Consider the following 72,089-nt stretch of genomic DNA (forward strand, 5'->3'; position numbering starts at 1 on the left):
ATCTTAATATTTTTCCACTTTTATCTATTTGTATAACTGTAGATATTAATTAATGAATTCATACGGTTGACAGTAAAATATAAACTTTGTGACTTTTTGAGTCCGATCCCTGGTTTTGATAATGACAAACCGTATTTTACTAATATGTTTGTCTAAGTACTTGAACATGTTAATCTTTCAAAACACACACATGAAAGTGAAGTGGATGCCAGAAAGACCTTAAAGAGCACATACTCCCGGCATATTCATATATGGCATCTAAAGTAGCAAAAGATTGAAGACCTCTCTCTTTATTGTATTTGCATTTATTCTTCTGGGTATGTAATATTTAATATGGTCTGTAATATCTACATCACATACATGATAGGACTAAAAGTTCAATGACTATAGAAAAGACTTCGGCCGACCGACACCAGGTTTTTTAGGCTAAATTAAAATACCTAGACCTTAGATCGACCCTAGGTCCCTACACAATCACTTGCACAAATCCCTTATTTCTTAAAAATCATACCATGTGAATTGGGGGTAAACTCTAGCAAGAATCTGGACTTAAAATAAAATTTGAAAGGGTTTCAGTCGACCGAACCCAAAGCTATATAGAAGCTTCAGTCGACCGAACTTATTAGAGTCAACATATTGACTATTCGGTCAACCATTCTAAAATGACCTTGCACTCCATGGTTGATCGAACTGACATGTGGCTGACTCCCAACAACCTAGTTGACCGAACCACTAGTTCAAAATTGACTTAGTCAACCAAACCTCAGAAAATGGTCAATCAAACCTGCCTTGGTCGACTGAACCTCGAATGGTTCAAAATCGCCATGTTTCAGTAGACCGAACCTTCAGTTCAAAAATGTCTTAGTCGACTAAAGATCAAACTTAAAATATAGTCAACCGAAACCTCTCGAATTGAACATTTTTAACTGTAGTAAAACAACGTTAATTTTATTTAACCTTCATTAATATTTTCTAAAAAGACTCTTATGCCCCTCAACGGTTTTCATGCTCTTCCAAACTCCTCAAGTATACCAGAATATCATCGATATACACCACTACAAACTGATCCAAGTACTCATGGAAAACCCTGTTCATAAGATCCATGAACACTGCCGGAGCATTCATCAACCCAAAAGGCATGACTAGAAATTCATAGTGGTCGTATCTAGTACGGAAAGCAGTTTTCGCCACATCTTCAGATCTAACCCTCACCTGATGATATCCTGATCGTAGATCGATCTTTGAAAAGACCTGCATCCCCTGCAACTGGTCAAAGAGATCATCAATACGAGACAATGGATAACGATTCTTCATAGTCACCTTGTTGATCTCACGGTAATCAATGCACATACGCATTGACCCATCCTTCTTCTTCACAAAAAAAAGTAGAGCTCTCCAGGGCGAAATAATAGGTCAAATGAAACCCCTGTCCAGTAATTCCTGCAACTACTCCTTCAACTCCTAAAGTTATGCTGGAGCCATCCAATACAGAGCTTTAGAGATCGGTGCCTTGCCAGGCAACAACTCTATTGTGAACTCCACTTTACGATTCGGAGGTAAACCAAGTAAACCATTTGGAAACACATCCAGGAACTCGCTGACTACCCGAATATCCTCGAGTCTCAAGTCATCCCACAGTGGTTCCTTCACACAAACTAGGTACCCTTGACATCCTTCCAAGAGTAATCTCCTCGCCTACAATGCCGATAGAATTTATGGCGTTAAACGCACACATGATCCTACAAACTCATACTCCTGCTCCCTAGGAGATCTGAACACCGCCACCTTCCTAGGACAGTCGATCACAGCATAACTGGAGAACAACCAATCCATCCCCAATATAACATCAAATCCTGACATGTCGTATACTATAAGATTCGCCAGTAGCAACTTCCCCTGAATTACTACTGGGCAGTCTCCTAACATCCTCCTACAGAATGATACACTCCTAGATGGTGTAGCTACAGGCAATACTTCATCTGTGACTTGGGTCTCCACCCAACACAGTTTTAGAAAATTAATAGATATAAAGGAGTGGGTCACACCCGAATCAAATAAAACCACAGCTCTATTTAAAAGCAACATCATAATACCTGTCACCACATTTCCCGCATGCTTAGCATCCGTTGGAGTAAGCGAGTACACCCTTGCCGGAGCTGTGTTCACCTGATATGTCCTCTAGGATACCTGATTACTTCCTTTATTCTGACTCGAAGAAGGTGTACCCTTCTTTGGCACGTGACAATCCCAAGCCATGTGACCTGAATAGCCATAGTCGTAGCAATTACCCCCAAACGCTTGGCATTCACCGCTATGCCATTTATGGCACCTGGTACAATGATCACCTGACTAACTCATTTGAGAACCCTAGCGCTCAGTATTCTGATGATAACCTGAGCCCTTGATCTTCTTCTTCCATGATCCCTAACGAGATCCCAACTGAGAACCACAAGGTACTGACCTCTTCTTCAATTCTTGATCCACCTTATCCTCTCGGATATCGATCTCGATCACAGTGGCCTTATCCACCAAAACCGAGAATTCATGGATCTAAAGCATACCCACTAGTCTGAGGATGTCCTTCCTCAGGCTCCTTTCGAACCTCTGAGTCGTCTCGTACTTGTTCGAGATCAAACACGGCGCGAATTGGGATAGCTCTATATACCGAGCAGCACACCCCTGCACCGTCATACTTCCCTGAGTCAGAGCAGAAAACTCATCCGCCTTATGTCACGGATGGAAGCCAAGAAGTATCTGTCAAAGAAAACCTCCTTGAAATGGCTCCATGTCATCTCAGCAGAACCGGTCTTCTACTTCTCCAGAAGACTCACCGTAGTCCACCATCGCCCTACCTCCCCAGATAGCTAGAAGGTAGCATAGAGGACTCTCTTCCTATCAGTGTAGTGTAAGACCTCCAGAATCCTCTCGGTCTTCTCGACCTAGTCCTTTGCTATCATCGGATCATGTTCTCCTAAGAACGTCAGAGGATGCATGCGTTTGAACCTCTCAATAGTGCACCCCACAACAATAGGAAAGCGTTCGCGTCTTCTCACACTCCGCCCGATCTCCCGCAGGACCTGCCTCATCAACCCTTGAGGCACCGAAGGAGACTCATCACTCGCCATCCCTCGGAGCCACTCCCTAGGCCATTATCCTTAGGCTCCATTATGAAAACACAATACCAATCTATTAATACCCCTATAACACATACAATTAACACAATTATTTACGACTAATCATGTTAACTACCATCTCACGAGTCCAGGTATGTCCCATCATACCAACACGAAAGTCATCAATGGTTTGCCATGATTTTACTGAAATCGTCATTCTAGGAAAAACACGGAACACAGCTGACGAGTCCCTGTCTAGCAATAGAACAACCCTCGACCTACTCTACCTATTTCCAACATCCTATACTCTGGCATGTACATACAACTACGCCTAACCAAGTCTACAAAACCTAACAACCTAGTTAACTATGATACCAAGCTGTCACATCTCGAACCCGGTAATAGGACTCAGGGGTGAATTAGTAATCTAACCTAGCCCTGTTTCATACAAAACATCCATACATAGGACAGTGAATAAGGGCCCGACTCCGTGGGGTTCCCAGACACCCTATACACATCCATATACAAAAAAATATATGCAGCGGAAAATGGTCTTTCTATACACATCTAGTACCATATCAGAGTCTATACAAAAAGGAAATCCAAATCCATAATACAAAACACAACCCGGGTGTCAGCCAAAACCACAAAAGACCACTCGTTACAGTCTTAGTACTTACCCAAGTACCACTCGCAGTACACCGACCGCTACGCTCCCAACTCAAAGGACGTTAGTTCCGGTTGCTCGAAGGACCTGAAAAATATGTACGTACAGCAGGGGTGAGACACCTCTCAGTAAGGGCAGATACAAGTTATATTGGTGTGTGACATATCAGTGTTATCATGATACACAAAACATACACAGTTAAATGCAATTCCAATATTTTCACAAAACAGTTCCAGTATAGTGCATACATGCACACACACATGATCAAGTAACCCGGTGTCATCACACCCTTCGGCCCGAAGCAGGCCCACATTACATGGCGTCCCTAGCACATGGCTAGTCCCAAACTCCCATGGCATCGCACCGGTACAAACTGGTGGATCCACACCCTTCAATGATCAGCCGGTAAGGTAAGGCTCACGCCCTCGGATATAGAGTCGGACACTCTTGCCAAACATGGCGAGTGATTTTATACGCCCTCAGATATAGAGTCGGACACTCTTTCTATACCTGGAACAATTTAGAACCCAATTCCTATTGCATCTCAACAAAACACAACCATACATGCTCATATAACCAAACAAACCACACCCATTTGGTAATATAAAATCATGGTTTTCCAAACACATACTGTTTAAACAAGTCAAGGCATGGTCATCCCTATAACACAATATATATCACAATATATTTACGATTTTCCAACAAAACCAGGGATGTAGCCCGTCACCCCCTTTTTCCCAAAACTATAACATGAAAAAACCCATAGTTTTCCCTGCTAGATTCCCTCAAATGAGTAACCAAAATGCACACAGGACCATGGACCACAATTCCACCGAGTTTGATTTCAAAAATAATTGACATAAACTAAATCCCCTTATCTTTCCCCAAATGGTCAATCCCGAACTCTACGGCCCCTAAACAGCAAACCGAGTTCCCAAAATCTACAAAGCACAGTATAGAAAATGCTCACAACCTTATTATCTACATAACTATCGGATCATAATTGAAAACCGAGTCTTACCTCAATTTCGAGCCAAAACTCGAGAATGCACAAAACGAAAATTTGATCCGTAGAACTTGTAGAGAATCCTTCCTTGATCCTCGTGGTAAAGTCAGATCGTCGATTCTAGTGACGTATGGCGAAAAAATCTAGAAAGAGAGAAAGAGAGAGAGAGTAGGTTGAGTTTCTAGAAAGACAGAGAGAGATTTTGAGTTTTCTTAACTGAAAAGTAATAAAAATATCTATTTATAGCCCTTTGACTCGGCCGTCCTTGTTGATGAATGGCGTCCTCATCGACGATCCCATGCAGACAGCTCATTGACGAAACGGTGACCTCGTCAATGAGCCTGAGATTGTCGGTTTCTCGTAACCTCTCGGCTTCTCCTCATCAACGAGCACCTAAAATTTGTCGCTGAGAAACCTGAGGCCTTTGTCGACGAACTCTGGCTTCGTTGACGAAGCCTGCTCAATTACCATTTTAGCCTTCTCTTAATTAATTAAATCCATATATCACTATTCAGGTTCTTACAATTGATGCAAGTGTTCAAAGGCTCGTTCTTGTGCTTTGTGAAATACTTTTCAAACAAGTTTGATTACAAATATCTTGTATACTTTATACTTAATATTTGTTCTAGAGATATCTGAGTGTGCTTTTAAATTCTTTGTGGTTATTGCTTGTGATTGATATACACATTTTTAACACAAAGATATACTCACATCACTCTCACATATTGCTTGATAATATTGACATTATCTTGAGAGTAGTCACATTTAGACTTCACTGAACCTATACTTTCATTTCATACAGAAGTGCAATTCGTAATTGTATTGAGCATATCGTGGTACATATTTGCTTGTGTAGAAGCATTTGAATTGTACGCAAAAATTTATATTGATATGTTGTATTCTAGGCATGGCCTGAGGGGGTGTTAATCTAACCCGTAAGGATCAGCTTATTAAGATTGAGGTCAGCCCTGGTAATTTGACCTGATTGTAACTGGTGCCACTCCATCCATTAAGTGAGCAATAATGATAATCTTCAGACTTGCGAGTTGAGGCGGGGACGTAGGCAGTATTGGTCAAACCCCGATAATATTTCTTGTGTCTATTTTTATTTTTCGCACTTTAAATTTCAGCACTTGAATGCTTGTATTTAATTGTTTAAATATTTGATTGAGTTTATGACTGTATAAAAAGTTCCTAAGTTTGTGTAATATTGGTTAAGGAATCTGAATTGACTAAAAAGAAAGTTTTAAAATTTCCAATTCACCCTCTCTTGAGAATACACCAATTCCAACAAACTTCTTAAAAAGTTTTATCTATTAAAAGGTAAAATCTTACACGACGTGTGTATGTGTGTGTGTGTGTGTGAAAAGAGGTCTCTTGGCATTTTATAGGGAAAATAGGGATAGCAATAAATCATAAACCAATAAAATAAAGGTTGATGTAGGCTAATGAGGGTTTTGAAATATGATGAATGCGTTCATTTTCTGTACACTTTGTTTTTCATTGACCCAAATATTTTTTTTCTTTATTCAAACATATATCCATTGTGTGGTTGGTGTCACAATTTTACATTAATTTCATATTTTGGGACTTAATTTTTAAATCTTTAATTTAAATATGTGTGAATTTAGATAAAATATAATATATCTTATATTGAATTATATCTAAATTCGTATAAATTTAATTAAACACAATTCTTGTGTTTGTTGCTAAATGCTAATATTTTAGTTATATATGTAAAAACATATATGCCTTATTGTTGTAAAATAGTCTTTTGTGAGACAAAATTTTGTGATTTGACACATTAGAGCAGATAATATATTACTGAGTTGGACTTAACTCGGTTGGCTTAAGTGGTAAGGGCGACTTGTGACTTTGGTGACCCTAAGGTAACAGGTTCAATAATCCCTTGAGAATTTGCCCGATGAATTATCAAAAGTGAGTCAATGGGCTGGCAACTTTCATACCCCCGAGTTTAGTGCCGCACTATAGCATCCAAAGTAATGCCATGGTGGTTGGAATCCCTGGATTATAATATATATATATATATATAAAACTGAGTTTGACTAAAACCACTAATTAGATTTGATAGAAGTTTACGTTATTCTAAAGATTATTTTATGTGCATGGGTCCCGCACAAAAGTGTTATTCACTGAACTATGACATTAAAGGTCGAACATGTAAGTCTATCATGATCTCACAACAAGCACATATTGGAAAGCACAAGAACAATAAGATTTCAACATCATGAGTTGTCTTCTTACGCTATCAAATTATAAAATTTAATAGTTTAAAGTAGATAATATTTCATCAAATTAAGTTGTGTCACACTATTGCAGATGTATGATTTAATTTGAGTATTACAAAAATATATCTTAAGCTCTTTAAATAATAGATTAGTATTTATTTATAAATATTTTGGCATTAAAAATATTAAATATATTTACGCACTTTGTTTTTGACCTTCAATAAACACAATTATACGCATGGCAACCTTTACTTTTATATCAGAATTTTTTTATATAAAATAATTAAATAAGAGTCAACAAATGGTGTGACAAATATATATAAATATTTTAATGATAATGACATGCAGGACAGTCCCCCTTGTTGCTTATCATAATTAATAGTCATTATGGTAGCTCACATCTTTAGTTAATTAATTAATTTTTCCCTCTCTTTAATTGTGATAGATTTATAGTAAGCAAAGTTTACTAATTAATTAATATATAATAAAAAATTCAAGGTAGGAAAGTGTAATTATATGGGTGCACTTGATCATGTGCGATTCTAACAATCCCAATAAACTTATGTTTATTATAAAAATAAAACCCCTATTACCGTAATTATGTTTATCTATCTTCTTGCTTATATAAATATGTTGCTATTAATCAAATTTGTTCATTAGATTGGAGTTATACTGATATTTTTTATCTCAAAATTTTTTCACTAACTATTGTAAAACATGTGTATTTATGTGGATGTCTATCTAGATAATAGGTTACAACCTTTGAAATGTCCATATAATGGTTCATTATATGGTTAACCTTTGGAATGTCAATGTATTTGCCTATATAAGGACATGCTTTACAACAAAATGAGAATAAGATGATTAGCAACATCTAGTTCCTGAAGAACTAGACTATTGAATTTCTATAGTTCCAAACTTTTTTATATTTCTCTTTTATTTCATTTACAGCACGTTATCACTACGATCAAGTCTCTAATGATATAATAAGTTTTGTTGGTATAATTCTAAGGTAGGAATCTTGTTTCCTTTAACATTTGTTATCTATATAACTTTAATTTTTTGTCAAACTATATTTATATATTAACTATATCTCTTATCTTGAGTACGTGTCTTTAAATATTTTTATGTTGGGATACATGTGAGAATAACATTTCCATTTAATATTTACCTAATTTTGAATTTTTATTTGTTTTCAAAGTGACTTTGTGATGTCAAATCTCACACAACTTGAATTCGTTACCCTTGATATTTCTGGAAAAATTATTTGTCATGGGTACTTGATGCTGAAATTTACCTTAATGCTATGAATTTTGGAAGTACAATTGAAGAAGGAAATCAAACATCCCTATAGGATCGCGCAAAGACAATGATTTTCCTTCGATACCATTTACACGAAGAATTGAAAATTGAGTGTCTTACTATTAAAGATCCATTAATCCTTTGGAACAACTTAAAGGAGAGATATGAACACCAAAAAATGATAATTCTTTCAAAAGCTCGATATGATTGGATACACTTGCAACTGCAAGATTTTAAAATTGTAAGTGAATATAATTCAACCTTATTTAAAATTAGTTCTTAATTAAAGTTATTTGGAGAAAAATTATCGATGATGATATGTTAGAAAAAACATATTCAAATTTTCATACCTCGAATGTGCTCCTGTAACAGTAATATCGAGAGCGTAGATTTACAAAATATTTTGAACTAATTTCTTATTTACTTGTGGCTAAACAAAATAATGAGCTTTTGTTGAAAAATCATCAATTTCGTCCAATTGGCTAAACCCCATTCCCTAAAGTGAATGTGACTTTTTCTCAAGGTCGTGGATGAGGTCATGGTGGTAAAAGGGTCGTGGTAGGAAAAATTATTGAACCCGTGATGATCATCCTTCAAAGTTTGAAAGCAAAGGTGCTGAAAAGACTCAAAGGAGATGGACAAAGAATAAAGAAAGTTCTGAACAAAATAATAAAGTGTAAAATAATGACAATATTTGTTATAGATGTGGAACAAAAAGTCATTGGTCTTAAATATGTCGCCCTCCTAAACACCTAGTTGATCTTTACAAGACATCGTTAAAAGGAAAAGGGAAAAATGCTGAAATGAATTTGTCTAAACCCATTGATGCTAAGTATGAGTTTCCTTTGGATGTTGATTTTGATGTTTCTTATTTTTTTTAAGGATCCTGGTGGCAAAATTGATCATTTGATTGGGGATGGAAATGTCTACTGTTAAATTATCTTCATGTTTATGTTATTTTGAAAAAAATTAACTTATGTGATTTTTTTTTATTAAAAGTTTTACATATAATATGCTTGATAATATTTTGTTATCTTTTCTAATTCTTAAATTTTACTTTTCATTTACTAGATCATACAAAATAAACTTGATAAAATAGAGGATGACATGTGTTTGGTGGATAGTGGCACGACTTACACAATTCTTCATGTTAAAAAATATTTCTTGCAATTAACATTAGCTGAAATTAATGTTAATACAATGTTTGGCTCTACAAATGTAATACAGGGTTCTGGAAGAGTTCACATTATGTTTCCAAACGGAAAAAAATTGTATATTGATGATGTGTTGTATTCTAGTAGATCCCGAAGAAATCTACTAAGTTTTAAAGATATACGTCGTAATGGATATCATGTTGAAACCAAAAATGAAGGAGATATGAAATATCTTTTTATTACATCTACAGTGTCAAACCAAAAGATCATATTAGAAAAATTTTCAAGTTTTTCATCTGGCCTATATTTCACAAAAATAAGGATGGTTGAATCAAATTTTATGCACCGGAAGTGTTCCGAGCCTAGAAGTTTATACTTTGGCATGATCATCTTGGCCATCCTGGTTTAACTATGATGCAACGAATCATTGAAAATACACATGGACATCCATTAAAAGATCAGGAAGTTCTTTTACCTGGTGGTTATTTTTGTATTTCTTGTGTTCAAGGAAAACTACTTGTTAGACCTTCTCCATCTAAATTACCTTTAGAGTCTCCATCTTTTCTGCAAAGAATACAATAAGACATTTGTGGCCCAATTTATCCATCTTGCGGACCATTTCGATATTTCATGGTTTCATGGTTTTAATTTATGCTTCCACTCGGTGGTCCCATGTTTGTCTACTTTCAACTCGTAATGTTGCTTTTGCTAAATTTCTTGCTCAAATAATAACGTTAAGATCAAGTTTTCCTAATCATCCCATTCCGACTGTTCGATTAAATAATGTAGGTGAATTTTCTTCAAAAGCATTTTATGACTATTGCATGTCAATAGGAATAAGTGTTGAACATTCTATTACACATGTTTATACACAAAATGGTTTAGTGAAATCCTTCATTAAGTGTTTACAATTTATTGCTAGACCTATGCTTATGCGATCAAAGCTTCCTGCATATGATTGGGGTCATGCTATAGTGCATGTTGCATCTTTGATTAGAATTAGACCAACTGCATCTCCTTTTATCATTAGATATCTTGAACCACTAACATGCGATCTTTTTAGAGTAAGATTTCTAGATTGTCAATTTGATGAATCCGTTTTCCTGTCATTAGGAGAAGGAAAAGGTAAAGGATTAAAAACACAAGAAATTTTTTTGGAACACACCAACTTTTTCTAATCTTGATACACACACAAATCAATGTGCAGAATGCTGCAAATCAATTGCCAGATGTTTTTACAGACACCAAAAAGGGTCACTAAATCACATGTTCCGTTTGCAAATATTCCTGCTAGATTGATTGTTCCTGAAGAACACCTAATAGGAATAGCAGCTAATGAATCTAAAGTGCGCCAGAAGCGTAGTAAACCAATTGGTGCAAAGGATACTGTTAATTAAAAGAAAAAGGAAATGAATAAAAGTGACATTCCAAAAGAGTTCATTAACACTCAAGAAGAGGTTAAAAGAAATATAGATCAACAATCCCATATTTCCACAGAAGCAACATTAGAAGTGGTTCCAGTACCGAAAAATTATGAGATCTTATTAAAATTTGGAAATATGCGGAGAAGAAATGAAGTTGTTGTTGACAATGTGTTTGCATATGCGATTGCTTCAGAAATTATTAATGATAATGAGCCTACATCTCAAATTGTAGAAGAATGTCGATATCGAAATAATTGGCCAAAATAGAAAGAAGCAATACAGACTGAGCTAGACTCATTAACCAAACGTAAGGTATTTGCACCAGTAGTCCAAATACCTAAGAATGTCAAACCTGTTGGGTATAAATGAGTCTTTGTATGTAAAAGAAATGAAATGAATGAAATTGTGAGATACAAGGCGTGTCTTGTAGCATAAGGTTTCTCCTAAAGGCTTGGTATAGATTATAATAAGACCTATTCCCCTGTTATGGATGTAGTTACATTCAGATTTTTTATTAGTTTAACAGTTTCTGAAGAACTCGACATATGCCTTATGGACATAGTAACATCTTACTTGTATGACTCATTGGATAATGACATATATATATATATATATATATATATATATATATATATATATATATATATATATATATATATATTATATATATATATACAAATGTATTCCGTTAAATTACAAAGATCCTTGTTGGATTGAAGCAATCTGGGCGAATATGGTACAATCGTCTAAATGAATTGATTACGCGTAAAAATAGGATAATTAGGCATTTAAATTCATGCATTAAAGATCATAATTTTAATTAAATTCCTGATTATGTCTAATATTTTAATCAGTGAGTTCATTTGATAATTTTTAGATAATTATCCTATTTGTTGCCGAAAATTTATGGACAATTGTATTTCATTATTACAGGATAATTTTTGGACATTAAAATTGAAATTAGAGTGTATGCGAGTCGTGAGCATGAAGCAGTGCCATGTAGGTGAGCATTAAATGAGATTACGCATCAAAAATAATTTTCGGAAGCCGAGCCATATTCGTGAAGCCATGTGTGTGAGCTAGAGTCCAACTCAAAACTGTGAGTCTATGAGATGTGCTTAGCTCTTCTAGTAGTTAAATTGGAGCAGATAGGAGGGCCGTACGGGTTCGGCAACAAGAAGGGCACACCACTTGAAGAACTGGTTGTGTGTAAACAAAAGAAAGGAAGAAAAAAATATTTATATAATTGGCCCATCAAGTTAATGTGACCACGTACATGTGGAAGAGCCCATGCAGTTGAGTTCCTTGGGCATTCGTTTGTTGAGCTAGGTCTCATGAAGGGGCTGCCATGAGCATTTAATAAAGGCCCATGCAAGAGCGCAAGGAGGCTATGTGGGCACAAGGGTTGGCCGTGTGAAACAAGGCAGCCGAATACACTGAGCTATGTGCATTGGAAGAAAAGAAGAGGCCCATGTGGTTTGACAAGACCACGTGAGCCCATAAAGATGTGCGCTTGGGGGGAATAAGGAGACCCGTAGGGTTTTAGGGGGATAAAAAAAAGTAGCTAGGTCTTCTTTTTGCATAGCTGGGAGGCGTGCGCAGCAAGGAGGTTGCTGAACCTCCTATGTCTTCTCCTCTCCTTTTCTCTTCTCTTCTCTTCTGTTGTCTTCTCTTCTCTTCTCTCTCTTTTTTCTCTTTTTTTTTTCTCTTCTCTCGTCATCTTTCTCTCCTATGTTGCCGCCATGTGCTACCGCTACCGCTGATTCTCTGCCTTGCTGCCTGCTACTTCTCTGCCTTGCTGTCTGCTGTAGGCTGCCTACTGTGCTCTGCGACCCAAACAACTGCAGCCTTCTCACTCATGGCCACTCTCTTCCTTTTTCTCTCCATCTCCCTCTCTATTCCACCTCTCTCTCTCTCTCTCTCTCTCTCTCTCTCTCTCTCTCTCTCTCTCTCTCTCTCTCTCTCTCTCTCTCTCTCTCTTTCTTTCTTAAGTGTTTTTATTATTAAAGTTAGTGGTTGTTAGGACCTTGTGAGCAATCAAAAAGATATGACACCAGAAATTTAACGTGGTTCGGTCAAGATTGACCTATGTCCATGGAGCATACCACAAAATTCACTATTCGCTGGAAAATTACAACCCTCTCTTCTTCTCACTCTCTTCCTCCTCTCTTTATTCTCTCTACTCTCTGAGCTTCTTTTGTGTTTATTACATTCCTCAGCTCTCTATTTATAAAGTTGATATTTAAATCACAATTAAATACATTAAATTACAAATGGAAGTTTCATCCATCAAGATAAAATCAAGATAAATGGAGAGATAAATGGACCACGTTTCCAACTCAGCTCCAGCTCCTAGCTGTCTCTTGGCTCCAGCTACAACAATCTCCCACTTGGAGACGGAGATGTTTTCTTAACCAGTATCATAAATAAATGATGTGCTCAAAATATGTCTTCAGGCATGAAGACCAACTGAAGTTAAACACAACTTCAGCTTCTCTGTAGTCACCACCTTAGTTAACATATCTGTTGGATTTCTACTACCTTAGATTTTTTCAAGTATCAACACACCGTCCTCTATTAGAGATCTGAAGAAGTAGTAACACAATCTAATATGCTTAGTTCTGGAATGAAATGTGGAGTTCTTTGCCAGATGTATCGCACTCTGACTGTCACTGTGTAAAGCATTCCTCTCCTGCTTTAATCCAAGCTCCGTTAACAAACCTTGAAGCCAAATCATCTCTTTACTGGCTTTTATCATTGCTACATATTTAGCTTATGTAGTGGATAAAATAACAATCTTCTATATCTGTGACATCTAACTAACAGCTATTGAGCCAACAGTGAATATGTACCCGGTGGTGCTTTTGCGATGATCAGTCTCACCAGCAAAATCAGCATCTACAAATCCTCAGATTTTTATATCACTTTTTCTGAAACATAGGCACTTATCAATAGTACCACACAGATATTTCAAAATTCACTTCACTGCTTCCCAGTGTATCTTCCCTAGATTTGACATAACCCTGCTGACAGCTCCCACTGCTTGGCCAATATCCGGTCTGGTACCAACCATAGCATACATTAGACTTCCAACGGTTGAGGTGTATGGAGCCTTAGCCATGAAGTCTTTCTCTTCATTTGTCTGGGGAGACTGATCCTTTGAGAGACGAAAATGACCTACCAACAGTGTATTTACAACCTTAGCGCTGCTCATGTTGAACCTTTGTAAAACACGGCTGATGTACTTTGACTGAGATAACTACAATGTGCCTTGTTGCTTATCTCTAGAGATCCGCATCCCAAGAATCTGCTTTGTAGGACCCAAGTCTTTCATATCAAATTCCTCTGACAATTGCTGTTTCAATTTTTTGATTTCTTCAGTATCTAATCCTACGACTAGCATATCATCAACATATAATAGTAGAATAATATAGCTAGCACGATATCTTTTGAAGTAGCAGTAGTGGTCGACATTGCATTTCTGAAAATTGTTCCTCTGCATACAGCTGTCATATTTCTTGTACCACTATCTAGGAGCTTGTTTGAGACCTTACAAACTCTTTTTCAATTTGCATACAAGATTCTCTTTACCTTTTTCTGAGAAACCTTCTGGCTGTTACATATAGATTTCCTCATCAAGATCACCATGAAGAAATGTCGTCTTCATGTCCAACTGTTCAAGATGTAAACCCTCTGAGGCAACAATACTCAGAACAAATCTGATGGTTGTTAGCTTCACAACTGGTGCAAAGATGTTAGTGTAGTCAATTCCTTCCTTCTAGTCAAAGCCTTTAACTACCAACCAAGCCTTGTACCTCCTGGATCCATCATGTTCTTCTTTGATTCTGTAAACCCATTAGTTGTGCAGAGCCTTCTTACCATTGGGCAACTCAACTAGTTCCCATGTTTTGTTGGAGTTAAGAGACTTCATCTCATCTTTTATTGCAAGCTCCCACTTGCTCAAATCTCCAGCCTGACATGCTTCAACATAGTATTCAGGTTCTCCTCCATCTGTAAGAAGTAAATGGTTCACATACCTTCTGTTTGGTACATGTTGCCGAGAAGATCTCCTAAGCTCTGGTGTTGGAGTAAAAGGTGGTGGTGCAACAATCTACTCCACATGTTCCTCTGCCTGAGGAATCTCGGCATTTTGTTGAGAATTCTTGGTGTTATGCTGACATTTTCTTACATCTTATAAAACATCATCCACATTTACAAAGGTTGTTTCAGACTCTGTAGACTCTATTGTGTGTCTATCCTTGTACATCATCTTTTCATCAAAAATCACATCTCTGCTTCTGATTACCTTTTTTTTTTCATCATCCCAAATGCGGTATCCATATTCATCTCCACCATAACTAATGAAAGTGCATTTCAGGGATTTCGGATCCAGCTTATTCATGACATGATCATTGATATGTACATATGCAACACAGCCAAAAACTTTCAAATGTGAAAGTTTTACCTCTTTGTTACTCCAAACTTCTTTTGGTAGACTATAGTCCAATGGTACTGAAGGACTTCTGTTAATCAAATAAGCTGTTGTGTTGACTGCTTTTGCCCAAAACATCTTTGGCAAGCCTGACTGCATACGTATGCTTCTAGCTTTTTATGTCAATGTTATGTTCATCTGCCTGGCTACGCTGTTGTGTTAAGGTGTACCTGACACAGTTCTTTCCATTTAGATACCATGCTCATAACAGAATTTCTTGAACTCGGTGTCAACATACTCTCCACCGTTATCTGTTATCAACTTTTTGATTTTCAATCTAGTTTCGTTTTCTACCATCGCTTTCCAAATTTTAAAAGCATAAAAAACATCAGATTTATACTTCAGGAAGTAAACTCATACCTTCCGTGAATGATCATCGATAAACGTGACAAAATAATGCTTTCCACCTGTGGACAAAATGGTTGTTGGTCCCCATACATCTGAATGGACTAGCTCGAGTCTCTCCTTCTTCGGGGTGGTGATGTTTGTCTGGAAACTGACTCTCTTCTATTTCCCAAATATGCAATCCTCACATGTGTCAATCTTCACCGACTGTAAATCACTCAACTTACCCTTTGAGTGCATCACCTTGAGTCCCTTCTCACTTAGGTGTCTGAGTCGTTGATGTCATAAGTTGCTATCATCATTTCCTATATCAACTGTAATAGACATGCATGCATCAGGAGTTACAAAAAGAGTACCACTTTTCTTACCTCGAGCAATTGTCAATGCACCCTTCGAAATCTTCCATTCATCACCAATGAAAGATGTGTTATAACCTTCATCTGCTAATTGACCGATTGAGATCAAATTCTTCCTCAGGTTTGGAATATACTTGACATCTCTTAGTTTCCATACTAACCCATTCATTTTGATCTTCACTATCCCCTTATCGGCAACGTCTCAAGCTTGATCATTGCCCAGATATACTTTACCGAAACTACCTGATGTATACTCCTCCAGGCAATCTCTACTGCAAGTGGCATGAAATGATGCTCCAGAGTCTAATACCCAAGACTCCTTTTTGCTCTCCAAAGAGCAGATCAACAAATCATCATTTTCTGAAGCAACATTTGCTTCTATCTTTGCCCTTATCTCGTATTCTTTCTTCTGACTTCTGTACTGGTTCTTGTAATGACTAGTTTTTCTACAGTTCCAGCACTCAATAACTTTTGTGCTCTAGGAACTTGTGTCCCGAGTACCTCTGGGATTTCTGGATTTAGACCGCCTAGGCCTAGATTTGTCGCAGTTGTTTGATCGTCCATGTCTGTTTCCTCTGCCTCAACTTTCCATGTTCAAGGCTAAACTCAAAGTGGAGCCATGGTTTGACTACATTCCGATTTCCTCCATCAAAATCATGCTGATGACCTCATCGTATATAAGCTTCGATTTTCCCACGAAGCTACTGATTGCAGTTGTCAAGCTCCGAACTCGGAAATGGGTCCCACGTGTGAATACAGTAACCTAACCTGTCTCTGTATCAATCTAAACCATACATGATACAATACCAAAGGGAGTCCGACCCCGTGGGGTGAACGGATGCCCACATACATACATACATACATACATACATACATTAATACTCATCCAACATACGTAGTGGAAAACGGTCTTTATACATAAATGATATCATACCAGAGTTTATGCTATACAAGCTAGGATACACATTCCTATAATACAAAACATACTCAGGTGTCTACAAAAACTATCCCAACAACCTGGATACCAAAACTCATACCTAAAAGGTATTAGCAGAAGCTACGACACCTTTGCTCCCAAAAGCTAGGATGCTACTTACCGCTATCAGAAGGACTTGAAAAACATTGTATGTACATTCGGGGTGAGACACCTCTCAGTAAGGAAGATAATAGTTTATATCAGTGTGTGGCACACCAGTGTCATTTTACATACTTCATAACATTATACATACGATATAGTTTGAAACAATTCGTACAGTTTCATACAGATACATAAAGTTTAGTATTTTCCACAAAAACCATTCCAGTTCATACAATACCCAACATACATACATACATACATACGGTCAGTGTCGTCACACTAGTTCGCAACTACACAAGGTCACCTCATCTCAAAACGATTACATTGCTACATACGTAACTACGCTACGACGATCAAGGCCCAATATTGATTACATTGCTCCATCTGCAACTACACAAAGGTCACCTAGTCTCACAGCGATTATGTTACTACACATGCAACTATGAAGATCTACGACTCAGGCCCAATAGTGATTACATTGCTACATACACAACTACACAAGGTTACCTAGTCTCACCCTGATTACATTGCCACATATACAACTATGCTGCAACGACCTAGGCCTAATAATGAATCCATTGTTTCATACGATGTAGCATATAGCTCACACCACTTTGGTGACCAACCGGAATTAGACTGGTGATATTTCACACCCTCAGATATAGAACTGGTCACTCTTGGCATATGACAATTAGCCGCCCCTAGCCTATTTTACAAAACCTGGAATCATTTTGAAACTCACGTCCCCATATATTTCAGCGTACAATAATTAGCCGCCACATAGCTGTTTTACAAATACTTGGAAGAAATACATACATACAAACATACCACACTTATTTGGTTTACGACAAATCATATCATTTACTAATTCAAGTATATAGTTTATGCAAATATGGATTACGGTCACCTCAATAATACAATTTTAATACAACCAACAATTTTCCAAACAAAATAGAGATGATACCCAAAATCCCCAATTTTCCCAAAAACTATAACCTGAAAATTTCGTATTTTTACCAGATAGATTTCCCCAAATAAGCAGTCAAAACATACATACGATCGTAGCCTACAGGCTTACCAATCCCAATTTCAAAAATGAACTGATATAAACAGAATCCCCTTACCTTAATCCGAAAACCAACTACGAACTCTACGGTCCTCAAAACTACGAACCGAGACTCCAAAACCTACAAACAATAGTACAAAACATACTTACAATCCGTACTACTATACATATACTGAATTAGAAATGAAAACCGAGTCTTACCTCGATTTTAGCCTGAAACCCGAAATCTCTCTAAACGAGATTCCGATCCACTAGAAGCGTAGAGAATCCTTCACTAATCCTCGTAGTAACTTTGGATTTATAATTCCGGCGACAAACAACGAAGTAATCGAGGAGAGAGAGAGAGAGAGAGAGAGAGCTTCAATCCTAGAGAGAAAGAGAGAGAGAGAGAAATTCCAAAACTTAGCCAAGAAGAAAACTAAAATATCCTTATAAAGACCTTTGACCCAGAGGATTTCATTGACGAATTGGTGTCCTCGTCAATGAATTCTTCATAGATTTCGTTGACAAGATGGAGATTTCATCGACGAACCCTGAAATTTCCAATTTCCTGAGCCCCTCGGCTTTTCCTCATCAACGAATTATGGCCTCGTCGACGAAGTTTGCAGGATTCCATTTCCATCCCTCTTTTACATATAAACCAACCTCACACGGTTCGAGTTCTTAAAGCAGTAACAACACCATTCCAACTTTTGGGCAACTGACTGAGAATCAGTAGGACACGAATCTCATTATCAAACGTTATCCCGACTGAGGTGAGTTGATCCGACAACTCGTTGAAATTATTTAAATGTCTGCTGAAACTTTCACTTGTAGACATGCTCATAGTAAACAATCTTTTCATGAGATGTACCTTGTTTTGCGACTGAAGGCTGCTTGTACATATTAGAGAACACATCCGTCAGAGATTTGGTGGATGATATATACTTGATATTGAACACCACAGACTTTGACAACGTCATTCTGATGGCTCCGAGAGCTTTACGATCAAGCAACTCCCACTCATCGTCAGTCATTCATAGACACTGGCTTACCCTTCAATGGTAAGTACAATTCCTTACCAAACAAATAATATTCTATTTGCATCTTCTAGAAACTGAAACTATTGCCATTGAACATTTCGATTTTTAAGCTCTTTTCATTCGACATCTCGATTCACTGACCTAGAGATGGAATTAGATCAAATGGATAGTACAGTTGGATTTATAATGATAGAAAACCTTAGAAATGGTTCAAGTCGCTCAAAAAACGGACTCAAAATGACTCCGAAAAGCTCAGTCAAAGTTCAAGTCAAACCTAGTCAACTATGCCGATGTGGCACGCTAACATGGCAGTGGGGTCCAGCTGCCGTGGCACTGTGGGCCCAGCTGACATGGCACCTGACTGACATGTCACCCCTGTCTGATGTGGCACTGAATGATATGGTTGTGACGTGGCACCTCTGAGTCTAGATTGGTTCGGGTCGGATACAGATTCGCGGATTGGGTCTTGGCTTGATCTGGTCTGAGTGAGCTTTCGGTTCGGATCGGGTTGACGCTGTCCGGGTGAGGAAGACCCGTGGAAACGCGTGGGGCGTGTGAGCAACAAGTCACCGATGCATGATCGGAGCGTGGCGAGGCGTCCTGCTTCGGCGAGGCGCGTGAGGAAGCGTGAGGCTTCATCTGAGCTCCTTTCGAGCTCTAGTTTGCACGGTTCTCTTCGTATCGATGAGTTGAATGTGATGGTGGCCTCAAAACTCAGTTTCGAGCCACTAAACAGAGCTCTAATTTTGGGATCACTTTCGATCTGGCTTTTCTGCTCCAACCAGGCTCCGATACCAATTGTTAGGACCCTGTGAGCAACCATAAAGATATGACACCAGAAATTTAACGTGGTTCAGTCAAGATTGACCTACGTCCACAAAGCACACCATAAAATTCACTATTCGCCAGAAAATTACAACTCTCTCTTCCTCTCGCTCTCTTCCTCCTCTCTTTCTTCTCTCTACTCTTTGAGCTTCTCTTGTGTCTATTACATTCTTTAGCTCTCTATTTATAGGGCTGATATTTAAATCAAAATTAAATACATTAAATTACAAATGGAAGTTTCATCCATCAAGATAAAATCAAGATAAATGGAGAGATAAATGGACCGCGTTTCCAACTCAGCTCCAGCTCCTAGCTGTCTCCTAGCTCCAGTTACAACAATGGTTCTATCTTGTTAGGATTTAATCTTATTTAGGCTTGTGTTTAAAGTTAGAATTTTTATTCAGTTGGATGATTGTAGGGTTTACTTACTTCGTTATTCTGGTATTGAATTTGGCGTTCATTTAGTTATCTTCTTGCATGTTTAATTTTTAGTTAGGGTTTAAGTTTCATTGCAAAAATCTCAAAAATCCAAGAAATCGAATTTGAACCATGTTCAGTAAACCTTTATTTTCTTAATTTCTTTTGGGGTTACACAAAGTTTGTAACTAAACGGCATTCCATGAGAAGATGATCTGGCTCTTGGGCAAATTATTACATTACTGAATTCTTATACTTGGGATAGCTTCCGAGCTGCTCATTTTCAAAGTGAGTCATGAATATTTGTTAAAAATTGGATAAGAATATAATCATATCTATCCTTGTGTTTTAATTAAGAAGATAAATTCTAGATTTGTTATAGTCGCAGTTTATGTTGATGACATAAATATAGTAGAAATTCCAGCAGAGACCTTAACGACTGCTGACTACTTAATGAAAGAATTTTAGATAAAGGATCTTGGGAAGATAAAATTTTGCCTTGGTTTTCAAGTTGAACATTTAACAAGTAGAATTCTTATTCATCAATCATCTTATATAGAAAAAATCTTGAAACAATTTTATATGGATAAATCTTATCCATTAAGCTCCTCGATGGCTGTTCGTTTACTTGATGTGAAAAATGATCTTTTTTGTCCTCGAGAAGATGATGAATAAATTCTTGGTCCTGAAGTACCCTATCATAGTGCAATAGGAGCACTTTTGTATCTTGCAAATTGCACTAGACCAGATATAGCTTTTGCAGTAAATTTGCTAGCAAGGTTTAGTTCTACACCCACTTAGAGACATTAGAATGGAGTAAAACATGTCCTTTGTTATCTTCGCGGCACATCTGATATGGGTTTGTTTTACCCAAAGGGAGTAAATTCAGAGTTTAAAAGATATGTTGATGTTGGATATCTTTCTGATCATCATAAAGCTCGATCACAAACAGACTATATCTTTACATGTGGTGATACTACTATTTTATGGCGATTTGTAAAGCAAACAATCACCGCTACCTCTTCAAACCATTCAGAAATGTTGACAGCTCACGAAACAAGTCGTGAATGTATATGGTTAAGAACTATAATCCAACACATTAAAGATACAAGTGGATTATTATTGGAGTATGACACCCTAATAATATTGTATGAGGATAATGCAGCATGTATTGCACAAATCAAAGGTGGATACATAAAAGGTGATAGAAATAAACATATTTCACCAAAGTTCTTTTACACTTATGAACTTCTAAAGAAAGGAGATGTTGACATTTGTAAAATTCGTTCAGGTGACAACTCAACAGATCCATTCACAAAAGCATTGTCATCTTCAAATTTCAAGAAACATGTACATAACATTGAAATGCGACAACTTAAGGACATTTCTTAATTGATTGTATTTTTTAGGGGAAGTATGAATATTGTACTCTTTTTCCTTCATTAAGGTTTTGTCCCACAGGGTTTTCCTTAGCGAAGGTTTTAATGAGACATATTCATAGTGTATAGTCATCAAAGGGGAAGTGTTGTAAAACATGTATATTTATGTAGATGACTATGTAGATAATAGGTTACAACTTTTGGTATGTCCACATAATGGTTCATTATGTGGTTAACTTTTGGGATGCCAATGTATTTGCCTATATGAGGACATGTTTTACAACAAAATAAGAATAAAATGATTAGTAACATCTAGTTCCTGAAGAACTAGCCTTTTGAATTTCTATAATTCCAAACTTTTTTGTATTCCTCTTTTATTTCATTTACAACACTAACTATGTATTAAGGATTTTATCTGAAAAAAATAGTAAAATAAAATAAAAATAAGAAATTATTTTCATTATATTGTTCTCTATATCAAATATTATTAAAAGTGAAAAAAATTTCTAATACAATTAAAATTTTTTAAAAAGTATTGATGATGTGTATGATCAAAATTTCATTTATTAATTGGTATATTGTTATGTTGTTTATTTTTTTTTTATTACACTTTGTTTGATAATGAAATATGAAAATATTATCGATTTCGTGTGGTTTTCTTTTCATTATCTAATATTTTTTTTTTTAAATTTCTTGGACCTTAAAGTTAAAACATACATTTGTAATTGGAATGGTATCTTATGAAAGAAGCAATTAAATAAGTGTCACTTTAAATTTTGATTTGCAAGAGGATATTTATTTAGATTTTTATAAAATTATTATCGAATGATGCAGTGGACCAAAACATATATTTATATAAATGAAAAGAATTACATGGAAATATTTTTTAAAATGGAGAAAATTTGTATGAAGAGCTTTTTAAATTCTTCATTACCTCTGCTAACCAAAAATTGGCAAACCCCTTTATTTATTTAATTTTTATTTATTTTATCTTGAGAATTCAACAACGATTCCCTAACACTTTCTAACCCCACATGACTTACCAAGATTGATTTTTCTTCCTAAAATTCTCCTAGACGTCTGAAGTGTATTAGAACTACTTTGACGATATGACTTGTTCCGTTGAAATTTTGCAATTGCTAAATTGAAGTACAGCTACTTTTAATGCCTAAAATTCTTTGATCGGGGATGTTAGAAAGTTATGAGTGCGACTTTGGAAAGTAGTATTAGTCCAAATTTTTTAATGTGGAAAATAATATGCTAATAAATTGGTAAAGAGTGACTAATTAACTTAGTGTAAAATTTTGTTTCTTCATTAGAAGATGTCTTCTTTCAATGGAGCACTTCGGAGTTTAGTTCTTTTATTTGGGTCCATTAAAGGCCCTCATCGACACACAATGACAGTAGCTTATCTCACTTCTCATATCCCTTCTTCCTTCTTTCAGGATTTAATTATAAAACCTTTAAAACGAAAACTTCATGTTTTGACTATGATATCTTTTAGAGGATGAAGTTCATCTTCTTAGGTAACTTGGTTATTTTATGCACTATATAAATATACGTATACAACTATATTAAGTGGGAAGTTTGAGAAAAATTAATTGAATGTTGTACCTCTAGGTTAAGCTATAGCATTTATCATCTTTATTAAAATTATTTAGGGCAAATTACCCTATTGACTAATATTGTTTATGGTCAATTTTACTAAATCCTAATCCTTACTTTTCAATTGAGTCGAGTATGTTCTTATGATTAATTTTATAAAATAAAAAATTTGCTAGTATTTTCAAAAATAAAGAATTGAGGGGTGTGAATATATAAAAAAAAACTAAGAAGTTTACTTGCATGTCATCACCAAATTTCTTTAATGGAGAAAGACTTTTATGTCGTTGAAGTATTAATGAATAAAACACAAACTGATTTAGGCAAAAATAAAAAAAAAAAGTACAAAAAAAATAAAGGAGTCGGCTCATATGACCGATCTATGTTAAATAATTTTGACAAAAGGGATACAGTATTCTCATGTTATCAAATTTTCTATACTACTATACGAAGATTCCCCTGTATGGTATCATCTTCCTAAAATATAAAATTAACCTCATGTACAATATTTTTTCATTTGTTAAAAAAATAAACACTTAAGAGTATAAATGTAAAAAAAAAAAAAACATTATAATTCAAGTTTAATAATTTCTAAAAAATATGGTAAATAGTTTTTCTTTTCCTTTAATCCCTTCATTTAGTTTTCAAAATACCCTTATGCAATTTAATTTTTTTATTATTTTCTTTATAATTTTTTTTAAAACATTTAAACATACTTATGCTATTAGTCAATAGGGTAATTTGCCCTAAATAATTTAGTAAAACGGGATATAAAGGTAAATTAACATAATTAACTTCAGAATTCTGTGTTGAAACATTTAACACGAAAATTTATCCAAACTTTTTTGATTAATTGCTCTCTCTCTCTCTCTCTCTCTCTCTCTCTCTCTCTGCCATGGTAGATCTCTACACGAGATGAACAATGAAGAGTGAACTTGAACGACCCAAATCTAATTATTTAATTATTGAAGCTATAAGAAGCTTAAAAGTTAATATTAAAATGTTACACTTATGGAAAACTGTTAAGCTTCTCTTTATTAAATTTAAAGGTGAACGGGCACGGCAATGACGTTAATTTTATTCAAAAGGTTACAAAACCTACCACCTCCCAACATCACTCACCTGGGCAACTCTCTCTTTAGTCTTCTCCTAATCCGAACTACCCTGTCTGCGGCCCTCGTTTGTTGCTCTCTTGATTTATTTTTTTCTTGCTTTGTTATTTTTGTTTTATTTTCTTTCCCCCGGGATTCGTGAGCCTTCACTAGTGATTTCGAGCCCGTCTCCGGTAATTGTAACTTTATGTTTAATCATGTACTGTTTAGTGGCAAAAGATTTGCTTTTTCTCTTACGTTTTTTTTTTTTTTGGTTTAACATTTCACACAAAGATCATGAATTTCTTTTTACTGCTGCTGTTTTTTTTCGCGTTTTGGCATCTGGGTTGTGATTAAAAAGTACGTTTTTGGAAAAAAAGAAACATCAAAAGCCGACCCGGGATACACCATATGTACCTTCTAAATTCTTACTTTTCTGTGATTCTTGCAATGCGAAAGCTTCTTTATGCACTTACTTGTTTGCAGAATTCTAATGGATTCAAACGAAAAAGGCGTGCGAGGAGGCGAAATAGGCCTGTCGGAGAAGAAGCTTACAAATGGCAGCGAAGTGGTAGTAGCAATAACCAGCGAAAGAGAAGAGAATGGAGTATCATCGTTAAAAGATCAAGAGACTTCGTTTCCGAAGCAGGGCAATGTATATTTGCAGAACAGAGTATCAGCGTCGCCGCCGGTGAGCTGTTCTTCGCCGGAGATTGCCCGGTTCAGCCCCAGCCCCAATAAGCCTCCCGTAGTCCCCAGAGCAGAGTCACTAACCCGACGGAGATCGCTGGTGAGGTTGGCATTCTCAAAACCCAAGTCGAGATTTGGGGAGCAGCCTATAGACCCGAGTTTGTTTGAGGAAAATGAACAAACACTGCTTGAACAAGATGGTAACACGTACACTGCTAGTTCACCTTTTAGGAACTTGTCCAACAAGTCGTCCCCCAACAATAACAAAGGGTCAGAGGTTAGTAGAACGATTTCGATCACTCCGAAGACACCGTTGATGGCGTCTCCGGGGCGGAAAGGGGAGGAAGAAGCTGAGGAGATTTACAGAAGGGTTAATAAGAAATTGAGTGAGAAGCATAGGAGGGTGAAGGCTAAGGTTTTGATTGAGTGGGTTGCGTTTGTGTCCATTATGGGGTGCCTTGTGGCTAGTTTATGTGTTCCCAGATTGGAACAGGTCATGATATGGGGTTTGGAGATTTGGAAATGGTGTGTGTTGGTGATGGTGATCTTTTGTGGGATGTTGTTTACAAGTTGGTTTATTCATATTGTTGTGTTTATCATTGAAAGGAACTTTTTGCTTAGGAAGAAGGTTCTGTATTTTGTTCATGGCTTGAAAAAGAGTGTTCAGGTCTTCATTTGGCTCGGTTTAGTCCTTCTAAGTTGGGTTTTGTTGTTCGACAATGGGGTTGAGCGATCCAAAACGGCTGAAAAAATTCTGAATTTTGTTAGTTGGACGCTGGTTTCGCTCCTTATTGGGGCGTTCCTTTGGCTGTTGAAGACTTTATTGCTGAAAATCTTAGCATCTAATTTTCATGTCAACACGTTCTTTGATAGGGTTCAAGACTCTATCTTCCATCAGTACGTCCTTAAGATCCTTTCAGGGCCTCCTGTTGTTGAGTTGGCTCAGAGGGTTGGGAGAGCACAGAGCAGTGGTCAGTTGAGCTTTGTGAGTACAAAGAGTAAAGATGTTGGGAAGGAAAAAGAGGTTATTGATATGGCGAAGCTTCATGATATGAAGCGAGATAAGGTTTCGGCTTGGACCATGAAGTTGTTGATTGATGTGGCGAGCTCGGGGCTCTCCACAATCTCTAATACCCTTGATGAAAGTGTTAATGATGGAGCAGAACAGGCGGATAAGGAGATCACTAATGAGATGGAAGCCATGGCCGCTGCTTATCACATTTTCAGGAATGTTGCCCAGCCTGGTTTCAAGTGAGAAAATTGACATTTTCACCCTTTTCAGTAGTATTTTTTTTCCATTTTCTTTCCAGTTGTTGCTTTAGCTTCTTATCATCTTATCTTTATGAGTAGGTACATTGATGAGGATGACCTGTTGAGATTCATGACGAGGGAAGAGGTGGAGCGTGTATTTTCCTTGTTGGGAGAGGATCGGCTCATATGACCGATCTAATGTTTAAATTAATTTGACAAAAGGGAACAGTAATTCTCATGTTATCAATTTTCTATACTAACTATACGAGTTCCCTGTATGGTATCATCTTCCTAAAATAATAAAATTAACCCCGGTCATGTACAATATTTTTTCATTTGTTAAAAAAATAACACTTAGATATAAATGTCAAAAAAAAAAAAACAACATTATATTCAAGTTTTTAAATAATTTCGTAAAAAATATGGTCCATAGTTTTTTTTTTCTTTTTTCCTTTAATCCCTTCATTTAGGTTTTTCAAAATACCCTTCTGCAATTTTTAATTTTTTTTTTTTATTTTCTTTTTAATTTTTTTAAAACATTTAAACATACGTTAGGCTATAATTCAATAGGTGTAATTTGCCTCTAAATATTTAGTAAACGGGATATAAAGGTCAATTAACCCATAATAAACTTAACCTTCAAGAATTCTGTGTTGAAACATTAACACAAAATTTTTAATCCAAATTTTTTGATTAATTGCTCTCTTCTCTCTCTCTCTCCTCTCCATCTCCTCTCTCCTCGCCTCTCATCTCTCTCCTCTCCTCCTCTCTCCCCTCGTCATCTGCCCATGGTAGATCTCTACACGAGAGGAACAATGAAAGATGAAAACTTGACGACCCCAAATCTAATATTTAATTATTGAAGCTATAATAAGCTTAAAAGTTAAATTAAACAAGGTTACACTATGGAAAACTGTTAAGCTTCTCTTATGAAATTTAAAGGTGACAGAGCACGGCAATGACGTATTTTTATTCAAAAGGTTTAAAAACCTAAACCTACCCCCCATCCCAACATCACTACTCACCTGGGCAACTCTCTCTTTAGTCTTCCTCATAATCCGAACTAACCTACCCTGTCTGTACGTGCGGGCCCGTTTGTTGCGCTCTTTGATTTGATATTTTTTCTTTGCTTTGTTATTTTTGTTTTATTTTCCTTTCCCCCGCGGAATTCGTGACTTCAACTAGTGATTTCGACCCGTCCTCCGGAATTGTAACTTTAAGTTAATCCTGTACTGTTTCGTGCAAAAGATTTTGCTTTTTTCTGTTTCTCTTACGGTTTTTTTTTTTTTGGTTACATTTCCACAACAAAGAGCATGATTTCTTTTTACTTTTAATACTGCGCTGTTTTTTTCGCGTATTTGGGCATCTGGTTGTGAATTAAAAAAAGTCGTACGTTTTTGGAAAAAAAGAACATCAGCCGACCCGGGTACACCATAATGTACCTTCTAAATTTCCTTACTTTCTGTGATTCCTTCTTGCAATGCGAAAGCCTTCTTTAGTTTATGCCTTCCTTGTTGCAGAATTTCTAAGGGATTCAAACGAAAAGGGGCGTGCGAGTGAGGCGGAAATGGCCTGTCGGAGAAGACGCTTTACAAATGGCACGAGTGGTAGTACAGAACCATCGAAAGAGAAAGAAATGAAGTATCAATCGCGTTAAAAAAAGAAACAAGAGCTTCCGTCTTCCTTCCGAAGTCAGCAGAACAGTGCAACTGTATATTTGCAGACGAGTATCACAGCGCGCCGCCGGTGAGCTGGTCTTTCGCTCGCGGAGATTGCCCGTTTCGCCCCAAGCCCCCCCAATCAGCCCGCCTTCCCAGTATCCCCAGAGCCATAGTCACTACACCCGACGGGATCGCTGTGAGGTTGCAATTCTCAAAACCCAAGTCGAATTTTGGGATCACCTATTACCGAGTTTGTTTTGGAGGAAAATGAACAAAACACTGCCTTGAACAAGATGGTAACAGTACACTGCTAGTTCACCTTTTAGAACTCTTGTCCAACATATCGTCCCCCCCAACAATAACAAAGGGTTCAAGGTTATAGAACGATTTCGATCACTCGAAGACAAAAAAACCGTTGCTGGCGTCTTCCGGGGCGGAAAGGGAGGAATAACTAGGAGATTTACAGAGGGTATAGAAATTTAGTGAGAAGCATAGGAGGGGGTGAAGGCTAAGGTTTTGATTGCGTGGGTTAGCGTTTTGGTCCATATGGGGTTGCCTTGCTGGCTAGTTTATAAGTATGTGTTTCCCAAATTGGGAATCAAGGGTCATGATATGGGGTTTGGATGATTTTGGAATGGTGTGTTTTGGTGGATGGTGATCTCCTTTTGTGGGATGTTTTTTACACGTTTGGTTTATAATGTCATATTGTTGTTTTATCATTGAAAGACACTTTTTGCTTAGGAAAGAAGGGTCCTGTATTTGTTGTTCATGGCTTGAAAAAGAGTGTTCAGGTCTTCATTGGCTCGGTTTAGAAGTCCTTCTAAGTTTGGTTTTGGGTTTGTTCGCCAATGGGTTTGACGATCCAAAAACGCCTGAAAAAAAAATTCTGATTTTGTTAGTTGGACCGCTGGTTTCGCTCCTTATTGGGGCGTTCCTTTGGCGTTTGAAGAACTTTATGGCCCCTGAAAATCTTAGCATCTAAATTTTCATGTCAAACGTTCTTTGATAGGTCAAGAATCTAGTAATCTTCCATCAGTACGTCCTTAAGATCCTTTCAGAGGGCCTCCTTTGTTGAGTTGGCTCAGAGGGTTGGGAGAGCACAGAGCATGGTCAGTTGAGCTTTTGTGAGTACAAAGAGTAAAGATGTTGGGAAGGAAAAAGAGGTTATTGGATATGGCGAGCTTCATGATATGAAGCGAGAGATGTTCGGCTTGGACCATGTAAGTTGTTGATTGATGTGGCGGATGGCGATCTCGGGGCCTCCACAATCTCTAAGACCCTATGAAAGTGTTAATGATGAGCCGAAACGGCGGATAAGCGGAGATCACAAATGAGATTGGAAGGCCATTGTGGCCGCTTGCTTATCGACATTTTTCAGGAATGTTGCCCCAGCCTGGTTTCAAGTGAGAAAATTGGACATTTTTCATTCAACCACACAGTTCACCCCTTTCAAGGTAGTATTTTTTTTTTTTTTTTTTTTTTTCCATTTTGTCCTTTTCCAGTTGTTGCGTTAGCTTTCTTATTAATCACTTAATCTTTAAGTAAGGTACAATTGATGAGGATGACCTGTTGAGATTCATGACGAGGGAAGAGGTGGAGCGTGTATTTTCCTTGTTTGAAGGGTTAGAGACCAGACAAATTGACAGGAAAACTCTGACTGACTGGGTGGTATGACCTCTATTTCATTTATAAGTTTTTGATTTCTTTATTGGTGAATGAAAAAACTTTTTATAAGGAAGACTAGAATTTTATGACAATTTGTTTTGGTTTCTGGATCCCTTGCCCTTAGTCCTCACTTTCAAGAGTGAAATGCAACTGTGAAACTCTGGATTCTTTACTCCGAATTTGTATGAGATCTTATATAGTGCCTCGATTAAACAAATGATAAATAGCTCCCATTACAGGGAATGCAATAATTTTTTAAACGTCACAATAAACGTGGGCAGCAACAATTGGACCCAGGACACCCTGGCAACGTGGCCAGATACCAAGTTAGATTACTACTTTAGTTGTTAGGTTGTGGATCAAAAACGTATATCTAGCTACAACAACTCTGACCCACTTCAAAGCTGAGATTGCAGCATAAGGGGGACACCACATCTTTCTGTAACAATACAATAGTTGAATTATTTCTTTAAGTTGTTGAAATCTGGTTTAGGTTGGTATACCTAGAAACAAATCTGGTATTGAAATATGAATATAACTGGACAAATTCACCCCTAACATAAAATGATTAGCTCTATTGTTGACTGCCTGGAAAACAAAAGGGAACCACCTCCTCCTCCTTGTTTTTGTGAAGGAGAGGCTCATCCTCTGTCATTCATGACCTTGTTAATTTATGCAGGTAAATGTTTACAAAGGTCGCAAAGCACTAGCACATGCTTTAACTGACACCAAAACTGCTGTTAAGCAATTGAACAAACTTGTGACTGGGATCTTGATTGTTGTGGTTATCGTTGTGTGGCTTCTTTTGATGGAAATTGCAACGACGAAGTTGCTTGTCTTACTCTCTTCACAGCTTGTTGTAGCAGCATTTATGTTTGGAAACACCTGCAAGACTATATTTGAAGCCATCATTTTTGTATTTGTGATGCATCCATTTGATGTTGGTGATCGTTGTGTAATTGATGGCGTTCAGGTAAGATTTACAAGACACATTTGTTTTGGTTGTAATAGCCAATAGGTCTTGCTGATTAGCTGATTTGGCATGATTTGGTACATTGTAAATTGACAGATGATAGTTGAAGAGATGAACATCTTCACAACGGTCTTCTTGAGATATGATAATGAGAAGATATACTATCCAAATACCGTCCTAGCTACCAAACCCATCAGCAACTTTTATAGAAGCCCGGATATGGGTGATTCTGTGGAGTTCTCTATAGATTTCATGACACCAGTGGAAAGGATCGCAGCTCTAAAGGATAGAATAAAGAAGTAAGTTAACTATGCCTTTTATTTTTTCCTTATTTGTTTAGTGATACAGTTATAAACAGTAGATGAATATGCTTGATCAAACATTTTAATAGTTAGGCTGTGTTAGATCAAGTACTCATATAATCACAATGAATAGAGACAATTAATCCGAAAGAGACACAAGTTGGTCTATATGGAAAACCCTCCAAGGCAGAAGGAAAAACCACTGGACTGAAGTCTGGGAAATCTTCAACTATATTAATGATGAGGTTAAGTGCAAGTCTTTTTGGCCAAGCTACCAATTAAGAATATGTATTATCATCAAGAGTGTGCAAACTCTTGGATGACAACAATATTCATCATCCTAAGGTGGATTTTTGAAACAAGAAAAACCAAAAAAAGGTGTCACTAAGTATTTGCAGCAAGAAAATGATATTGCTGATGGACATCACTGAGAGCAATATACTTAAATTTTCATCAAAATATCAGGCTTCAATTGACCAAACAATCTTGGCCTCAAAGATATAGAAATGGTGAAGAAGTTCGAATACACACATACACCAACTAATAGTGAGATGTGAGAATAATATTGAAGTAACCCCAAACAAATAAAAAATTATAAAATAACCCCAAAATAATTTTATATCTAAATAAAACTTCAATAACTAAAATATTCAAAACAACCCAAAATTTTCTAAATTCATAAAGAAAAATCCCTAATTTCTAAATCTTTGACTAGTAAATGATTACCTAGAATTATCCATAGGCGGTACTCCCTTGTTTAGAGAAAAATCGATCTTAGAGTTTTGAAATGGCGTAGTAGCAACAACTCAACAATGTCGGACAGCTTCAACCAAGTAGTAAAATGATGAACTAGCATGAGCTGTACTGTATCCTCAATCACCATCATAAAGTAGCAAGTAGGTCCTCTGACTAAAGATCGTCACTCGAAAGCTTCAAACTATCCCGATTCCCATATGACAACACTGTTAGCGACAACGCAAAGTCTCAAACTTGAGAAGCACTAGCTAATTTAGTCAAGTCACTTGCATGTAATATGCAAGTATTATGCATCCAGTTTGTATGTAAGAGTGACAGGAAAAGTTTCACTAGATTTATTTACAGACCATTTGAAGGGAAAAGGTGCTTATATTCATGGATGGAGAAGAAATAATCTTAAGAGGTTTCTTAATCACAAACTCAATAACTAAAAATTCTTCAATAAATTCTAGTGCAACCAATTCTGACTCATTTCTTGACTTAGGAGTGGGCAGTTGTTGCTTAGAAATTGAGCTGTTGACAAGAAACTTAGTCCTTGTGGTTGACAACTCATCTTGAATTCAATACAAGTCTTGGCATTAAGTCTAGTGGCAATCAAGGTTTGTTTCTAGCCTAAAGGTAACATCAACCATGTCCAGGGTCAAGGTCATAAATTTCAATTTCTTGACTAAAATTTTGAGGCTTCAAAAGTACAAAAATTTCAATGAAAATTTTAATGCCGATGGAAATTTCCCGTTTCAATTTCTTATAAAACATGGAAATTATGAGTAAAGAACGATTTTTTTTTTATGAAACTTTAGTAACTATTAAGAGACATAATAATGCAAGATTTAAAACTAAAATTTTAAAATAAAATACATCAAGGATAGGTATGTCGTGTATATGCTGCAATAACTGCAATATAATAGCCATACTAAATAAATTCAATTAATATAAATAGAATCCATAAAATAGATAAATATTATTTGTTCTACAAATAAGGATAATTTAGATACCAATTGTCTAATACAATGTTATGACTAATATCTAAGTTTAATTTTTGTATAAATTCAATAGTTTGAAAGCTATTCCTATCCTTCTTGTAATAATCTTTTATTTCAAATTTTCACTTTCTAAAAGGAAGACTCGTGACATATATCTACTAAAGGATTTTGAAATTGTACAATAACAATATGCAAATCATTAACATCATCGTGATACTCAATAATGCATGCACTCCATTTTTTCCAGCCATTATATAGCAAAGGTTTGGGTTTTAAAATTGTTTTTAAAAACAATTTAAGTTCTTTTTTTTTTTTTTTTTAAATTATTAGTCATAGGTTCCTTCTAAGATCTTCACCTAATCAGGATTTCTCATTTTTGACTCTCAGTCTTACTTTTGTGAAATAAAGGTTTATGTACTAGGCTTTTGTACAAGATTTGGTTTACATTCATCCATTGTGCATTACAAGCACAACGTCAAAAAGAGAAGAAAAGAAAAAAAAAAAAAAAGGTCTTCATCCTTGGACTATTGGCATTGGGTCTCCTTCATATGCATTCACCTGCGTGCACAAAATATTGCAAAGTCAGTTTCAAATGTCAAATAATTTCATGCTCAATTTTGGCTATGTGGTGATTTGAGCCCATTGGGGGCCCAATGCTTTTATTGCAGCCCTATTTGGGCCTTTGTTGATTTAAGGCCCACTGTGGGCGTTATTTTGAAATAGCAGCCCATTAAGGGACTTTGATTGTGGGTGCTTAGGGCCCACCGTGGGCCTTTCTTTTAAATTAGAGCAGGGCAGTCAAAATTCCCAGTTGGGCTTTCAATTTAATTAAGGCAGTTAATTCCCATATGGCTGCTCATGGGGAAATGCTGTGGCATGCCACTCCGCTCCCTTCCCCAAGCACCTTAATACCCATGCAGCTGGTTCCAATGCCCTGCATTTCCCAAAGAGAAGTTGCCAATACAATTTGGCCTATAAATAAGGGGCTAAAGGAGTTCTGGGGATTTTGAGAAGATAATTCATCCAGAGAAAGTGAGGAAGGGATTTTTGCAGAAATCATTCAAAGAGTAAGAAGAAGAGCAAATGGAGAGTATGCACAAAGAGTGAAGAAGAAAGTAGTGCAGAGTCCAAAGAGAGAATCAGAAGGAAAGAAGGCTTGGTTGGTAGCGAATAGAGGCAGTAAAGAAGAAGAAAGGAGTATAGGTAAGTACTCTTACTCTCTCATTTTGATTTATGCCTAATTGAGTTCTGGTTACTTTTGATGATTGACTGGGGTGAATGTTTTATAAGGTTTAAGTATTAGGGTTCATTGCATGATTGTGTAGATTTCATGATCAAATCAGTTTGCAGTATTTTAAGATGAAAATGGCTGTTTGAAAAAAAATTGAAATTGAGTTTAACATAGAATTCAATTTTGCAAATCACAAGTGTTTTTGAATAGTGCCCTAATCTATATTTGTTTAAACCTAGAACCTAAAACCAAAACCCTCAATTCCCCAAACAAAACTCAAAAATACAAGTATTACCCTGCCAAAACTCCAATCAGACCCGAGCTGATCGACCCCAAAATTCGGATCAACCTTACCTGAATACCTGGGTCAAACTACCCTTGACCCTAGTCGAAGGACCCGAATATCTGTGCCAAAGTACCTGAATACCTGGATCAACTTGACCCGGATCCGAGTCAACCTGAATACACTTACCCATTAACCCAAATCCTAAAGTCCCTAGGCCCAAACTTGAATTCCCTAAACCAAATTACCCTAAGCCCAAACCAAACCAGCCCAAAACCCCTAGCCCAACTAACTCAAAACCCCCAGCCCAGAGAACTAAACCCAAGACCCAAGCCCAATCAAACCTAAATTAAAACTAGAGCCTGACTAAAACCCTCAGGCCCATATGAAACGTAGGCCCACTTAAGCCTCAAGCCCATAAACCCAGAAGCCCAACGGAACCTAAATCCCAAGCCCAACCCACAGCTTATTTCAAGCCCACAAACCCAGAGCCCTATTTAACCCAAACCTAGGCCCTACTCGACCTAGCCCCTATTTGGGAGCACTTAAAAATAGTGCTTATAGCACTTATCACTTAAAATAAGTACTTTTACAAAAAAAAGTGGCGTTTGACTTGTACTACAACAAACGCTTAATGCAAAAAGTGCTTTTCCAGAGCCACTTTTTTAACAACAATTCGAGTAAATTTTGAGAAGCAATCTATGATAGCTTTTTGACCACTTATATGTGACACTATTCATAGGTGGGTCAATTTTGTAAATATAAGAAAATTTAGTGGTTGTTTTGTAATTTAAAAAATACATTAAAGGATAATCATATATTATTTTACTTTGTATTTTATAATATTAATTATTAATGAAACATAATTCAATTTTGGAATGAAGAACTATTTATTAATTTATATTAATATTAAAAATAAAAAATACTAATTTAAATAATATTATTATTTAGCATAAATTAATATTATAATCATATGTTATAAATACAAGTTAAGAACAAGAATATTGTTAATCATAAAATAATATTATGCAATTTTTATTTAATAAAATATTTAAATAATAATTAAAAATAATAGTTAACATAATTATTAATTAAATTGTTAATTAAAAAGTAATCATATATTATTTTATGATGCATTATAACCCATTAATTATTAATAAAATATAATTAAAGTCTAGAATGAATGAAAAGAGCCATCTATAAATTTAAATTAACATTAAATAAACTAAAAATTTTAATTTTGTCATTAACATTATTTTTAACATAAATTAATGTGATAATCATATGTTATAAATATACATTAATAACAAGATTATTGTTATTTAAATTATTAAATTAATATAATTATCATTTTTAAATTTTAATTATAAAAATATTAATATATTTAACATATATTTAAAAATACATATTAGTTATTATAATTTAATTTTGGATTAAAAAAACTATTTATTAATTTAAATTAACAATAAATAAATTAAAATTTTAAATTTAAGTAATAATATTATTTTTATCATAATTTAATATGATAGTAATATGTTATAAATATACATTAATAACACAATTGTTATTAATTAAAAATAATAATCTTATAAATATACATTAATAACTCTAACTGTGATGCGCTTAATGCCCTAATTTTTTCACACACAGCCGCTCCCAAGCCCGTGTTAAGGAGGAGGGTTGCGTTAGGTAGTTGACAACTAGCGTAAAATTTATCAGATCACTATGATATGAATCCTTACCGAATATTTGTTGGGGCATCCCCTACGAGCGATGCGTTGCACTTGAACCACCCAAGTGTAGCGAAAAGTGGGCGAGGGTGGGCTAGGTCGTTGCCCCGAAGCGACCTGCTTTGTCGGTGCCTGGGTACGGTGTCGAATATGCGGGGTTCTTGCATCATTCTGGTTGTGGGCAGGTAAAGACGTTAGTTCAAGAAATTAGGATTAGATTAGCAACTTGGAATATAGGGACACTTACGGGTAAAAGTATGGAAATTGTGGATACAATAATTAGAAGAAGAATTTATATAATTTGCCTTCAAGAAACTAAGTGGGTGGGGGAGAAAGTTAGAGAAATCGATAAATCAGGATTTAAACTCTGGTACACTGGAAAAGAAAAACATAAGAGTAGGCATTATTATAGACAAAAACTTAAAAGATAGAGTTGTGGATATAACTAGAGTAAGGGATAGAATTATAAAAATCAAGATGGTATTAGGACAAGAGATAATAAATATCATTAGTGCTTAACTGCTTATGCTCCTCAAGTTGGCTTAGCACAAAATCTTAAGAGACAATTTTGGGAAGATATGGATAGTATTATACAAGGCATACCAGGGACTGAGAAAATATTTATAGGAGGAGATCTGAATGGACACGTTAGAAGAGATAATAAAAATTATGAGAGGATACATAGAGGATATGGAGACAAAAATGAGTCTGGGGAGATGATCTTAGACTTTGCTATGGCATATGATTTTAGTATAATGAATACTTACTTTAAGAAGAGAAAAGAACACTTAATAACCTTTAAAAGTGGACAAAATAGAAGTCAAATAGATTTTTTTTTAACTAGGAGGGTAGATTGTTTATCATGCAAGGATTGTAAAGTTATTCCAAGTGAAAGCCTAACCACACAACATAGAGTAGTGTTAGATATATGTATTAAAAAATAGAAGAAAAATGATAAAATAAACCAGTGTAGGAGAACTAGATGGTGGAACCTAAAAGGAGAATATATAATAAAATTTAAAGATAAAATGATGAAATATGGGGATTGGACCTTAGAGGATGGGATAGATACAAATACTCTTTGGAATAGATTTGCTAGCTCTATTAAAAATCTAGCAAAAGAGATTTTAGGTGAATCAAGAGAAATATTCTCGAATAGCAAAGAAAGTTGGTGGTGGGATAAAAATGTACAAAAAATCATAAAGACAAAAAGAATTTGGTATAAAATGTGGCAAAAATGTAAAAACAGGGATAACTTTGAAAAATATAAGGAAACAAGAAAAGATGTAAAAAGGACCGTTAGTGAAGCTAAATATAGATCATTTAATAGTTTGTATGATAGATTAGGTTCAAAAGAAGGGGAAAAATATATATTTAATCAAGCTAGAGAAAGGAAGAGCAAGGACTTAGAAAATGTAAAATGTATAAAAAGTGAGGATGATATTGTCTTGGTTAAGGACGAAGATATTAAAGAAAGATGGCGAAGTTACTTTAGTAAGTTGTTTAACGAAAACCAAATAGAAGGCTTAAACTTAGAATTGTCAAATGAGGAAAAGACTAAAAATATAAGATTTATTCGCAAAATTAGAGTTAACGAAGTTAAGTTTGCACTAAAAAAGATGAAAAATGGGAAAGCTATGGGATCAGATAACATCCCAATTGAAGTTTTGAAAATGCTTGGGTGATAACGGAATCATATGGTTAACTAATTTACTTAATACAATTGTAAAACTAAGAAAATGCCAGATGAATGGAGGAAAAACACTTTAATACTTATATACAAAAATAAAGGAGATATTCAAAATTGTAATAACTATCATGGAATTAAACTTATGAGTCATACGATGGAACTATGGGAAAGAGTAGTTGAGCAAAGAGTAAGGTTAGAAACAAAGATCTCAGAAAATAAATTTCGTTTTATGCTTGGGAGATCTACTACAGAAGCTATTATTTTTTAAGAAAATTAATGGAAAAGTTTAGGGAAAAGAAGAGGGACTTGCATATGATATTTATTGACCTTGAGAAAGCATATGATAGGATACCTAGAGAAGTTCTATGGTAGGTTTTAGGAAAAAAGGGTGTATGTTGTAGGTATACCGATGTCATTAAGGATATGTACGATGGAGTAATGACTAGTGTAAGGACTATAGATGGAGAAACTAGAGAATTTCCAATTATCATAGGTGTACATCAAGGATCTGCTTTGAGTCCTTATCTTTTTACTTTAGTGATGGACCAATTGACTAAGAGTATCCAAAAGGAGGTTCCATGGTGTATGTTGTTTGCAGATGATATTGTATTAATTGACGAAACTAGGGACGGAGTAGAGGCTGAGTTAGAATTATGGAGAGAAGTTTTGGAATCTAGAGGCTTTAGGATAAGTAGAAATAATACAAAATATATGAAATGTAATTTTAGTAATGATAGGAGGAATATTGGAAACAAAGTTAAACTTGATGATGAAGAAATAAATAGCACTTGTAGATTTTGATACCTTGGATCTATTATGCAAGCTGAAGGAGACTTTGAAGATGATGTAATGCATAAGCAGGTTGAGTAAAATGGAGAAGTGCTTCAAGTGTGCTATGTGATCGTAGAATACCTTTAAAATTGAAAGGAAAGTTTTATAGGACAGTTATAAGACCAGCTATGCTATATGGATCGGAATGTTGGGCGACGAAGAAACATAATATCCAAAAAGTAAAAGTTGTCAAAATGAGAATGCTTAGATGAATGAGTGGTATTACATTGAAAGATAAATTAAGGAATGAACATATTCGTGGTAAGTTAGGTGTAGCTCCTACAGAAGATAAGATAAGGGAGGGACGACTCAGATGGTATGGACACTTACAACGTAGGTCTTATAGTGTACCTGTGAGGAAGAGTGACTTACTGTGAGGGGCAGTAGAAGGGGTAAGGGTAGACCTAAAATAACTTGGGAGGAGATAGTGAGTAGGGATTTAATATCCTTGAATCTATCAAAAGAAATGGTCCATGATCGCATAAATTGGCGGAAAAAGATTCACATTGCCGACTCCACTTAGTGGGACTAAGGCTTGGTTTTGTTGTTGTTGTTGTTGTATTTTTTAATAGTAAAATTTTAAATTTTAATTATAAATAATTATTAATGAAATTATTAGTTAAAAAATATTAATATTTTAAATTTAAAATATGTTTAAAAATAATCATATAGTACCCTATAATAAAAGTAAGTATTCAAATACTGCTTATTTTAAACACAATCAAACACCACTTATAACTTTCAGCACTTTTCTAGTTCAGCACTTATTAAATTCAATATATATATATATATATATATATATATATATATATATTTCTAAAAAGCACTTCTGCATAAGTGGTTCCAAACAATCCCCTAGCCCATCTATCCAATTTCCAGCCCAATTAAACCTAAACCTAAACCCTAACCTAATCAAACCCTAAACCTAACCTTAGTCAACTCGAACCATAATTCCCCCCTATTTGGCTTGCAATAAACCGAGAGAAAATGCTAGAAAATGAAAATAAAATGAAAAATGAAAGGAGAAATCAGAGAGAGAGATGAGAAGTGTAAGTGAGAGTAGGGGATCAAGGGGATACTTGTGTAGGGACTGATCCAAGATAGCGAATAGAAAGAGAAGTAGAGAGCGTGAAGCTCTCTGCTCCTGCTCCTTCCTTCGATCTGCAAAGGGAAACGGAGAGAAGAGTTTAGAGTGAGAAAAAGAGAAACTGAAAGAAAAGAAAGAGAGATACAGAGAGAGAGCTAGAGATTTTAGAGAGAGTCGGAGCGAGAAATATATTGAGAGAGAGATTGAAAGAAAAAGTATGCAAGATTGAGAAGAGATCAAAAGAGAGAGATAAGAACAGGGAAGAGAGAGAGAGGTGGGTTTTACCTAAAGGGCAGCCATAGAGGCTAAAGCAAGGGTTCTCTACTCACACTGGTGTGAGAGAGGCAAAGAGGGAGAAAGAGGAGAAGATTCGAGAGAGAGAGGGAGAAGAAAGAAAAGAAAGGAAAGAATAAAATAAAAAATATATATATTTAAATAAATAATTTAAATAATAAAATGATTAATTTTACCCATAGTGAGCCACGTGTCACCCACTTGGTGTGGCACGTGGCGCGTTCTAGACCGCCCGTCCTGGGTGACGTCATCTAGTGACGTGGCATGATCCTAGCCGTCCGATTTCTTTTTTCTATGGGTTGTTGGATTGTTGTCACATCAGCAATCTAGGTGAAAATTTTTGGGCTAGTGGTGAGGCGCCACGTGGTTGATGACTGGCAAGTGATGTTAGCATGATGTCACCCTGCCACATGTTGATACAAAAAATTTTCAAAAAAATTAAAAAAAAAATTAAAAATCACTACCGTTCATAGTGGGCCACATGTCACCTTTGGATGGGTGACACGTGGTAGACAAGAGACATTTTCCCGTCTCTCTCCTTTGACCCAGTTCAACTCGGGTTAACTAGGGTCCATTTTGCTGACCTGGTCAAACCACTTGAATTTATTTGACCTTGTTCACCCGCCTGAACCACCCTTTTTTAATTAAAAAAATAATTTTTAATTCACTAAAAATCCAAAAAAAAAATTGAGACAAATTTTAGAAAAATCACCAAAAAAATCATTAAAAATCAGGAAAAATCTTTGAGGTTTCTTGACTAAAATCCCAAAAAAAAAAAAATTTTAAAAAATCAAAAATCACAAAAATGAATAAAATTTGATAATATTCCTTAAAAATATTTAAAAACTTCAGAAAAATTCCATGACACTTTTTGCTTAATTTTGGTCATTTCTCAGCATGTTTTGTTGTATGACTTGCTCGTTGCATGATTTTTCCTGTCGCATGAATGTGTGTTTGCTCCTTTCTTTTATGTGTGCATGTGCGTGTATGCACTCTCCCTATAAGGAATACACAGTAAATTGGGGTTACCTAGTCCTCAATCATCTCCTGAGTGACGGAGATTTTAACAAACTCACTTCGAGTCTCCTCATTAGTGATTCTATTAGACTCTTTGAATTTTAGTGGATACCTTGCATGTGAGTTCTACATAAGTGTTTGCATGCATAATTCAGGACATGTATGAATATATGTTTTAATATGGCTTTACTTGTTTGTAAATCTCTTTATGTTTGCCTATGTTGGTGTTTGCTACTGAACAAATCAAATTCATAAAGAACGTTCCTTTGGTTTTGAGGGCTATGTCTTTGCATGCCTCCAAGAATTGGATGAGGGGGTTTTAATCTTGTGAAAAGCCTCCCAATAAATTAATGGTCAGTTAATCAAATAAAGTAGAAGAATTAGAGTTTGATTGGTTGTTTTTTAAAGTAATCTAAGGCTAATCAGATACCATCCATTGGACGGGCGTGAAAGGGTGTTAATGCCTTCCCTTTGTATAACTGTACTCCGGAATCCAACTTGGTAATGCAAACCATTGACCACTGGTTTCCTTGGACCTAGGTGTAGCTTAGAGACCAATGAACTAGTGACATATTAAATATGTGTTCTAAGCGTACCAAGGATATAGGATAAAAATAAGTTAGTGGCGACTATGTTGACTTAGAAAGAACCCATTTCTCAGTCCCATAATTTACATTAGATTCCACATAATATTGAGTTTGCCACTCAATTGAGGTGATTCAGAGATTCATCCTCACTTTTCCTTGGGACCCCTCCGAGGATGTTGTGACGATGAAATAATCTATGTGAAGATTTGTAACAATGGTGTGCTTATCTTCAACAAGTTGAGTCCTCTCGGAGATTTTGGAAATGATCATGGATGCCTTGTTTTATTACTTAAAACTTGATTTTTAGGTTGATGAAACTCTCCAGTGGACCAAAGCAGACAATACCTAAGGCTTGCCTAGGTGGATATTGAAGAAAATTATTAACCAGTCATATAATATTTGACAATTGTCTCAGTGTGTGAATATTTTTCTAAATTTAATGATTATGTTTTAAGTGTGATATGGATGAGAGCACCAAGACTGTTACCAGCTAGGAAACACCAACACTTCTGGAAGCTTGAAATGTCGGTGTCCAAAACATGTTAGATTCTAACACCTGCCCAGCACTCCCCAACATGTTTGGAAATTTATTAATTTATTTTTATTTTGGGACATGATTGGGACACTTCCCAAACACTTCTTGACAAGGAGTGGACACGTGCAGGTACTTCTTGCTTCGGAATGCTGTTGTGCCCTTTAATTGTTTTAACAAAACCCTAAAAGAAGTTTAAGTCAAGAGAGAGTCTGGAGTGGCTGGACTTTGTTGCCTTAGTGCCGCTGAGCCAGCCTTGTTTATCATCGGACTTTCCATCCTCCTCTCTCTGTTGGAAATAGATCGAAGATACTAAATAGATGGAAAGAAGTTGATAACGGATATAACAGTTTGAGTTATTCCACTTGATACAAATGAATAGAGTACATGGCAATTTATAGGCTTCACTTACAGCCTAGTACATGAATCTATAATGATTACTATTAACTTATTTAGTATAGCATATTTATGTAGTTACATGAATCCCCATAGATACATCTCTCCTAATTTAAAAGGCCTTTTATATAGTTGAACCAAACACAATGAATATTCATCAAGTTTTATTTATTTATTTAATTCCCAACACTCTCTCTCTAAAGCCATTATATATTTATATATATATATATATATATATATTTTCTTTTTTCCCTAATTTCTTGATGAGCTATGCCTGTACCCACCATCTGCCATATTTTTGCCAATATTCATTAGTCAATCCAGTAAGTCTGGATTTAGAAAATTGGATGCAATTGGAGTACAAAAATCAGTACCAATCAAATTATTTTTCTAAGTCGGCTAATCAATCTAAGAAATATTGAGGGTCTTCACACCATCAAAACCAAAGGGGTGCCTAGCTAGGTTCATTCACTTGTTTACAATTGCCACCTACTTGTTAGTAAAAGTGTCTCAATTCCAACCCCAACCCCCACCCCCCCCCCCCCCCCCCCCTCTTTGGAATGGTTGGATATGCAATGGTAGGGGAGAAAAAATAAACAAAATTAAGATTGCATGCAAAGGAGCGAGGGAATTATTTCTTTTTCCTTTTTGAGAGCAAGAATGGGGAATGCACGAAAGTATGGACCTAGTGCAAATTCACAAGCACATATCAAGGTCAATGTAACCTTACCAGGTTGCCCACAAGCATACTTTCAACTCTAGGCCAGCTTTTTCTATACTTCCAAAGGAATCTGCCCAATTTCTTGCAGTAAAAATCTATTTCTCGTGGAAATAAGCTGAACTATAGCAGCAAATCTGGAACTGCTGGTATCAGGAGCAGAAAACCTGGTTGTGATGCTAGCAGAATCTCTTTCTTGTTTGTGTTCTGAAAATTTGATTCTAAATCCTTAATATCTTGTGATTAGATGAAAATTCGCTACAGTTTTCCTCAAAATCTCATGGGAAAACTTAAATTTCTCACAATCAGACTTAGTTTATCTTCAGTATTCCTTGTTGCAGTCTAAAAAGAGGGCTAAGATTATTTATTGAGATTGGTTTCTTGGGGTATCAAGTAGACCAACCAAGCAAAGCCCCTTTCCCACCATTGTAGATCTCCTCTCTGGACAGAGGAATTTGGTTGGGCTTCTGGAACTTAAAACATGATTGGGAGGGGCTGCGATGGGGAAGAGGGACTCTCGGCAATGATCTAATTGCTACAATGATGAGGGTTTTGCAATATTGGAATGGATTTCAGGTGAGGTGAATGGCTTTGATGATGGGTTGTTGACAGATTTGATGGCGGTTCTGACAGCTAGGAGATCTTGTGAAGGTAGGGTGAGTTAGCCCCTGGTTCTTTGTCCTCTGATGCCATTGCTTTCCACTTCCCTATTTTGAGTTGATAAGTTGCCTTCTTTCAAAAAATAGAAAATCATGTTTTATGCGTATGCTGGTTTATATAAAAACAATTTATGCACCCTACATTTTCGTCAGTATGTTGTTATGTGTGTCAGTGTGGGTTTGTTCCTTTGCTGGTGGTTCCTACTGCATGCATTGACATGGTGGAGAGAGGAGACAAGAGATTTGGAATCTGAATTCAAAACTAATTTTGGAATTGAAAGGTTGAATGTAGTAGATGACGATTAATTTACTTTATTTGTTTGAAAAAGAGGTAACTGCTTTCTAGTTTGTGGAAAATGGTAAATTGGATCTTTTGTACAATCAAGGATGACCCTTTTCATAAATAAATAGTTCTCAAATCTCAACAGAAACGGGATTTGATTTTGTTAAAATAATCGAGTAACCATATTGAGTTTAAAGCCATTCAAGAGATGTGCATTGAAATTGTGCATCTAGTATGTGTTGGGATTTCCCAATGTAGATTCTCATCCTTTATCAGCTTGCTAATCAAATTGTATTGCGAAAGTAAGCATAGTATTGTTCAAAATCAGCATATTGTGATGTAGTTTATGCCTATGCATTTGTAGCTTCATTATGATTCATTGTTACTGCATGCTTCCAATGCGGAGTTTCCTCCATTCTAAAATGCCATATTATGGCAACATGATAGTCTTACTTTGGTTATCAGTTCTGTTCCTTTCCTGCTAAACCTAAAAATTCATGCATGCCATTACACCATGAAGAAAGTAGAAGAAACTAGGGAACATCTCAAACTAATGGGTGCAAGTCAAACACGAGTCATTTTTTTTATAAATTGAAAAACCTCAGCGTGATGGAAGATGAAGGATGTCTGCAACATTGTGGGAGTTGTATCCAGGATTATAAGATAACTTTTGTGCAAATGTATTCTGAATCATTTGGTACTGTATTTCTATAATATATTCTCACTTCTCAATCTTCTTTTTATTTGGCCAGGTATCTTGAGAAAAATCCCCAACACTGGCATCCTAGCCATAGTGTGGTGGTGAAGGACATTGAGAATGTGAATAAGATAAAGATGGCTGTATATTTTAATCACACAATGAATTTTCAAAACTTTGGAGAGAAAACGAGGCGAAGATCTGAGTTAGTCATAGAGTTGAAGAGACTTTTTGAAGAGCTAAATATCAAATATAATCTCCTGCCACAAGAAGTTCGACTAAGCTCTGTCGGGTCAGCTGCATCAAGCATGCTGCCCAGATAACTGGATCAATATACATCTGGTAATCGGGAAGTATGTTTCCTTTCTTCCTTGCTACTCTAATGAATCTAGCTTGCTGCACGGAGATTCACGTTGCTTATATTTTTTGTGAATGTTGAAGAGTTCTGTTATTGTTCTTTTAATCTTCTGTGCTCATTGGCTTGCCATATCAGGATCCATGAATTTGGTTAAAAAAATCTATTTATTTATTTTATTCTTATAGGTGGTTACTTGCTGAATATTAGAGACTTAACAGTATTGTATGTTTTTCCATCCACTTGTGGGGTTTGAGACAGAAATCTCACTTTGTGCCAGGGAGGGGCTGGGCAATCCAGTGGCCTCCTGCCCACCAGGATGAGGCAGTGGGATTTGCATTGTGGAATTGGCATCGTTTTGGAGACCATGTATGTGAACATTTATACGAATGTTATGGGCAAAAAAGTAGCCTAAAATGGAAAAGAATGACCTGAATATGACCTGAATAAGTTGAGTTTGTTTCTTGGATTCCTCTGAACAATGAGGTGGCGTTTGGTCCATAACTTCTTTCAAGATTTTCAGAAATTGATATCCATGGCATCCCATCCTATGCTTGTTTGAGCATGAGAATCTAATGTGATTGGAATGTTCGCATTCCTGGAAATGTAAGAATTCTCACAAACCATGGGCATCGTACCCCCACCCTCCCCTATGGGTGCTTCATGGGAATCCCCATGGAATCCTACCTTTTGGGCCAATTTACGGTCACTATTTTGTTAGGTTGGACAACAAGGCCCCTGTTATGTATTATTATCGCACTCTATTATTATATTTAAAATATTAAATTATTATATTATAATAATAGATATGACTATAAATATTTAGACTCTCAAATATACAGGTGATGTGTAAGAGAACTGTTAAAAAACAGTGATGGTTTAGATTTAATGAACTCCATATAGTTGACTCTAGAATCTGAGATGGAAAGAAGTTAGGTACCAAGGGTAACATCAAACTTAGTATCTCCGTCCTTTTTTCCCTTCTATTTGATCTCTCTCTCTGATTAGGTTGTGTTAGAGAACTGTTGAAAAACATGGAGGCAATGTGTGGGAGTATGGATTTGGGACCTTGGATTTATATTTGGGTGGATTTGGAGAATTTTCAATATAATTTTATATTATATCCCTTCCCTGGACCCTGCATATGCAGGATCTTCGTGCACCGGGCTGACTTTTTTTCTTTTTCTTTTTTTATTTATTCAAATCCAATACACGTCCAAATCCAAGGGCTCCCCAAACATAGGGTGATAGTTTAGATTTAATAAACTTCATACGAAGTCAACTTTGGAATCTAAGATGGAAAGAGGTTAGGTACCAAGAGTAACATGCCAACCTCAGTATCTCCTTCCTTTCTTGCTCTACTTGGTATCCATTATGGGCCTTAGATTTCATGAAAGCAACACTTGTAAGAAATGAGTTTATTTTGGCCCATATCATCATAAAAACAAAATGCTGATCATTTTTAGTTTATGGATTTTAAAGAGCAGGTGCTGCAAGAAAGCGATGACGATTTCTTTATCAAGGAGGTCAATGATTCTCTAAACCGTGCTGCCAAGCTGCCTATTTTGCCTGTAGCTCATAGGAAGGGAAATGAAGTAATTTTCTGCATGGCGGCCATGCTTATGTGATGTTTCCTACATTATAATATCATAGATATGTTTTTTTTTTTTTTTTACTGTCGTTTTCTAATTATAGTCAGTCTTCCCATTTTTTATTTCTTTTGGGGCTTATTTATTTATTTTAACTATGCTGATATGGTGTTACTTTCTTGATAATGTAGAATTTTCTCGCTGAGATGCACAATTTGTGATGCTCTGGGGGATGTGTATGGTTGTTGAAGGGGGCTATTTCTAGCCATCTTTGCAGCATTGTCATTTTATTGCCGTTTATAAAACTATCACTTATGTTTGATTTGCTGATGGAATGGAAATAGAAAAAAAATTTAAATGAGAAGTATAATGGAATTAATGATTAGTTTGATTCTATTTTCTGTAATTTTATTACAAACCTATGGATCAAACATGTTAATAGAATGAGGTATACTGGTTGAGAAAATGACCAGTCAGGTGCACTAAGTTGCGGAGTAGTAGGTAATGACATTTGTTTATATTGATCAACCTTCCATTAATCAGGCTTTGCAGGAGATTGCCAAGGCTTTTGCAACTTGAAATGGAACGAGCTGTATTAGAACTTAGTCAAGCTATTCTAGTTCCTTTAGGGTCTGTTTGGATCAGAGATTTTGGTGGACAAAGGAAAGGAAAAGAAAGAAAAATGAGAAGGAAACGCATTTTGCGTTGTGTTTTTTTCTCTATCAAATACTACTAAAAATAAAAGTTTGTTCTAATAAGATAACAAATTTTTTAAAAAAATTAAATATTTATGGTGCATAAAACTAAATTTTTGTTCATTCATTTGATAAATTTTTTATTTTTTATTTTTTATTTTTACTTTCCTTGATAACCAAACATGAAAAAGTAGATTCCTTTATATTTTCCTTTCTTTTCATTTCTCTCATATTTTTCAAGTTTCAAAAAGGAGTGTATTTTTATTATTTCTTATTATAATAGAGGGGCAGTAAAAACTATTAGCCATTTAAAAATAGGAAATTATAATGTTCTTTCTGAGTAGAAAAAATGGTGGGTTGTGATATTACCAGAAAATTATAATATGCATAGTAAAACCAACCAAATCACTATCTTGCAGAAATGGTTTCTACAGCATCTAATGCATTGATTTGTCGTGACATGGAAATTTCAACTCTGTATAAATCATTGCAGAGGGAAATTTCAACATCCAATGGATTATTTGTTGTTTGATGTAAGCTACAATTGATATATATATATATAAATAACACAGTAGGGAAGGGATGTTACTAATTTTAAGAAACTTTATATATAGCTAATAGAATCGCATATCACCAACATATGCAGACTATGAAACTAATACCAGTATGGGGCTAGGAAAACAAAAATTTTCTCACCTTTCTGATGGATGATTGAGGATGCCATTGGCAGTGATGCTGAGCAAAAAGCCCTTGGAGGGATGGAATGATGCCAGAGCGAGCTGCTTTGGCAAAATCACCATGGAAGCTGTCGGGCAGCTGATGTTAGTCCTCTACTGCTGCCTTCTTCAGAGAAGCCATGAGTGCTTTTTGTAGTTACTTCAGTTGGGGCTGCTGGACTGCTTGGGCATTGGCCTTTGTAGGGTTGCAGAAAGTGGCATAGCCTTAGGAGGGGAAGCTGTTTCCTTTTTTGTTCATTGCATAGCAGAAGCTGCTGGTTTCTACTCTTTGTTGACAGAAAAAGACGAGGCCCAGTTGGGTGGATAAAAATTTAACTATGGGAATGTAATCAGAGGGTGGGAAATGAGAATAAGAGATTTTTGGGCTGATTGGTCACTAAAAATGTCAGCTGACATGGTGGTTTCTCAGCCTTGCATTGTTGGATGAAGGTTATCCTCTTGATCTAGTTGGAAATTATTGTGATTTTCCTGTTGAGTTCCTCACATTGTGCTTTGATTTTGTTTTGATTTTGTTCCCAAATATATTAAAATCCTCACTTATGGAGGAGAAATACCGTACAAACAAAATGACTATAATGTCATATTTGGTTTGCATGATGAAATATGATTAGAATGGAAAAAGAATGAAATTTTTGACTGAGAGTAATAAATTTGATTTTATTCTATCTGATTTTATTCCATTCTTATATACTAACTGAAATCTGAATTGATTCAATTTGATTTCATTCCATTTCTATGTCTTAAATTTCAGTAATTTTCTTACCCCCAACGACCATACCAAAAGAATAAACAAAAAGAAAACATTTTAAGATAATGATTTGAATTCAGAAATTACTGCCTTCCATACTTTTTAGACAGCTGATAGCATGTCATTTCAGAGATGGAACTACAAACAAAAACTCCAAAAGGAAAAATAAAATAAAATTCAGGAATGAAATCTGAATGGAGGAATGCCTCGTGATTCAACCAAAGATTAGATGAAGATGACCATATAATTGATCACTTTCCTTTCCAGTTCTAACAAGAACATACCATATGCCCATCTAAACTCAAAACCCCTCAAATCACTTTTGTTTAATTGGTTTCTTAAAATTTGGAGAAGATTTGAACTTCTATCCTAAAGTCTTGCTTTTCCTGTACAGCAATTCCCCCAAAACCAAGGCCTGAGGCCCTCAACCGCGGTAAGCCACCCCATGTCCATGGATAAATCTTGCATCTTCCTCTGTGTACACATGAGTTTCATTCAACAACCTGAAACAAGAAGCACCACAAAAATATCAAGTGTCAGTCAACTTATGACAGCAACAAAAGTTCGCTACTTATATTTGGGAGCATAGAATTTGAGCTTTGTAGGAGTGGCAAAATAAGTCACAACCCAACGAATGATCTCTTATGCGCACATTTAAAGCAGGTTTGGGTATAACGAGTGACTCCTTTATAAATGGGTGATGGGTTAATCCTAATCTAACCCAATTAATAAACTAGTTAGCTGGATTCAAGTTGGGTACCCGCTGAGTCACCCACTTAGCTTTTGATATAAAAAAATATCAAATTCTCTCTCTCTATATATATATATATATATATGTATAAATTATGATACATTTTTTGAAATATTTAGGAGGAAAAAAATGATGAATAGGTTGCAAGTGCTATTTTTAAATTTCAAATCAATTTCTAAAAAAATTAAAGAGATATAAATAAAATAGTAAATAAGTGTTATTAACTCACAAATGTCAATATATTAATGAGAAAAAAATAAACGAGTGTTGTTTTTTCTTTTTTTTTTTAAATATTTAACCCATATTTGGTGATAAAGAAAAAATTTAAAATAAAAGGAAAATCTAGTCCACAAAGCTCCCGCGTCTATAGGGTTCGGAGAAGGGGTGGACCATAATGGATCTATAGTATATAACCTTACCTTACCTTAAAATAAATATATTATATATTTCTTAACAGGTAGTTAACAGGTACCCTTTTGTAACCCATTTATTAAATGAGCAAATTTGAGCTTGTGATTTACCCACCCATTTTTGAAACAGATTAATCCGAACTCAATCCATTTTGAAAAAAAAAATATTTAACCTGGTGATGAAGAAAAAATTTAAAATAAAAGGAAAATCTAGTCCACAATGCTCCCGCATCTGTAGGGTTCGGAGAAGGGGTATACCATAATGGATCTATAGTATATAACCTTACCTTACCTTAAAATAAATATATTATATATTTCTTAATAGGTAGTTAACGGGTACCCTTTTGTGACCCATTTATTAAATGAGCGAATTTGAGTTTGTGATTTACCCACCCATTTTTTAAACAGATTAATCCGAACTCAACCCATTTTGAGTATGAATTTTAGCCTCACATTTAAGTTTACGTACGAACATTTTATCAAAATTCACACAAATTCCAATTCAAATCCCAAACATGAGGTTAAAGTCTTTGTTTTCTTTTCTTTTCCATTCTAGGTTTTCCTCTAGACATGCATTGTGAAGGAGAGTGGAGAACTTACGAGAGGGACACATTCTTATTCATGACAGTGGAGGAGAGCAGAGAAGCACCACTCAAGTAAAGTAGTTCCCCTTTGATCCTATTCTCAATTCTGTCGTCTAATTCCTCAGCATTTATGCAGAAAGGTTCGTCGGAAGCCTACATTAAATTGTTAACACATGAATTATTAGCCGATTACACCTAATCATCATTAATATTCCTTAATCCACATATATATAGATTGTAATTAAGTAATTACTCACCATAACCCATCCCCATGTATCTGCAAAGGAGGGTACATGAGCTGTGTATGCAACCACATCTGCTCAAACATGCACAAAACAAGATTCATATAAATTTTATGAAAATACAATTTACACTTCGTTAATCCATCGGGATAACAAACATTCCTCTCGACCCTTCTCTACTTAAATACCAAAGATTAATGTTCTTTATTAAAAGCCGAAACCCTTTACGACTTGGATCCTAATATTTGACTAGGAAAGCTTCGAATTTTCCCAAAGAGCAATCCAATTCAACTCATTACATTTTTCAAAAATATGGATCAAGAAGAACTCAAAACCAATTTGAGCAACTTTTCTTTTTCTTCTGTTTCTTTAACGAGCTCATGTACCTCGTTATCGTTCTTTTGATGAGTTTCACCACTAATTACGTGATACCCATCAAATGAATGGTGACGACATACTTAACACATGTATATGTACTAGTTCTTAAGGGACTTACACTTGAAGACTTGTTTGATTGTGTTGTATATAGATGAGAATACCTCCTTGTGTGTGAACACACCTGCTGGGCCTGCCTGTTTTAGAACATAATTTTCTTATGGATAAGTAACTAGATTAACAAATTAAGAGAAAGAAGATGAAGAGGGAAAGGGATACCTGTGTAACAAAGATGCCATTGTCATGAAGCTTAGGCTTGAGAATTTTCTCATAGAATGACTTTGTGTAGAGTTGGTAGCAAGGCCCTCCTTCCATGGGGTCTGCTAAGTCTCCCACTATGATATCAAATTTCTCATTCCTCCCTTCTAGCTCAGCCCTTCCCTCCCCACAACATTCAAGTAAGTAGGAGTGAAATAGAATTAACCAAAAATTTAAAACTTAAATCTGGGAAGAATGATTTCAGATCGAGGTTTTGTTTTGGGTCAAATTTTTTGGTTTTGTTTTTCTTTTTTCACCCATTAAAAATTAATTTTTAAGTTTAGTTCTAAAATGAAGTTGGATTGGATTGATTAGTTAACACTTATATTTTTTTAAAAAATTAAAGTATTAAATTAAAAATCGAACCTAAACAAACCAAATCGAATCTTTTGGGTTAGTGGGCAGCATACCAAATGAAAAAGGTAACCCAGGGAATTGTGGTGGTGGAGGCGTGATAAGAGATGGAAAAAGTTTATTTAAAGCAGCTTTTTCCTCATTATTGGGTTATGGAACAAATAACATGGCTGAATTGAAGGCGATTCTTTTAGGAATTAATTTGTGCAAAGATCTCGGATTTGATCAAGTGGAGATTGCATGTGAGTTCAGTGGATAAATTCTGGAAAGTGCTCGGTTTGGAACTTATGAGATTTGTGGGAAGAACTTAGGTTAGCATTAAGAGGCATACAATTCAAAGTGAAACATGTTTACAGGGAGGCGAATAAAAGTACAGATTTCTTTGCCAAACATGGTGAATCTGGTATTTCTCAATTATATAGTTGTTAAGATGATCTTCCTCAGCAAGTCAGGGGAATGATTCGATTGGACTTGTTGGATTTTTCTTCTTTGCGCTCATGATGTTTTGTGTTATTACACTTTTAGTGGTTTAGTTTCTTAGTTTTTTGGTTGCTGGTGTTTGGTTTTTTGGTTTGGTTTATGTTGATTAAGTTAGTTTTAGGGTCTTGAAATTTTGTTTTTATTGTCTCAAAGTCTCAAAATTGTAACCAAGGTTTTCCTCCGCCATAAGTGAGGGGTTTTCTAATAAAGTTCAGGAGGTACGTCATCTTTTACAAAAAAAATAAAAAATGAAAACCTAAACTCAATTGTAACCCTAGTTGGGCTCAAAAGTGAGAGATTATCAATAAAGAAATGGAGGTGCCGCCATTCTTTTAAAAAAAAAAAGAAAAATCCCCGAATTAGGCTCCGACAGGCAGACCCAATTGACTCTGTTGCAAATTACCCTTTACTTAAAGTTGGGCTTGGTGGGCCAAGGCATAAGAGTCCATATCAGATGATAAATTGCTTACTTGGCATCATTAATGACGAGGTCAAGCTTCTTGTCGCTAAAAGCCTCCTGATTCACTGTTAAAAATCGACGGCAAAAGTCCACCACCTCCTGCAATGGTGACAGGAGAAAAAAAAAAAAAATTTAGAGAACATAGTTTTCTTTCTTTCTTTAAAAAATAAAATGAAAAAGAGCTCCAAAAGTGACGGTAGGATGATTTAGAGGAAGGACAATTTCAAAAGTCTTAAAAGATCATAATTTTTTTTAAAGATTTCTTACTAGAGAAAATTTTAATTACTTATGGTGTGGACTATTTTGTTTATTTCTTACATCAAAAGAATATTTATAATGTGTTTGGCCTAAAGGAAAATAAAGGAAACGGTGAGAAACTTTTCTTTTACTTTTCTACTTATCTTTCATACTTGATTTATTGACATGAGAAAATGGAAGAAAAAGAGAGAATAATTAAATTTTCAACAAAATTAGGTTAAAATTAACCTTTCTTTTTCTTATCTTAATTTTTGAAAATAAAATTTCACCTTACAACTATTTTTTTCCCTCATTTTCTTTTCTTTTTCTGCCTTTTCCCTCTTATTTTTTTTTTTAAATAATAATTTATTCATACCAATGTGACTCACATAAAATTAAATATTATTGAATAATTTATTCTTTGAATGCTTGATCTTAGCTCAATAAAAATAAATAAATATATTAAGATGTGACAAAGATATGAAGTATATGAAATTATATATATGTATAAGGTTCTATACAAACATTCTCCACAAATATTACTGATTAAACAATCTAATTTAAATAACGTATAAAAATGGTCACAATAACGTGCCTGATCAATATCAGACATGACTACTTTTTCTATAGAGCTGTGCCGAAGGACCTCCCTTGCAGCTGACCCTTCTCCGCCTCCCATTATAAAAACCGTTTTCGGGCTGCAAATTAAAATACATATAACCAAAAAAATTAAATTAATTTATTGAATATATAGAATGAATAAAAATTAAAGTAAATAATTATATTTTTTATACATTTATACAAACTCACCGAGGGTGGGATAAGAGAGGCGGATGGATCAAACATTCATGGTAAATAAATTCATCTGATTCCGCGCTTTGCATTTTCCCGTCTATCACCAATACCTACATTTACATTTTTAGCTTATCTTAGTGACTTTCCTACATATAAATTTGTCAATTTCCTAATTTATTTAACTTTAAAAAAAATATATTTTAATTCCAAAAATAAGGACTTTTAGGAATTATTTAAAAAATATATAGAAAATACGCACACTGATTTCTGTTATATAGTAATAAGCTGGTATTCAAAACTTACCTTTCCGAAGCGCTTTGTGTCGAGAAGAGCTATGTCTTGGTATTCGCTAGTCCCTTTGTATAGTACACTGATTTATACACACACACACACAGAGGGAGATTAGATTTTTTTTTGAAAAAAAATTATAATTAGAGTTTTTTCAAAGTTAAGATTATAGAAAAGGAAAGAAAAAGATAAAAAGTTGAGAGAAAGTTTTGCATCAGCATGATGGTCAAAAATCTTACAATTTGTTAAGCTGGAAAATTATAGCAATCCCACATGAAAGACATCAATTATTAGTCTGACATCATTTGGGCATTATATTTTTTATTTTTTAAAGTACTGTCCCTTATTTTTACAATCTCCATAAATACCCAAAATCAAAGAAGATAAAAGGAGTTTTTTTTTTTTTTTCTTCCTCTTCTTCTTTTTGGAGCAGTTGATAATATTACCCAGTTTTTGAAATGTCTGAAAGAATTTCCTCCCTTTATTTAAAAAGTTAAATAATTTATTTTTTTATTTATTACTTAAAATAATTATGTAGTGTATAGTATTCACCTGGTAGTAGGTAAATAAAAGAGTGTCATTTAAAAGATAAGTAAATAATTTTTAATATTTTTATGTACTTTGTGGGAAATGAAATGCATGCCTTTTCAAAACAAAAGACCATTTGAGATCTTCATCGATGACTTCCTCGAACCAACAACATTTGTTATTGTCATCGGAATCATCGCCGACGTCGAGCTTCGGGTTCGGCCGTTCGACGTCGCCGCGGAGCTTGGAGAAACCGGCGGAAGGGAGGAAGAACTCAGGAACGGCTTCGCCCATGATCTCCAACGACGAGATTACGTTAGAGTTTTGAGCCGGAGTTTCGGAGTCGGAGACAGTTTCCGGTTGAGCGATGGATGGTGTGCGCCTTGAAATAACCCACAACGGGGGATTTTATAGTATGCAACTAAAAGGCAGACGACGACGCCTCCAAGTCCGGGCATTTCTGATATGACTCAGAGTCTCACGCAGTTTCTGTCAAACCGGGTCGCGTGGTGACACGTGTCCTTTTGATCAACCCTAGCGGCGTCTTAAATTGTGGTTTGTCTGGGCACATTTGTGGAGTGGGGCCTCTTCGTGGAAACTTTTGAAAGGGTAATTGATGGATGGTTTCACGCCACCAAAAAGTAAGATGAACTCAATATACATACAATGAACATTTTTATTCCACCAACTCAAATTTGGAGAACTCTTTAAAAGGGATATTCCCCTAACATAAATGTCTTTCTTGTTTAATTGAAAGATTTTAATTTTAAGATTTTTAATCAAGAGGTTGTGAGATATTGTACGCTTTGATCAATCGATCTCACGGATTTATCATATAAAAGATGTTTCACATAGTTAGAGTTCAAACCAATCTTTTAAGTTTAAGATTTTCGTAGTACACATTTGATATGGGGTTATGATTGTTAGGAACATGTGAGCATCCAGAAAAATGTGACACCAAAATTTTAACGTGGTTCGGTCAATATCGACTTACGTTTATGGAGCACACACCAAATATTCACTATGTCATCGAAAAAATTACAATTCTCACACATTCTCTCTCTCTCTTCCTCCTCTTTCTCTTCTCTACTCTCTGACCTTTTTCACTCCACTTGTATCATTCCTCAACCCTCTATTTGTAGGGCTAATATTCCAATCACAATTTAATTACAATTTAAACATAATCAATCAAAACATGAGAAGTTACAATCATGAGGTAAATAGAGATAAATTGCACCGCGTGAGATTAATTGCACCACGTTTTCCAACTCAGCTCCATGAATGGATTGCGTCTCCAACTCAGCTCCTACGTCTATGAAATACACACGAAATATTTACTATGTCGCCGGAAAAATTACAATTCTCACACTCTCTCTCCCTCTCTTCCTCCTCTTTCTCCTCTCTGTTCTCTGACCTTTTTCACTCCACTTGTATCATTCCTCAGCCCTCTATTTATAGGGCTAATATTCTAATCACAATTCAATTACAATTTAAACATAATCAATCAAAACATGGGAAGTTACAATCATAACGTAAATAGAGATAAATTGCACCGCGTGAGATTAATTGCACCGTATTTTCCAATTCAGCTCCATGAATGGATCGCGTCTCCAACTCAGCTCCAACTCCTGACTGTCTTATGACTTCAGCTCTAACAATGACATTTTCTCTTATCTAAGTTGAGATATCATCGTTAAAGTGCTTTTAAGGAATGTCCCACATAATAGTATTCTCATTGCGACTTTGATATTAAATGTAATGGTCTTAAACCCAACTCCGATGAGGTATTGTCTATTTTGACCCAAACCAATCTTATAAGCTTAAGATTTTTCTAGTATACATCTGATGTAGGACTATGAATATATGCCCTCTAATGCTACTTTTATTTATTTATTTATTATTATTAAAAGAGGGCAGCACCTCTATTTATTTATAAATAAACCCTCACTTTTGGTAGAAGAATACCGTGGTTACAAGATAAGCAAAAGGGAGATTATAGAAAAATAAAATAAAACCCTCCCAAAAATAATACCACAACCAACCAAATTAGGACAACAAAACTAAACAAAGTTAACAAAAAAAATAGAGACACAAAAACAACCATAAACAAATCAAAATTCACCAAACAAAACTCAAGAATTAAACTAATGACAAACGGAAGTGAGACCCCACCTATCCATCCAAACTGGCAAAGCTAATTTTGACACAATATTTCAACTATTTCAACAAATGGATCTATTGACCTTTCACACTTGGTCTTCTCTCTGAAACGAGTCTATTTAACTTTTTGTATCTGGTCATTTTGCAAAATAGCCCTATTTGGCCTTTCTTCCAAGTGACCTACTTAGTTTATTGAATTTATTGTTTTTGTCAAGTTTTTTCAGTGGGCTCATTTGGTTTTTTTTTTTTAGATGTTTTATTATTTTTCTTCATATGGTTTTATTTTGCGTGTTTTCTTAGAATAACTTATTTGAACAGTTGTTCCAAATCATTTTGCCAACTTTATTTTTTTTTTTGTTATTTTGACTTATGAGTTTTTTTTTTCCTTCGCCGCTCGTACTACAAATATAAAACTACATATATTTGTGATTAATAAAAAATCTAATATTGCGTGTTCTCTTGGGTGTTTGTCCTTTTTTTTTAAAAAAAAAAATGAAATCTAATAAGACTAATTATAATCTATTACAACAACACCTTTAGGGTTCACCTTTTTTTTTTTTCTCTCTCCTTAAGGTTATATTTTTTATTATTAAAAGAGGGCGGCACCTCCATTTATTTATAAATAAACCCTCACTTTTGGTAGAAGAATACCGTGATTACAAGATAAGTAAAAGGGAGATTATAGAAAAATAAAATAAAACCCTCCCAAAAATAACACCACAACCAACCAAATTAGGACAACAAAACTAAACAAAGTTAACAAAAAAAATAGAGACACAAAAACAACCATAAACAAATTAAAATTTACCAAACAAAACTCGAGAATTGAACTAATGACAAACGGAAGTGAGACCCCACCTATCCATCCAAATTGGCAAGGCTAATTTTCACACAATATTTCAACTATTTCAACAAATGGATCTATTGACCTTTCACACTTGGTCTTCTCTCTGAAAGGAGTCTATTTAACTTTTTGTATCTGGTCATTTTGCAAAATAGTCCTAGTTGGCCTTTCTTCCAAGTGACCTACTTAGTTTATTGAATTTATTGTTTTTGTCAAGTTTTTTCAGTGGGCTCATTTGGTTTTTTTTTTTTTAGATGTTTTATTATTTTTCTTCATATGGTTTTATTTTGCGTGTTTTCTTAGAATAACTTATTTGAACAGTTGTTCCAAATCATTTTGCCAACTTTATTTTTTTTTTGTGTTATTTTGACTTATGAGTTTTTTTTTTCCTTCGCCGCTCGTACTACAAATATAAAACTACATATATTTGAAATTAATAAAAAATCTAATATTGCGTGTTCTCTTGGGTGTTTGTCCTTTTAAAAAAAAAAAAAAAAATCTAATAAGACTAATTGTAATCTATTACAACAACACCGTTAGGGTTCACCTTTTTTTTTTTTTCTCTCTCTCCTTAAGGTTATATTTTTTATTTTAATTTTAGATGACTCTTATTCAATGTTTGGGGAAGTCTTGAATTTGAAATTATATTAGATTTAGATAAGATAACAACATAAAATTGTATTAAGATTTATTTAAATCTACTTAAATTTAAATGAAAAGTCCAAAATTTATGATCCCAAATACTACCTTAATCTTTATATGTATATTCTTGACTTGACATAATCCCTATCACTATTAATCACATTACCACATTAAAAAATTTGATCTTGAATAACCTTGATATCAAATCAATCAAATACAATAGAACTTCAACCATTATGTGTGTTGAAAAATTCCAATTATAATTGCTTTATGCACTCTCCCATGCTCTTTGTGATTGGGCCTACGTGTCTAATTTCAAACATAATACAATGTAATCACCTCAAATAGTTTTAAATTCTCAATATTACTTTTTTTTAAAGTTGATTATCTATAATTAAGGGTTAAATTAATTTGTGTATTTTCTGTTAAAAATGGTAATGACAATAAACCAATCCTTTAAAAAGTATATACATTAAAGTAGCTTTTCCTAGCATCCATTTTCTTCCTCTACATTGAAGTAGTTTCATTGAACTTAGCATACATTAATAATAATAATAATAATAATAATAATAATGATGATGATGATAAGAAGAACATTCTCGGGTCACAAGGCCCTTCACTTTATGAGAATAGGAAAAGGGTTATTATGGTGTATCAAATCTTATTCCCACTTTTTATGCCGAAAGATTATTTGCTTGAACTCAAAGGAATAATCTTACCATTGATCTATGAACCTCCCTCAAATTTAGTGTACAATATGACTTGTATTCAGTTAATCATCTCAAAGAATCAAAACTTCAATGAACAAACGCTTAAATCTCAAATAGAGCTAAAATTTTCTACTTTAATTATAATCATTGTATCTTAAAAAGTCTTTTTTAGTTGTAAGAAATTTCAGTGATTAAACATGATGACATAATCTATATATCAAAAATTATATTGAGCTTGTTTTCATAATGTTATATATTACGTACTTTCAACTGATTTAATTAGTAAGTAAAAAACTCAAGTTCTAGTTAGATGCTCAAGCTCGAGTGTTGTGAATTACATTTTTTCAATTGTAATTGAACATTGGTATATAAGTGGAGAACGATGAAGGGGTAGGGCGAAATTTGTTATCTCAATGGATTAATCAAGTAGGCAAAATATCTCGAACACTATCGAATCAAAAAAGAAATGATGACATTCCAATGTCAGGGCAATCTAGTAGTTGGAATATTTACAAAAAGACTTCTTTTATTTTTTTAAAAAATATTACTAAATTTAACAAATTAGCATTTCAGCATGCCATATTAATTATTAATTTTTTAAAATAAAATTGTCTTTTTTAGAATAAGGAAGATTATAATTAATAAATTTTATTGTACAAATATGGAAAAAAATTCATTTGTGTGACATGTCTTGTGCTTACCTTTTTTTTTTTTCTTTTTCTTCTTTGAATGAAATAAAGTTACTCACAAATTTAATACATAAAAGGGAGAGAAAAGCAAAGTTGTTATTTCCTCAACTATGAACATAAAATAGAAGCAAAGATTTTTGTAAAATATTGAAGGCTCTAATTGTAGTGATCCAAAATAATAATAATAATAATAATAATAATAATAATAATAAGAAATTAAATTAAATTAAAAATTAAAATTAAAATTAAAAAATTAAAATTAAATTAATTAAATTATATAATATAATATTTTAATATAATATATTATATTATATTATAAGTAAAGATATATATATATATATATATAAAGAGGAATCAAGATGCTTATTTAGAAGCATCCTGAATTCTGAAACAACAGAGAGGCCCCCCTCTGCAGCTCTCTCTCTCTGCCTTCCTCCTTTTTCACCTTAATTTTTTTGACAAATATTCAGCTGATCGGAAAATGAAAGGTATCATTGGGTTCCTAACTCCGCCACCAACATTTCTACAGGAGCAGATTTATTGTGAGAGCAGCGTAGGCACCACTCCTAGGAAAATGTATATTTCCTCTAAATCATTAATTTCTCCTTAAATCTGTTGTTAAATCAATAATCAGACACCACCATGGGGTCCTAGTCATGATCGTCGTTATTTTAGCGTGAGTAAATTTTCAATTGGGTTTTCTAAACCTCACTCCAAAGCGAGAGTGAGATTTGGAGAATTAGGTAAATTAGTTATTTTTTAGGGTATAACTATTTATTTGAAATTTATGACCCTAAGAAATATTAAAATAGCATTTTATTTAGGATTAATTTAATGAAATTAGGATTTTTGATTCAGGATTTAGGTGAGTGTCACAAGCATTTTTCGGGATTTCTATTGGCGTAGTTCAAGAAACTAGATAAGGGGGAAAAATATATTAAACTATAATTTTTATGAATTTAATGAAAAATGAATTATGTTATATATACGTGTATATATTTCGATATCAGTTTAAAATGTCAACCCTTTAAATTATGCTTTCTTAACTTAGGACTGTTTTATTAGATACGTATATGTGAAATTGAACTAATGAAAGTGAAATATTTTTCAAAATAATTATGTTAAAAATTAGAGGTATTTTTCAGTATATGAATGTTAAATGTGGGTTGACTTATTTTATAAAAAATATATATGAATTTTACTATTAAATAGTTTGGCATTAGTTAATAGAAATTCTGTGTGGAAATATTTTATATGTATGAGATGCATGATATACAGGAAATGAACTGAGTATGAAAATGTTATATGAAATATGCTACATGTAAGTGTTAATGCAACCATGTAAAATAGCTGAAAAATGTTGGGTAAAACAGTTGAAAGATGTTGGGTAAAACAACTGAAAGATGTTGGGTAAAACAGTTGAAAGATGCTAGGTATGTAATGAAATGAAATGAAAATAGAAATGAATGAAACGAAAATGAATGTGAAATGTGAACAATGTAAAATGGGAAAGAGTCACTTAAAGTACAATGAAATGAAAAGTTAAAGTTATGAACATGAACATATGTGAATGATTGAATAATGACAGAAAAAATAATATATTATGATATTAGAAGTATTTATGCTGATGGAACATGTTACAACTGGGGCGGGGCATACTCTTTACCCAAGGGCTTGTTGAGAAAAGCGAGTGCGCTAGTAGTATCAGATGTAGTAGTAGGCTGCATAATGGATTAAGGCAGAGGGAACCTACTTGTATGAGCGGTTAGATTTCCTTATCCTTGGGGCCTTCGCTGGTAAACCATTGTTTGAACTATATGAGTACAAGAACAATCTAACACTAGAGGACTTACTGGGTAAGGTGAGTACCCTGATATGATTCAGTAGTGACCTTCGGGTTGCCGAATGTATCAGAACAGAGGGGTACTACTTGTATGGGTGGGTAATCACCCATATCCTTAAGTAATCTCGTAGGTAAAATACCTTACATGTGTTTGAATAGGATGAGAAAATGATTTCAGAAATTATGTTAACGATTTTCAAATGTTAAATTTTATGTTATTATATAAACTCATGTTAGCCACACACTGTTTTAATATATTGTTTCTTCCCTTACTGAGATGTGTCTCACTCAAATATGAATTTATCTTTTTCAGGATTTCCTAGAGATCGAACTTAGAGAGCTTGAAGTTTTATAACATTTTTAGGAAATAGAAAGAGAGAAGTGTATATTTTTATGTTAATTTTGAGATGTATAAATTTATGTTTTATGTTCTATGTTTTAAGTTTTCTGATATATGGATGGTTGAGAATACTGGTATTTAGGGATTATGTTTTGGAGACATGTATATATGTAATTATAGGTGGTGAATAGTTAATTTGGATTATGGATAAGAATAGTAAACTTTGGTATTATATTTGTGGAGATTATATTTATGTTTTCCGCTGTGTACATAATGTTAGAATGTGAATTATCAGGTAAATGAATAAATTAGTAGTACTCCGGGTCCACGTAGGGGGTCAAGACGTTACAGATGGTATCAGAGTAATGTCCAGCTAAAAGTGTAATTAGATTCACATCGTCTGATTATGAAAATATTAGAGTATAGGTTATTGATGATTTATACCAGAGATTGAGTTGCGATAAGGATAGGGATGGGTAGATTAAAATACCGTTAGAAATTTTAAGTTGTGTTTCGTAAGCTTTGAGGCAGAAATCCCTTGATGGTCTTTTGCGTTTTTCTGAAAAGGTAGCTAGCTTCAGAAAATCATGGTAAATCCATCGATGGTGATGTTTCCGAGCAGAGAAATTAGAACTTGAAATTTGAATTCGAAGGTTAGGTTAACTGATTTAGGGAGAAAAATCTTTGAAGGAGAATAATTTATGTGTTTGATATTTAAATTGGAGTATATAAAAATGTGTGGTATGAGGTTGGTTAGTTGATTTCAGAGTTTATGGTATCGGGGGAAACCAGCAGATACCTTTAGGTAGAGGTGGATCAGCACGAGTGTACTTGTTGATCCCGACTGAGACAATTATTGCCTAGCGGGCACGTATGAGTTTATGTTTAAGATAAATGACAGTTTTATTTAATTATGGATAATGTAAAAATCTATATAATGATATGTATTAGATTGTGTGAGATAGTAAGTTAATAAATTTTTTTTTAAAAAAAATGTGAAAAATGATCAGTAACGAATTTTGAGGACGAAATTTTTTTTAGGAGAGGAGAATGTAGTGATCCAATAATAATAATAATAATAATAATAATAATAATAAAATATAAAATTAAAATTAAAATTAAAAATTTTAAAAAATAAATAAATAATAATTATTAATTAAATTATATAATTTAGTATGTTAATATAATATATTATATTATATTAAAAGTAAAGATATATATATATAAAGAGGAATCAAGATGCTTCTTCAGAAGCATCCTGAATTTTGAAACAATAGAGAGGCTGCTCCCCCCTGCGCAACTCTCTCATTGTCTTTCTCTGCCTTCCTCCTTTCTCATCTCAATTTTATCGGCAAATATTCGGTTGATCGGGAAACCAAAGGTACCGTTTGGTTCCTAACTCTGCCATCGAAATTTCTACTGGAGCGAATTTATCGTAGGAGCGACATAGGCACCACTTATGAGGAAAGGTATATTTCCTCTAAATTCTTAATTTCTCCTTAAATGTGCCATTAAATCGACGATCAGACACAACCACGGGGTCCTAGTCGTAATCATCGTCATTTTGGCATGAGTAAATTTTCAATTGAGTTTTCTAGACCTCACTCCAAAGCAAGAGTGAGATTTGGGGAATTAGGTAAATTGGTTATATTTGAGGGTATAACTATTTTTTTGGAATTTATGATTCTAGAAAATATTAAAATAGTATTTTATTTAAGATTAATTTAATGGAACTGAAATTTTTAATTCAGGAATCGGGTGAGTGCCATAGACATTTTTTGGGGTCCCTGTTAGCGTAGTTCAAAAAACTGAGTAAGAGAAAAAAAATATATTGAACCAAAATTTTTACGAATTTAATGGAAAATGGATTGTGTTGTATATACGTGTATATGTTTTGGTATGAGTTTAAAATGTCAACTCTTTAAATTATGTTTTCTGAACCTAAGGCTGTTTTATTAGATACGTATATGTGAAATTGAACTAATGAAAGTAAAATATTTTTCAGAATAATTATGTAAGAAATTAAAGGTATTTTTTAGTATGTGAATGTTAAATGTGGGTTGAATTATTTTATAGGAAATATATATGAATTTTACAGCTAAATAGTATGACATGAGTTAAGAGGAATTTTGTGTGGAAATATGTTATATGTATGAGATGCAAGATATATAATAAATGAATTGAGTATGAAAATATTATATGAAATATGTTGCATGTGAGTGTTAATGCAACCATGTAAAACAACTGAAAGATGTTGGGTATGTAATGAAATGAAATGAAAATGAAAATGAATGAAATGAAAATGAAATGTGAAATGTGAATAATGTAAAATGGGAAAAAATCATTTAAAGTGAAATGAAATGAAATGTTAAAGTTATGAACATGAACATATGTGAATGATTAAATAATGACAGAAAAAATAATATATTATGATATTGGAAGTATTTATGCTAATAGAACATGTTACAACTGGTGCGGGACATACTCTTCACCCGAGAGCATGCTGAGAAAGGCGAGTGCGCTAGTAGTATTAGATGTAGCAGTAGGCTACATAACACACTAGGGCAGAGGGAACCTACTTGTATGGGTGGGTAGATTTTCGTATCCTTGGGGCCTTCACTGGTAAACCATTGTTTGAACTGTGTGAGTACGAGATCAATCTAACACTAAAGGACTTATTAAGTAAGGTGAGTGCCCTGATATGCTTCAATAGTGACTTTCGGGTTACCAAATGTATGAGAGCAAAGGAGTGCTACTTGTATGGGTGGGTAATCACCTTTATCCTTAAGTAATCTTGTGGGTAAAATACCTTACATGTGTTTGAATATGATCAGAAAATAATTTCAGAAATTATGTTAACGATTTTCAAATGTTAAATATTATGTTGTTATATAAACTTATGTTAGTCACATACTATTTTAATATATTGTTTCTATTCTTACTCAGATGTGTCTCACCCGAATATGAATTTATCTTTTTCAGGATTTCCTCGAGATCAAGCTTAGAGAGCTCGATATTTTATAACATTTTTGGGAAATAGAAAGAGAAAATGGCATATTTTTATTTTTATTTTGAGATGTATTTATATTTTATGTTCTATGTTTTAAGTTTTCTAAATATGAATGGTTGACAATATTGGTATTTGGGGATTATGTTTTGGAGACATGTATATATGTGATTACAAGTGGTGAATAGTTAATTTGGATTATGGATAAGAATAGTAAACTTTGATATTATATTTATAGAGATTATATTTATATTTTCCGCTGCGTACATAATATTAGAATGTGAATTATTAGATTAATGAATGAATTAGTAGCAATTTGGACCCAAGTAAGGGGTCGGGGCGTTACACTAATAATCATATAACTAGACTTTATGAAATTAAAGTTAAAACGTTACACTAGAATTTGGGGTGTGCATAACTCGATGAAAATCGAATTAACCGAAATAGCCCACCAAATTCGGTCAGTTCGGTTTGATTTTATATTTTGGTAAAATCAGTTATTTAGTTTTCGGTTCAGTTATGGAGAAATTAAATTTCGGTTAACTGATTTAACTGAATTATATAATTAATTAATAATTAAATGTAAATTATATAATTTATAATTAGGGTTCTATAATTATCATATAGTTAATAATTAAATATAAATTAAATATTGAAAGCATACAATCATATTATTTCCATAATTAATTATAATTTGATTTGGTTAAATTCAGTTAACCGAATTATTTGAAAATTTTATTCAGTCGGGTAAGATTCGAGTAAGAAGGGTAGTTCGGTCGGTTTGGTTATGGTGAATAGTTAATATAACTTTTTTGATTAATTTGGTTAATTGGGCGAACTGGCTAATTGCACTCCCCTAACTAGAATAAAAAAAATAAAAATAAAGCATCCAATAGTTAATAACAAGTTATACTAAAAAAATCTTCAGGTCGTGTAAATAGTTTAGAAAATATAAGCATATATTTTTCTTTTGTCAAGTCTTTAGTAATGACCTAATTTTTGTAATGATGAGCCAGCGGGGACCGTAGATGGTAATTGAGACGTGTCCCGAGGGTCGGGTTGGCTGAACGTCTAACTGATGCACGGAAGCCGTATCCGTATTCTGGACTTTACTTGATCAGCGAGACCTAGGGGGAGGACGCTGATTCGTAAGTTTGGTGCCGCACCAGGGGGTCCAAAGGGCTTATTGGTGGCTGGAGTTCCTATGTAATACAAAAAAAGTGTAAATTTTAATTTTTTTAGAAAGCTTTTAAAGTTACAGAGTTTTAAACTTTTAGAAGGTAAAAACTAATTTTTTTCTAGCAAAGTATTATATTCCATCGTTGTCCTTAATCTTTTAAAATTTTACAAAGCTATCAAACCATTAATTATAATTCCTAAAGCTACATTTCTATTTTAGTCATTTCAAATACTTTTAGACACTTTATAATTTTTTTTTTACTAAATAGTCAAGGTTAATTTTATCTTTTTGATAGTTTCTTTTTGACAAGGGGATCAAACATTTTTAATACAATGTTAATAAACTCTTTTTTATCAGCTTCTTTTTAAAAGATATTTTTGAAAAGTTACAGAGGTCAAACAGAGCTTAAATGCAACATCGACAAAAATCAATACGATATATAACAAAAGTAGTTGTAATTGCGACAATAATTACAAACTAAAATATCAACTGTCACACCAAGTTTGCATAAAAGTAATAAAAAAATTTAAACATTTTAAATGAGATTTCATAAATAGTTCTGACATTTCCTTATCACAACTTTGTATGTGAAAGTCTATCGAACTTAAAGAGTGAATACCGTACAGACTTATCATAATTTGCATCCATAATTTTAGTTTTATTAAAAAACAAAGCAGAATAAAGAAGTTTAAATTCTAAATGTTTTGATTAAAAGGTTCTAATACCATGTCAATGAACTAATTAGTTTTTTTTTTTTATTTAAAAAAGTGAAATTGTGGGAATAATTTTAATTTCTCTAATTTATAAATAAATATATATATAATTTAAAAAAAAATTAAGTGAAATTGTGGGAATAATTTTAATTTGTCTAATATGTACACACTATCATATAAGTATCATAAATCAATAAATTTTGATAAAGAAAAATAGAAAAAATAATGCTTTTGTGAGATATTTATTTATTTATTTATTTTTTATAGAAAAGGGTTTGATGATTTAAAGTAACATTATCGTCTCGAACGTACCCACATGGCAGGATTAGATTGCATTAAGTATGTGGGGTCTATTATGCTTCACCCACCTTGATCTTATCATATGGATGTATAATGACAAAGAAAAAGTTAGATCTTTCGGAAGAGTCACTAGTAGACCCTCTCATCTAATAACAATACATCGAATAAGGAGTATCACATGATGGAACTCACATATAATCCAATAGGACTTACTATTTGATATATTTTTATTGGATGAAAAAACACGTTAATCTTCTTAAGTTAATCCTCTTAGAGGATTTAATATTTTCTTGTAATGCCATGGTCTTCAACGCTTAGCTTTATTATTTTGATAATTTATTTTTTTATCTTAAAATTGAGGATCAATCCCTTGCCTCGGACAAAAGCAAAATTACTTAATTAAAAATAACAATAATAGATATGATCATGAATATTGAATAGACTGAACAGCCTGTGTGGCTGTTATGGGCTAAAAGTCACCATTATTACAGTTTTTCCCGTTCTGTTTCCTCCCCCCAAAAGGTGTTTTTCATTTTCCGAGTTCCCAGAAGTAAAGAAGGGGTGGCGAGTGTGAATCCGAGCTCCGTCACACGTGTCATTTCCTCGAAGTCAGACGAAGGGAGAAACCGACGTACGGGCTGTGACGGTAGCATTTTGACTAGAGGCACTCCCCGCGTGCGGAGTGGCTCGCTTGCTCGCTGGCTTTCCGCAGGGGCTGCAACGTCGGGCATTGATAATAAATAATAATTAACAGAGGGTTCACGAAAAGCACATGAAATGGATGGAGGCGTGATCTGCTGGTGGGGACCACATCGTACACGCGACCTGGCAGAGACACACGTGGAAGGCTGTGATTGGGGAAGGGGAAGTTGTGTGGGAAAGAAATAGTGGTCCACTGAGCAGCGGATTTTTTGTTTTTATATGCCTTTTTATTATTTTTTTTAAAATAAAAAATGAAGGCCTACTTAGGAGAGGAGCAGGTTGGGCTAGTGTGCTTGTGGGCGGAGTAGCCGTGAGGGCCCACAATCATATGACGAGGCCCAGGGAGTGGTGAGCGTGGGCTGACTCCACTTAGTGAGTGGATTTGTGGAGAGCCCACTCTTTCCAAACACTATGCCTTCCCCATCACATCACCATGTCATTGCGTGCAAAAATGACATTTGGCGTCCTCCTCAATTGACCTTAATGCCCCTCCTCTTTTCCCCTAATTACAAAGTGATGTTATTCCCTCTCGCTGCACGGGCATCTCGATCGATCGCAATCCATGTTGGTAACATATTTTTCCATCTTTTTTTCAGAACTGAATATTACTTTAGTGTTTTTTATGGTACTTTAATCTTATTAGTTTAAGAATTTTTAGGTTCATTAGCTGATACAAAATGCTTGAATCGAATTCGTCTTGATTCTCCTAACAGAGAATTGGAGATATATAATATTTTTTTAGGTTTGTAGAGTCACGTTTTTCATTAACCACAATTGAAGAGCTATCCCTACTAGGCAAGCAAGCATGAAATTGCCTCCACTTTTGTGAACAAGAAAACTAGATGGTTGAACAAATCTCATTTACACTATCTCAAACCTCTTGCTCTTCTTTAAAAGAATGCTTATTGAAATTCATATTTGTTCAACCACATGAACAAACCTCTTGGAGAGCTCGATGTGATGAACAAGATGATTAGAGATGCAGCTCCATGAAGCACTCATCGAGCCTAATAGGTAGTGCTATCATATCATTCCTTTCTTGATAATAAATTTAATAATGTGTCACACAACTATGCCATCAGAAGGTATATGAAAGGAGGACTTAAAAAAAAAATCTCATTTTGATTAAAAGTCAAGGGAAACTCTATCTTATAATATTAAGACTCATTTCTTTCCTTTTATATATATATATATATATATCTAAGGGTGAAAAATATGAAGCCAATGAGGTAAAATAAATAATATTTTGCATGAGTCACAAGATAACTTTCTATGTCGACATATTAACACTATCTATAAGAGAGTAGACTTTGAGATAAGGGACTTGAAACAAATCAAAAACATACTCAGATTATCTTTTGATTAGGGGGATATGATAATATAATGGAATGAGGGCCTATATATTTAATATATCGAATGAGTAGAGAACACGTATGACTTATAAGCATAGATCTCATCCTTCTCATTTGAAGCATTTAAAAATAAAACCAAATGGTTTACGAGTCAAATGGGCAATATTTCAATTGAACCACAAGCCAACTTTCATTACTAATGCTACCCATAATTGATGTAGGAGTTGGACTATGAAAACTTATTCAATCGTATATATGGACACAAGTTTAAAATACATATTTAAAATAAGAAGATGTTATTACAAGAAAAATTGTTATTGAGTTTGAGCTACATAAATAATCCTTCTCATGAAAAATCTCTTCTCACTTATTCTTAGGCCGACATGAATGTTTCAAACTCTTCTCATTAAAATATCTTGTGGGCTTTTAACATTATCTTTAAAAATATGTCATTTAGAAATATTGACTAAATTCTAGATAATGAATCATCATGAGACTCCCATTCCCAAAACAAAGAAAAAGGTATAACATTTTAGGGGAAGTCAAATTCATAATGGATATGATATGAATCGTTAAATTTCCGTTTGCAACAATTTTTAAATTATATAAAGTTCTTTAGAATTTCATGCAATATTATATTATAAAAACTACTTTGAGTAATTTAAAATTTGTTCCAAAATAAGGAATGTTCAAAGAGTTGTATCATAGGTTTGAAAAGTACTTCTTTTCCTAGGATAAAAGAGGTAAAGTATAATCAGTCGTAGGCCATTATATATCTTCCATTTATGAATTTTGAAGGCAATGTTGTTTTTCAAATATCAACAGTTAGTCAACTATGTGAGCAATGTCGAATAATTCCGACTATCATATGACTTTACAAAAAATTTTATAATATGTGTAGTTTAAAATTGTTGACTATTTTATAACTAATTTAGTTAATATTTTATTATATTTTTAGCAACTGGTTAGTCCATTAGGCTCGTATAACTAAACCTAATTGACATCGTCAATTAGGTCCCATTAGATTTAGGTTACTAGCGAGAGTAGCTAATATTTTATTATTATTATTTTCCTTATCAATTGAGTAATTCATTAAGCCTAAGTTATACTCTTTGAATAACTTATTTCCCTTCTAAAATTCTTTTACGTTATTTCAGATTTGAACCTAAACTCTCTATAGAAGTTAGATACAGACTTATTATTTTTCCTTTTAATTTATTGTAGTTAGTAGTTTAGAAAGAGTTAGAGAAGATGTCTAGGGTGCTAAAACATCAAAGAGGACATTATTAGAGAGAAATAACGTATTTTTTTTAGAGACATTTTAGCACTTAGAGTTTAGATTATTTTAGTAAAAGTCTCTAGTTCAAGAAATTTTTTTGGACATATAGTTTTTGAATACCAATTCAATATGTCTAGTAGTGATCTTATTTCACTCATAAGTTGACACGTACATGAACAATGAACCCCACATTTTATAGAATAAAAAATAAAAAATATATGGAACCCAAACTTAAAGATGCGGAACGTTGTATCTATGCGTGTGGGAATGAAATAAGATCATTACTAGACATGCCATATTGATAATCCATGACTACCAAACCCTAGCTTCGAGTCCACGCCTACAAACCTTCAATTAACACAGAGAGGGATAAGACAATAACTAGACATGCTATATTGATAACTACCAAACCCTAGCTCAGGTCCACACCTAAAAACCTTCAATGAGAGAGAGAGAGAGAGAGAGAAGGGCAATGTGGTCAGGCCATTATAGAGTCGAAGAAAAAGGCAACAACAGTAAGTGATACGTGTGTTTCTTGTAATGGGGAGACAGGGAGCACAAAGAGATTTTTCTAAAATCAAATCCACAGCATATAGTACTATACAGATATGTATGGGTCATTGTTCAATGTTCCTTTGTAATTAAGGGCGGCTTGCAATCATTTTCAGGGACTCTCCGCACTGTGCCCTCCGAAAAGGTGCCTTCCCTCCCCCCACCTTTCTCTAAACGTCTGTCTCCACTTGGGTCAATCCCTTAAATAATTTCAGAGGTGACCCTCTAAGCAACCTTTGTCAAAACGTTTTCCAATTCTTTCCTTCATCATTTTCTTCCAAAGCAAAGCAAGGTCAAATGCTATCACATTCCAAAATATCATGTCAAATCGTTAAGACTCTTTCACATAAATTAGAAAAACAGATTAATGATTGTGGGTTGTGTGTGTGCGCGTGGGGGGGTGGGAGTGCGCTAAAATATGCATAGCATTTTTTTAAAAAAAATTATCTTAAGAGTCTCATTATACTTTTAAATTGACTAATGTTTGACGTACCGAAGCACTAGGCATAAAGATTTAAAGATAATGTTTAGGAAAAAAAATACAAATATATATAATATTATTATGATCATTAATGCAGGGCCGACTCTTCACAATATGGGGTCTTAAGCGAATGATTTAATCAAGAACGCTTAATATTTTGTTTAATTTTTTTTTATTAAATTAATTTTTCTAACTTTTTCATTTAATTTAATATTTTGCACTAATTCTTCTATTTTTCTTTTCTTTCTTCGTATTTCATATCCGAATTCATATTTTCTCGTTGACATAATTAAATTTCAAAATTAACACTAACTATAAATTGACAAATTATGTAAATAAATAAAAATAAATTTAATAAATCTATAAAAATAATATATTGAAACAATATAACCTGATTATTATTATTATTGTAAATCGATCGGCGAGTAAGATTTTAGAGATATCA

The 72,089-nt window shown here is 34.4% G+C and overlaps 2 protein-coding genes across 2 annotated transcripts; one reads left to right on the forward strand and one right to left on the reverse strand.

The window, feature by feature from the left end:
- The first annotated feature begins 24,875 nt into the window (after positions 1-24,875).
- LOC131150833 (mechanosensitive ion channel protein 10-like) lies at positions 24,876-47,212 on the forward strand. Its single transcript, XM_058101827.1, has 6 exons — positions 24,876-26,529; positions 26,629-26,674; positions 29,784-29,858; positions 30,535-30,828; positions 30,925-31,127; positions 44,960-47,212. Exons 1-6 carry the CDS (start codon positions 25,055-25,057, stop codon positions 45,225-45,227), a joined length of 2,361 nt encoding a protein of 786 aa, XP_057957810.1. The 5' UTR covers positions 24,876-25,054; the 3' UTR covers positions 45,228-47,212.
- Positions 47,213-49,097: 1,885 nt separating this feature from the next.
- Positions 49,098-55,227, reverse strand: LOC131150832 (thermospermine synthase ACAULIS5). Its single transcript, XM_058101825.1, has 10 exons — positions 54,966-55,227; positions 54,338-54,404; positions 54,050-54,144; positions 53,835-53,937; positions 53,013-53,101; positions 51,670-51,826; positions 51,512-51,587; positions 51,031-51,089; positions 50,790-50,926; positions 49,098-49,531 (listed from the first exon to the last, which is right to left on the reverse strand). Exons 1-10 carry the CDS (start codon positions 55,142-55,144, stop codon positions 49,453-49,455), a joined length of 1,041 nt encoding a protein of 346 aa, XP_057957808.1. The 5' UTR covers positions 55,145-55,227; the 3' UTR covers positions 49,098-49,452.
- Between the last annotated feature and the right edge of the window lie 16,862 nt (positions 55,228-72,089).

This window comes from Malania oleifera, chromosome 3, assembly GCF_029873635.1.
Source record: "Malania oleifera isolate guangnan ecotype guangnan chromosome 3, ASM2987363v1, whole genome shotgun sequence".
NCBI classification, from domain to species: domain Eukaryota; kingdom Viridiplantae; phylum Streptophyta; class Magnoliopsida; order Santalales; family Ximeniaceae; genus Malania; species Malania oleifera.

What these genes read in the sequence shown, in the direction of transcription:
- LOC131150833 (XM_058101827.1), top strand. Translation starts at nt 25,055, where the DNA reads ATGCACTTACTTGTTTGCAGAATTCTAATGGATTCAAACGAAAAAGGC. An exon ending in GTTGCCCAGCCTGGTTTCAA is followed by an intron (nt 26,530 to 26,628) that starts GTGAGAAAATTG and finishes CTTTATGAGTAG; the next exon opens with GTACATTGATGAGGATGACC. An exon ending in CTAAAGGATAGAATAAAGAA is followed by an intron (nt 31,128 to 44,959) that starts GTAAGTTAACTA and finishes TTATTTGGCCAG; the next exon opens with GTATCTTGAGAAAAATCCCC.
- LOC131150832 (XM_058101825.1), bottom strand. Translation starts at nt 55,144, where the DNA reads ATGGGCGAAGCCGTTCCTGAGTTCTTCCTCCCTTCCGCCGGTTTCTCC. An exon ending in ACACAAAGCGCTTCGGAAAG is followed by an intron (nt 54,145 to 54,337) that starts GTAAGTTTTGAA and finishes ATGTAAATGTAG; the next exon opens with GTATTGGTGATAGACGGGAA. An exon ending in CCTCTCTTATCCCACCCTCG is followed by an intron (nt 53,938 to 54,049) that starts GTGAGTTTGTAT and finishes TTTAATTTGCAG; the next exon opens with CCCGAAAACGGTTTTTATAA.